The sequence below is a fragment of the Rhea americana genome, unplaced genomic scaffold (genome assembly GCF_003343005.1).
Source record: "Rhea americana isolate MKP2758 unplaced genomic scaffold, rheAme1 scaffold_109, whole genome shotgun sequence".
NCBI lineage: Eukaryota > Metazoa > Chordata > Aves > Rheiformes > Rheidae > Rhea > Rhea americana.
In genome coordinates, this window is record NW_028185139.1 from 2,309,174 (window position 1) to 2,381,262 (window position 72,089).

Here is a 72,089-nt window from a genome sequence, read left to right on the forward strand (position 1 = left end):
CTCAAAGGCCATCTAACCTGATATCAAGGATATTTAGGAGGGATAAAGGAAAGTCATGTTACAGCTCTGGATCAAACTGTAAGGTRTCACAAATCTGTTCTTCACCTACATGCTACAGTGATTAGTGACAGTGATAGTTAATTACTAGTTTTGTGCAGTTCTTGCAGCATCAGTGTGGTAAGTTTACCTGACAAAATGTTTTTGGTTTGATGAGCAGGTGGGTAGAGTTTTGTGATAAGAAGTTTTCATTTGTCCAGAAAACCAAGTAATATTTCAGTCTAGTGTGGATGGGAAGGGAAGAGAGAGGGGAAAAARAAAAATCTAGTTTTACCTAACATGAAGTAAAAACTCTCAGACTGATCAGCAAAATCAAGTAAGTTTTAAATAACTAAATAGAGTACTTAATTACAATTCTAAGCTTCTAAAGCTTCTTTTTAAAAAAAAGAAAAGTAAGAAAAAGCCTTTTCAGCTAAAGTCCAGAGCATTATTTCGTGATTTATTTTTCCATTCCTAAACTACTTAGACTTTTTCCAGATAGGGAAGGAAGCRAGAAAGAATAAAAACTAAAGGGAACTGGCCAGCGTTCCTTTTGGCCAGTTTGCCAAAAGGATTAGTGTCACCAGCTTATTTGTCTTAAGAAACTTGGGGGGGGGGGGGGCGAAGAACACCCTTATCACTAATTTGCTTTGTCCTTGACACCATTCACTGGGCTATACAAAACAATTGCTAGTTGGATGCTAGTTGGAGCRTGCCAGTTATGTTCATTCAAGTACTGACACTTTCATCAAGAACATACTATATCTGTAGTGATGCTGATATGTTTTCAAGTCTACTGCTAGCAAAGTAGTTAAAGATAAATTAGTAGAGCTACACAAATCAAGGATATTAAAATACAAAAGCTCACAAGTAGTAGGTTACAAGTGGTAAAACCACAATCAAACAACAAAAATGCTCCTGATTTCAAACAGTCCTGTTGTAGTTGTGCTCATTACTCACTATTCATCATTGGTCCCCTTCTTATTTTGAAGATGTTAGGGAGTGAAATTCTTACTCTGGATATGCAACATCAATAAAGAATGTTAGAGAGTCACAGTTTGCTAATACCCAGGTCCCCAGCACCGGAAGATGAAAATCCATTTAGATTAAGCATTTTTTTTTCTAATTGTCCTGTTATACATTATCAAGGATAACATCACAAGGAGTTTTCAAAACTCCATTACTTCTTATCTCTAAATCTGTCACTTTCTGATATTCTAGATCATGATCATTAATTTTCTATATTACTTCCAAAGTACACTTCACCACACCTACCCTTAGGGGAAACATAAAGAAGATAAAAAAGTAACTGCATGAGTGCTTTAATCAAGATTAATGAAGGACAGCCAGCTTCAGGAGGAAAATTCACAACACAAACTAGGTGTCTTACACCCTGTACAAAGCACAGGAAACCTTCAGCACCTAGGAGCAGATTCATGAGCCAGAACACTGGAGAAAGAGGTTCCAGGCAGCTGCCTTCTCCAGCTAGAGAAGAGAACAATTAAAAAAATACTTAAAATTCACCAAACCTCCTTACTCCCCAAACACTTACACGTAAGCTGAAGTAGACAGGTGTTTTAGACCAGGTGCAGTTCTGGGACTCACAGACCCTTCTCACACTTAACCATCCCAAACAAACAGCCAACTCCCTCTTTCAAGCAGCACTGACTCAGATATATACTGGGCAAGGTTGTGTTTACTCCCACTCCTTCAACCTCCACACCTGAAGGTGACTCCAATTACCTGGTTATCAGCTGAAATGGGGGCATTTCCCACTCCACCCTCAGGAAGATCAAGAATGCAGGACTCCCCAAAAGTGAGAGAGAGCCTGACTTTGCAGCCCTGTGAAAAGGGCTTTCAGCTGGGAGGGAAGGGTTCTGGGCTCCAATCACAACATTACTTATGTCATTTATCCAATAACTCTAAAATGCCAGAATGCACAAGCAGTCCCTGGCATTTACACTGAACACAAGATTCTCTCATCCTCTCCTCATCAGGCTACAAGCTACTCGCTACACTACTCTCTGGCCCCTCTGTTTGAATTATTTCCTGAACTACTACATAACTTTAGCAGAAAGGAGGGAAAGTTTCTCCAAGATGTGGCTAATAATTAGGGCCTTCCCTCGGGAACTTGGAAATGCGAGTCTGAATCTCCTTTGGCTGAAGAGGTTATCAATGCAGGCCTCCCACTTCACGGTCATCGAATAGACTAATCTTACATGTAGGGGAGTGACCTCTCCTTTGCCTTCACRTTACTTTTTCAGTGGAAGCACCAACAACTGTCACATCCTGTGTGGAGCTCAGTGCTATCAGCACCCAGCAGGCACATAGTCAGTTCCATCGCTCACCTTGCCATGGCAGAGGAACATCTAATTTTGTGACTACCAAATGAATTTGAATACAGGATACTTAACCTGTCCATGCTGCCTATGAATTCTTAATTAATTCTTAATTAATACCTAAAATTTAGGTAGAAAGCAGAGCAGGATACCCAGTTTCTACCTGGATTGCATTTTCACCAATGCATGTTTCTCGATCACCTCACTTTATCCATTTGTTTTTTGTTGGTGGTGGTTTCCTGTTTTTTCTTTTCTTTTTTAAAAYGTGTTACAGACCTACAAGCTCTTATTTCTGACTCATAACTTAYGCTGGATTTGAAATTACCATACAGAAAATTAGACTGATAGATTCTAGCCTTTAAACCTTCTTAGCAGTGAAAGTACTTCACTCATTTTGTCATGAAAAATGAACCATACCCTTTGGAAGAAGGAAGGACTTCAGTAATGTTCTGCTGTCAGTCAGCCACAGGCATTAAGAACCAGCAGCAGCAACYCTTTCCTGCACTTCAACACTGTCTATTGGACATTTTCCCCCTGCGTGCTCATTGATAGACAGCTACTGAATAATTTACTGTTGTAAACTAATGGCTGTATAGCAACCATTTACTTCTTTTTTTGGATGGTCTGGTCCACAGCAGTGTTATTTATTGCAGAATAAACAGCTCTACCAATACCCCAACACAAAAAAATGGATGTATAATAGAATGGGCAAGAGGGAGATAAGATTAATGCCAGCTGGCTGTTTAGGGACCAGGCTACAGCTCTTAAAATGTCTTTCTCTGCTCCCAAAACATGTGGAAAAGAACTTGGGGATTAACCTATGGGAAAACAAAAGATCCTCAATGTTTCACCTGGTTCTGAAAACAAGATTTGTTTCGAATGCCTTCAGATGGATGCTAAAACCAGTCATGTCCTGGAAGATGAAAGACTGACGGCAGATCCTTGACACAAATTAGGGACTATCATCTAATTTGGACTGTCCATGATCATCTCAGACTTCAGTGATAACACTTCAGAAATGATTCAGTAACCCATTGACTGGGACTTCTCTGAGACAAGATGTTGCTTATATCTCTTGCTATATGATAGAACTTCTGATTTACCAGAAACCTGAGACTGAAATTTGCTGAACAAATGGACAGAGCATTCAGTTTTGCTAGAACTATGCTGAGTTCATGGGTTCTGTATTAGTGGAAATGGCAAACAAGGTAAAGAAGGAGCCAGGCCTGTAAGCAATCTTTGTGCTTTGAGCAAACAAAAAATAATAAAGATCCAGAAGATAGAGCAAACAAAAACAATTATCATGTAAAATCCAGCTGGTACCTTCAGCTTCTGCCAAAGCCTGCTATCATATGCATTGACTTCAGCGAAGTTTTCAGCACATAAATAGACTAGGTGGGCTCAGATGTGATCCACTAACTATTTCAAAGCAATTGTTATCAACAGTTCACTGTCACATTTAAAGAAAGTACTGAATGAGGTTCCACACAGTTGTTCTGAGATCTGGCATTAGTTAGTGTTTTCAATAGTGGAGTGAGTGGATGAGCAGAGAGCACGCTAATTAAGTTTTCAAATGACCTCCAGCAAGGAATAATTACACGTTCACTGGAGGATCGGATTAGAATTCAAGCAGTGTTGACAAGTTAGAGATGTGAACTGAAAGGAAACAGTAGGATGCCATTCAGTAGGGACAGGGTCAGGCAGGATCGAACAGCTGTACAAACACAGTGCAAGGAATGTTGCAGCGTTGTAAAAAAGACCACAACCACACTGAGGCRTAGAAACAGGCTTGCTGTTGGTAAGACACGCAAAGTACTCTGTGCTCTATTTGTTGTTGGTAAGACCTCTAGCAATCTGTGTGAAATGAGATATTCCACACAGATATTTGGACACCACAAATAAGATGATTGTGGAGCAACTTAGGGAGATACTAAGAACCAGACTGACGAGAGCGTTTTTAGGTCATGTTTTCTAGAAAGGTTGAAGGAATCTGGATTATTTAGTGTACAGAAAGATACCTGATAATAGAAATGACAACTGTCTTCCAGTATGAGTTACTGCAAAAAAGAATAAAGCCTTTTTCATGTTGTCCATTAGTAGTTAACAGAATTAGTTAAACTGAATTAAGGGAARGGGTATTTTAGATTAAATGTTGCAAACAACTGTCTAGTGCTGATGCTGAAGCTCTAGAACAGATTGCCAGGAAAGGTTATGGGATCCTGCTCAGAGGTATTTAARAATCAAGTTTCTGCCAGGATTAAGAGATTTGTTTAATCATGCCTTTGGGCAGAAAATACATCAAATGACCTCCTGAGGCCCTTCTGATCTTGTTTTCTGTCACAGAAGTGGCCATGTTCTGACCTGGCCAGTACACAGAAGAACATACATGCTTTCCTGCCTGCTTTTCCTTCCTTTCAGGAAACCTTCAGAACAGGTTACTGCTTTCAATAAATGTAGTTGGAGGAATGGTCTCTGTTCTACAGAGTTTACCATCTTGATAGGGTTGAAGATGGCAGGAAGTATTACGTTTCTCATTTTGGAAATGGGCTGTAGATGGATATAACAGAGGCCTTATTAAGGAAAAAAAAAGGGCTCTTATTTACAATTCAAGGCTCAATACCCTCTTGACCATATGCGCCTAAAGTCAGGCACTCTTGAATCAGGAACTGAGAGAGTAAGTGACTCATTTAAACTCAAGGGAATCTGTGGTAGAATCAGAACTGGAAACCACATACATAAGTTGTTGGATTGTGAATATATCCTTTGCCTCTTTCTGTAATAGAGCACCAGGGAAACGCTTGATGTTTATTTGATTTAACACAAGCCATGTTAAATATTGTATCTAAAATGGAACATGTAAATGGTAGATGAGGAAGAGCGGGYGGAGAAAGAGGCTGGGAGAGAGAGGAATTAGGGATGACATTTTATGTCTTTTAAAAGTCTGACCTTTCAGAAATATCACTGTGTACATTTTAAATATTAATAAAGGCACTAGCTGTTAGAAGGCACAGGGCTCTTGTCAGAGATGACCTTTTATTGAAGTAAAAGAAAATTGACAGTTTTATTAGCCATGGAGTACTGCAAACAGAAACTACAGGGAAAAAAGCAAGCAAAAAAGCTGTCATTGTAATTAGCTACATTCTGTAAATTAATCTGAGAATGTGTCTCTGTCTGAATATTGCTGCAGGACCCTCTTCATATATCTCAGTACAGACTTACTAAATAGCAAGCTTCAGAGTGAAAAAGAATAGCATTTCCTATTTCAGGTCCTTAAAGAGATGTTGTTCCCAAAGAAAAGAACCAGGACATTGGGACAAAATTAGCAGGATCTTTTTCATGACTCATCACTTCTGCATGGCACTAACAGGAAACCCTGTTAGAAACTGAGCAGGGCTGGTCCTTTTCAAGCATCACTAGCAGAAGGACTAGTACAAGGATCAAACAGTTATTACTTTAGATCCATTTTTCTTCTCAGAACTAATAAATGTGTTTAAAGATCCTCGTTGAAAGATCATATGATGCAGACTTAGTTAGACTTAACTTCAGTGCTACTTAACTAGAGAAGAAACAATCACTCCACCGGTCCATCCCAAACCAACGATTTTTCTTTAGAACTTGGACTGGGGCGAGGGTTAACTACTTCCCTGTGCTTTTGCTAGTGATACTCCCATGGATGCAGCTGTCTGATTCAAGGCCCGCTGACACTGCACAGCTCTATAGCTTTGACTCAAACTTCTGAGAAAATTGCTAAGTTGTGAGAATGGGCTGTGAAAAACAAAACAGAGTAGAGCTATACAAGATAAGAAACGTAAAATTGTAGACAGACATAAGATTGTTGAGATGAGGAGAATTAGCAGCTTAAGGACTCARAAGAATAAAAATCCACTGACCTGAAAGTATAAAAAACCCCACAGGTAAAAAACAAAACAGGGAGTTGCAAACTGCCAACAAATCATCATCAAGAATCCCTGATCCCAGAAACAACAGAAGCCAATCCTTCCCCACCTGAGGAACAACTCCCAACCACCTCTCCCTATCATCAGTACAACCTCCAGTGTTGCTTCCAGGCAGGCATAAGAGTTTGATGAGAAGCTGATTCAGACTCTGCACTTCGTGGTAGGAATGCAGGGGGTGGGAGGAAGGAAGGGAAGACAACCCTTGTCCTTCACATATCACTTACTGATGAAGAATGTGCTACATTACATTTTTGCACTTCAGTATGTTTTACTTTAATATGACAAGATAAGGTCTTTCATATACTTCAGCTCCACTATTTTTTTAAAATTTTGTTAGTGCTGTTATATTTCACACCATAAAAAAAGTGAGGTCTGTAAACTGTATCTAGCTAGTGTAGTTGTGAGGGGCAACATCTACCCTTCTTTATGCCAGTCCTTGGAGCTGAGGCATTTCAATGCATAGGATTTAGAGTTCATCWGCACCCCATAAAGCCAGCTGAGCCTGTTGTTGTTTGTTTGTCTTATCACCAAGGCTAGTGGGAATGATGAAGACTTAGAAATGGTAAGCAGTGGAGTCACTCCAGAGGGAAGCAGGTCACTGTCTTCTTCCCTCTTCTRCCTCCAAACAGCTCAGGACCTGTACTCACCACAAAGCAGCTTTGCTGGCTGCATTGATGGATATAGATCCTCCTGGGTTTTCCTATTGCTCATAAATACTGTATGCTTAGCAGAACTGAGATGGGAGGGGAAGAAAGCTACGATATATACTGTCTAGGAGTAGTCACCTGCTTTGGTGCATAGTCCTCAGGCTTACTAGTCACAGCCACAGTTCAGACAACCAACTGGTCTAGGAACTTTCTTTTTCAAAGCCAGTGAGCACAGCAAAGGATGCAACCATCCATCCATCCATCTGTGGTTTAAAAGAGTCTACTAAGGCAACAGCTTGTTTCCCGTGTGTCTCCTTCATGCTTCCGGAATGTCTCATTTGATCTTAGAATAGACTTTTCTTGTTTGATTCTTCCTAGTAGGCAGGATCAATCACATCTGTTAAACTGTCTGTCCTTGGTGGAAAAGCAGAAGTGACAGTCAGGAAAATTTCAGCATGTTCAAACTAGCAAGTCTGCTTTGTCTGTTAAACTGTTCAAGAGGATTAAAATTCAGCTTGAGGATCTTTTCAGAGCTACTCACCACTGACTAAGACAAAAAAATCAATTAATTAGCAATGGTAGATGGGAGAAGAAGAAATATGCTTTGTTTAGTGTCATCTTGAGAGAAATTTTAGTCTTTAAAAGATAACTAGATATTATTCCCCTCAGGCTTGATCATATATATCTCCAGTTATATGCTTGGAATTATTCTACAGTTGGGTAGTAGTGAGCTGTACTTTTCCTAACAACTTGTCCTGTCTTCTCTAATCTGATCCCTTTTGTGTCTCATCTTTTTGCTCTCTTCCTCTATTTCAGAGCAGACACACCACATTGATCTGATTTTTTTTTAATATATCCTTTTAAAAACTCCACTCTTAAACAAAAGGATAACTGGAACTTTAGAAAATAGTTTGCCTTCTTAAAGGAAGTATCATTGAATTTTCCATTCTTAGTGTTTCCTTTGGAACTATATTCTTTGGYTGGATAGAACCAGGCCACATGTGTTCCGAGAAGCAGGCAGAAAGGGAAGGTTAAGCCTAAAACAAATATTTATTCTGAATGTCACAATTTAATCGGTTCACATAGAGACATTAATGCGGGATCAAGTGCAAGCTACGAATATGGACAGGAAGATGTGAATAAATAAAATGTGTGGTAAAAGAATGAAATAATTGTAACGAGATTCATAAATTTGGACTGAAAAAATAATAAAATAATGAAGTACTGCAAGGTACTTCAGGCACAAAGAACGTTAACAACAATAAGGAAACATCTAGTCATCTTATAAGGTATTTCTATTTATAAGTGTCCAATTTTCAATTTCTCCTTCTTCTTCTTCTTCTTTCTTTTTTCTTTCTTTTTTTTTTCTTTTTTTTTGCTCAATAAGAGTTTAGCATTGTATTACAACAAAATATCACTCATTGAAGTYGACAGCACAAGTGAGTTCATCGTAAGGAAGGAGGTCTAGCATACGCCAGTGAAATGCAGTTGTTTAACAGAAGTTTATATGGCCTTTTGAGACAGAAGCCTAAGCCGAAAGTGGAATTAATGACTAYGCCACCTTCCTCCTATCACCCCCACAGGCAGAATGGAATTATCCACACCTAAATTATCCAAAMCCTGTTTTTTATATGTGTGTGTCTATGTGTGTGTGTTTGAAATCTATTGCTGGACATCTTTGTATCTCATTAGAAGAAAAATATTTATTATAAAATAGCTAAGCATTTGACAGCTGGAAGATAATATGTCCTTCTGTGGCAGGGTCACTAAACCTCTGTTGAATGACAAGTCATCATCTTTGTCCTCCCCTAACACAGAATAGTAAGTGTTCAAAAAGTTATCCGATTTGCAAAACTGCAGCGTGAATGACAGTTATTTAGGAACATAGAGAAAAAAAAATAGACTAAAAGGGAAACTACTATAGTACATTTTGTGATAACACGAATGAAACTCTTCACAAAAATAAGTTGCCATAACATGTTCCCTGGATTTGATTAACCTATGTGACCTCAGATGAAAGACTTGTCATTCTCAGAGGTCTTGAAGATACTGAGTGGACTGGGGAGCATCCTTTTGCAAAAAGGATTAAATGTCATACAAAAGCTAAATTCAATTGTTTTAACAAAATTCACATAATCTGTTAGTAACTAAGACTGATTAATATGAGCTATGGACAATAAATYTTTTCTTCTGAGCACCTTTCATCCCAATCTTTTTTACACTTAAGCAACAAAAGCAATGCACAGATTAATACTCTTCAGCATGGCATTTTCCCTTGAGATCAGGAAAGTTATCTAATTGTAGGTTTCTTGTTGGAAAGGAGGGAATGACCAGAGCTCTTATGGCTACTTATGGACAAATAAATTTATCTCCTTTTCTTTTAAAGAATATTTTGCTTCTCCCCATCCGCCCCTTTTGYAGTCTGTCTTGAAGTTGAAAAGCAGGTTCCTGCTGTGCACTGCAGCCTGAGAAAACTCCTCAGTGTAAATGAGAAATGAAGTTACACTTTAAGAAAATGGTTAGAGATTTTTCATTGTCCAGAAATGCAAAGATATGAAACATCCAACAGAYATTCTGCTGAAGTAAGCGTAATATTTGTTATACATATTTTTAAATCACTGCTRTCTACAGGCTCACTTCCTGGGAATCTACTCTTGTCTGTGCAGAGACCCTGCACTAGCTTATAAACCACTCATTTATAAACCTCAGGACTAGTTAATGAGGACAGGTCAGAAAAATTTCCCTTCCTGGCCTCTCCTCAGCAGGTGTAGATTGAGTTACAATGTCAGTGAAGAAGGGGAAATGTTACAGGAAAATATACACATTCGTAATGCTACACTAGAGAGAGCACAACTAGCTACTAAAACAAGGAGGTTTCTTTTTTATAGCCATAAGTAGCGCACGTTCACACATCTGTTCCTTTCAGCAGCTCAGCATTTGGGGTAAATGAGAAGGAAGACCATTTGGCTGGGAAAATGATTTTTTTTCTAGATTCTGAAGTGTTGTTCAAAGTGCAAAAAGAAAGCTTATTTTCTTTAAAATYTAGTGTTAAAATAGGTCTTGACAATAAAGATAACTTCTTCATATTCCTGTTCCAGCTGATGCATCATGTGGTTTTAGCAGAAGTGTCTGACCATTTGAAGAAGTTATTTTCTTCCTTTTGAACTGCAGGCAGGTTGCATAATATCAAAGAACTGCCTCAGGAGTCAGAGAAAAGTAATCTAGAAAAGCAGAGAGAGAGCAGAAATCCTGGAGATGAGAATAAGATAAGTGTTTTTATTAGCTTTTAAGGAATCACATGTGTGGTTAATATTGACAAGGCATCTTGCACCTGGAAGGCTGTGAAGGTGTTCTATCATAGTCTGGAGATGCTAGAAATATTTAGGACAACATTTTGATGTAAACACTGTTTTTTCACTCTGTTCCATCTTTGTACATACACTTCCTAACAGTGTTTCCTACCTCTATCAGAACATGGTGCAGGCGGCTTGCATTTGCATTACAGAGATGAGGGGGGAAAGATACTTCAAGAATACAGTACACTCGATTTGCTCTATTACAAACAAACTGTATAGYATCAGCCAAAGGCAAAGATTAAAAAAAAAAGAGAGAAGATGCTCAGGCCTGTTGGTTCTAAGAGTTATTGCCAGCTGTTACTAGTCACAGTATTTTTTAATTTTCTGCAGTTCCTCATGCTGCAAATAAGTGCCTTTAACTCCAGCGTTTTCAATATAGTGCCTTTCACCATAACAAAAATTTCCAGGTTTGGACAGAGACTGTTAACAGTTTCTACTGTCCTAAAATGGAAGTCTCCACTAGGGTTAACTCATTCTGCAATACTCAGCAGAAGACAGACCACAGAATTCATTTTCTTGGCTTCCAGTGTTAGACTAGATTCCTTTCATTTTTTTCTATAGTCCTTTTACAGAGCATCACTGCATACAAAGGTTATTGCTCAATCATATTATGCTTTGATTTAGTGTAAGAAGGATAGTCCAGTGACTTGGAGTTTCAATATGTCTGAGTTGATGAGAGACCGGGTCCCTCATTTATCTGTACTTTTCTTAAATAGTAAGGGGCAAGTTTCATCTAGGACCGTAATTCCTCAGGGCTCCTTTTGTAGTCAAGAGGAAGTGGGCTAACATGTTCTCTTAAGGTAGCTGTCCCCCATGGACAATACTGTGAGCTGACTTTGGTATCTCAGTTAAATGAGCAGTGAGAGCATCAGCTCCCAGGTATAATAGTACTTTCTTAACTTTGAGGATATTACTTCAGGCATCTCAAAAATGTTCAGGCAGTAGGACCTTACAGGAATGATGATGGTGGTAAAACAAGCATTATAATCATGTTCAGCATCATCTAAAGCTACATGAAAAGTTCCTAATGTTGTACTTCATTGAAAACTTGAGATTTAGAGATAGACTGGTTGACTAATTTAGGAAATCTTTGAATAAGACTGCCCTGAAAAGATTTATCTTCTTTTAATTGAAAACTGTTACACAAATGCACCAATTTTAACTAGGCAGTGATTTAAGTCTCTGTAATAAATAAAATTCACATTTAAAGATTCTTTCCACAAATCTCTTCATGAAAGATGTCTTGACAACAAGACAAGAGGGATTTCAAATATCACTATTCTGGACTTCTTCACTTTGAGAGGTATATGGCTCAAAGAGAGAGTGCAGAGGGGAGTAGGGAAATAATCAGAGATCTAGAAAACATGGGCTACAACACTGGATTTAATGAGCCTCAANAAAAAAAAAAAAAAAAAAAAAAAGACAGACATGATAATAAATATTCTTTAAGAATTTAAAGAGCACCTGCCAGAAGAAAGAGAACAGATTGGCAGATCAGAGATAGAGAAATAGGCTTAAATTAGATAAGATTCAGGATAGATTTTGGAAAAAAAAACTTCGAACATTAAGGGAAATGAAGCACTGCAACAGACTGCCACAGGAGATGGTGAGGGGTATCACTAAGTTTGATAAAGAGATGAGGCAAACAGTAATGAACTAAGCAGCGTTGATCCTGCCGTGGGAGACAGATGGCTGAAACGATCTTATGTTCCTTCCAGCCCTATTGTTCCAAGAYTGCTGTAGGTAGATTTTGTTTATGTAAATGCACATAAAGATGCTGTTAACACACACACAGAGAAAATTTGTTATTTCCTTAAAAAGCTAGTGTTAGTTCCTTGTGGAAGCCCCATTCTTTTCCAAAGTCCAGGACACACACTCCTCTTTTTAATTCATTCAGAAACCCATTCTTCCTCATGACATATCCCTCTATTCAAATGTCATAATACTGCATCAATTCTTTAGTGTATTATTTTAAGTTTTCCTGATGGGAGAGGTGACAAAGGTGTCAYTGCAGAGAAATGGTGAGAAATGCAGACCATTGTGTCCAGTAAGTATTCTGAGAAGTCAATTTTTCAAAGACAGCAAGAAACAATTTCAAAATAAGTTTTAGTAGGCAGCAAGCCCTATCGGAAAGCCTATTCAGAGGTATCATAGAGGTTTTCCTCATTTTCCTTAATTAGAGAAAAGATAAAATAAGATGCATGCATGCGTGCATGCACACACACACACACACGCAAAACAAAAACAAACTCACAAAACCCTTCGGTTTTATCTCAAGGTCCCTCAGGTCTATCTTAAGTATCTGAGGCTAGTTGACAGTGTTTCTGGCATACACATTTCTCATTGGGAGACTATGATGTTGCTTGCAGTTTACATACATTTTCTATAYATATATGCTTTTGCATGTCATGTTCAATGGGTGATTACAAAGAGTAGCATATGTACAAAACAAAAGTTCCTAACTAACCACACGCAGTCCTTGCTTGCCAGCTGAGCACATAGAAGCGCTATCCACATGTACAGAAGCAGATGCCCATGACTGCAAATGCAAGAGGACATGGAAATAAACTTCAGCTTTTGAAAGGTGTTACTTCTGGCTTATCAAATGCACAGCTCACACAGTGAATCCTCCTGTACATCAGGTTGTCAGATTTTTCTTTGTGGTGTCARTGAATGCTTCTACTGGTTGCAGATTCAATCGTGAGCTACTTGTGAGCAGCTGGCCTTCAGGAAGAGGCTCTTCTCTGAACCGTCTCCCAAGCCACTGCTTAGTGTGTAAAATCCAAATGCCTTTTGTCACATGAATTCCAGGAGCAGTTCAAATGTAAAAATTAACTAATTTGCTGAAAAGTCAAAGAAATTGAAGGTAGAGAGTAGACACAGGGTCATAGCTTTTTATTTCAAGACTAGCTTTCTGTCAAGAGCTACTTAATGTTTTTCAAAGGATATTGTGAGGACCTGATTAAAAAACAAGGTGCAAATTTATGGAGAGTCATTTGTATGAACATATAACAGTAGAAAAAACAGTATTAAGCAAATTCAGGATTTCTTCTGCAGGATATGGAGGCTGAACTGCAGTATTCAGCAATTCTATCCAAATCCTATCACAAAGGCACGAAWCTGCAAACTAGCAACTCTTGTATATGATAGTCATCTAATCACTAGAAAACTATGCAGAAGCTTCATGTATAAACCTGAAATCAACTGCTGTGAGAAACAATAGTATTTAACTTTAGTATAAATAATACATACATCTGGATTTTCACTGAATTCTTCATTCACACTCCTGTGCTCTCATTTCCCAAACAGTTTTCTCTTTCCCCAAGAGATGCAAGCAAGTAGTACAGTTAAGCCTGATAGCACAGTTTATTTTATAAAAAGACTGTCTTTTGCTCTCGCTCACTTCTTCTTTATCTTTGGTCTACCAGAAAAGAGGGGAGTAGGAGTAGAATACACTTGGGAGAAATCCTGAAAACAAGACTATACCTACAGTATCTACAGAGGGCTGGTGTACTGACTAAAGAATGGCATAAGGGATGGATATATGSTTCCTAGTTCAATAACCAGCTTTACAGTCTATTAATATATGGTCAGATGGTGTATTCTAGACAGCTGCAAATGAGTTTGAACAGAACAGGCTGAAACCTGCCTTAGTGCAGACCTGATCTTAYGTAAGCAACACCTACTGAAATGTATTAGAAAATTAATTCAGATTTGGCATTTATGGCCATGAGGACCAGTAAATGAYGACTCACTTGAAGCAATAGATAACCGTACACATCTGCTGCTATATAATACATGTATGCTTCCTTTCCTTTAGAGCCCTATGTCACCATGTACAAGTCAATACCTTTGCTGAATTTTTGGCCTCTTAAGGAAGAAAATATTATACATATGTTCTGCAATTAGCCATAATCTATTTGTATCAATCCATATGGCTTTTATCTTAGTTGTATCACCATCAACAGGTAATATAATATTTATTAACATTTTTGCCAAAGCAGATTTCTGGAGTATTTACCTACATGAAAGCTATAGTTCCCAAAACTCTCTATGCCTGCTCTCTGACAAAGTGCTGTATTTGGAAATCATGAGTGGGAGCTTAAAATAGGTTCAGCATGCAGCTCAGGCTGTTCTCATCCCTGACATCCATATGTGGTTTGGACAATCTGGAGCTTTCTTTGAAAGGCCCTCCCTGCGCATTTTGCAAAATAAAATTATACATCTGCTGCTATTAGACTCTGCAAGTTGCAGCACTTTAAGATGTCACTAACTTGATAAACAATAAGGCCTATAAAACAGTGATGGCTAAATAGACACATGCAGGATCAAATGTTTGCCACACAAGCAATCAAACAAATTGATGAACATGAAGAAAGTGATTATAGAACTATAACTGTTCTATTATTAACCAGCAATCTGCATATCTTCCTCCAATTAATGCCTAGAAAGGAGATGCGAGGCAGTTGAAACCTAATTACTGGCATAACACTTTGTTGATTAGAAGCATGGTAACAGTCATTGCTTCTACTTCACTTACACAAGGCCCATAATAATAAGCCAAACGATGTCAGTCAGTCATTGCTTTCCTGCCAGAAGTTTCTGCCATAGCAATAGCTTCTAGTGTAAATGCACTCCCTTCCACACGTCACTCAGCTTGGTAATTGCCTTGCCACTCACATAAAGAAAACAATTTCCAGCTCTGATGGGATTTTGTCTGCAATGTGAAACTGCTACTGCAATCTCTGCATCTAGATGTTAGCTTAGTTACTTCGGTAGATCATAATATGAAACTAATCTTTAGGTAAGAAGGTGAGAAGACAGAGAGACTTACAGCTTGATAGGTGCTAGTAAAGCAGTGCTGTTCAAGTGATTAGTGGATGTTGTTATACCAGGAAAAGTGTAGATGAGGTGGAACTGAAACAAAAACAAACATAAAAGCAAAGGCAGGAAAGTTCCTTTGCCACTTTCCTACAATCAAGAACATCTTTCAGCGCAGCATATCTGTCWGAAACCCATATAAAACCATACACATTTACTTTACATGCCTTAGGTAGCTCACCAGCAGCCCATAATCTCAGCCTGGAGGCTTTATCTTTGTGTCTCCCCATGAACTGTACACTTATTACCATCATTTCTTTGCTTCCAAGACTGAAGCTGCAAATGCAAAGAGTTTTCCTTTCAATATGCAGCATTTTTCTCAMTTCACAAACTCATTCCACGGAGTGACACCATCTGCTGCTAGACAGTTCATTCTACTTGTCCCAGGGCACATCCAGAATCCAAATTAAAGTTTTTTTCTAACACTTGAGGTGACCTCTCAAGCTTTCCATGCACTGATGTTTCTATTTGTGTATAATCCTTCTACTAAGTCAAGTYACAGTCACAAAGAAAAGGCCAGCTAGGTCTAGAACAGCAAATTTGCCCATATTAAGTGACCAAAGCAATAGCCAACCTTGCTTAGTTTCTGTTACACAACCTGCAGCAGCAGAGACAAAAAGACTCCCCCCCACCCCTTACATTCTATGTGGCTTTATACCAACCTTGTCACACACAGGCAGGATAAGAGCAGTTCATCTTTCTCTTTTATGCCAATTTAAAAATTAAACCAGAAATACAGTTTCTAGAGAGCAAGAGGATAGAGCAAATGTGAAGGTTCCTTTTTCATAGTTTACAGGAAGTATATATAGAACACAATCCCTTTTCAAGGCTCCTTTCTGCTGSAGGACAATAGCTTAAAGAGGGGAATAAAGCTTAAGTCCTACAGTATCAGCCAGAGAGGGTTTCTACTCCCAGAGCTCCATTGTCCCTTTGGAGGTATAAGGGACAGTTTGAAACAGCAAAACTGTCTATGCATAAACAGATTAGCCATACTTCTATGCTTGAAAAAGGGTMAGGGCATGAACAAAGAAGGATGGACCACATATGCTGGATTATTTACTCGGGATACAGAGTCTCTGCTTTTATTTGACAACTATATAGAACTAATGTAAACTATTATCACTTATGTATTTTGCCACTGGAGAAATCAAGTCCCAATTTATTGAAGTCCCCAAACTTTAGGACACCAGAAACAGCAGCCACAAGGATCTCTGCTGGAGTTACTAGATGATCTGACCCACAGCACACACGTTCCAAGAGGGAACATGTCATAACATCTACTAGAAAAAAGTGCTGAATGAATCCATTTATTTCAGTTGCTTTCAATGAAGCTTTGAGTTTATTTCGTATCTACTGCATTAGCATGCAATATTGCTATCACAAGATCTTGTGACAGGACTGAAATTAACTGTCTTCAATCTGCTTTCTATTTCTAAGCCTACTGCTGAGAGGTATGAATTACGAAGGTCTAAAATGTACCAAGTTTCTCATCTTTTCATAGCAGGGTCTATATCTTATCCATGGTACATAGCTTTAGCAAGTAGAAGTATATTAAGTTATCAGGGGGAAAAAAAGCTTTTATTCTTAGTTGAAATGGTTCTGTTTCAATTGCTGTATATTTCATTGTAATAATATTAAGATAYTTTCAAAAATGCTCTTACCTTTATAGTTTTAAGAGGCAAAAAGGCATATTTCCTTCAGGGTGACATTGAATCTGGTCTTTTGAGTGACTACAGGCTCTTTTTGTACAGAAAAACTTGGTTGCACACAAACTACAGTCTCAGAGATCTCCCTTAGTGTCAGCTGAAGCCCACTGGTTCTCCCTCTCCCCCAAAGAAAGCATGGTAAATACTCTTACCTTTGGAAAAGGTATGACAACTGACAACATACATCTTTGGAAGCATCCAGAAACTCCAAAAGTGGTTAGRCTTTAAATTCCTGCTAATTCTAAAATAACAACAAAAAACAACTTTGCAATTTGTTCTCTCAAACAACACAGAAGAATGTTTTTTAAAAGTAAAAACATGTAGGGAATAATACTATTATGTTTCTGCCCTTGAAAAAAAAAATCACTCCTTGGCAGGTAGCTTGGCTTTGTATTGATCGCTTCCTACTCTTCACATATGGTGAATGAGTATTTTTAATGCTGACTACACACTGAATAAATACAGAGATATATAAAGGACATAGCCAAAATAGCCCCTGTTTGGCAGTAAATGAGATCACTAGAGGTACCCCACAATTAATTCGTGCCCTCTTTTTTTTCATAGTTCAAATTAATTCAGCATAGCACTTTTGAAAAGTAAAATATAAGCCAAAATCTTGTAAGCTCAAAACATAATCTGAGCAAAAGCATTTAAAAAGATACAAGGAACTGCTTAACAGGAGTTTAAAATGTGAACACAATGTTAGGACAATCCCCCTGCCTCTACATCTTTCTTCAAAGTTTTAAATCTTTCTTACTCCCTATTCTCAGTCTCCTTAACTTTTCTCAGCTTTGTATTCTTTTCCTCATGCTTGTTTTTTCCCTTCCAAAAAAGTCACTTTCCTGCTTTCTATTCTGAGAGAAAAAAAAGGAGGGAGTGGGGAGTTATGGTGGGATTCCTATCCAGACAGACTAGAAGTTACTGCACATTTTAAAGAGGAAATCACATATTCTAGCCCTCCGAAAAACAGAATCAAGTGTACTTTTATTACAGCAGAAGATGCTCCCAAGTATATTTTTTTATGGTGCAAGGTTTTGTCCAGCCCCTGTTTATTCTGAATGAGCTTGTAAAAACCACAAAGCAACAATCACAGCTAATGGGCAATGTAGCGTGCAGGTCCTGCAAGATCTACCTCCTATCACTTATGATTTTATTTCACACGCTGTTTATTGTGTGTCTTTGAAGTGAATAAAATAGGGCAAATTCTTCTCAAAATAACACATTTACAACAACAAAAAGCAAAACCCACATCCAAACTCCCTCTATCAGGGAAAGCAAACTATAGGTTAGCCCACAAAGGAAATGAGGGCATTTAAAAGAAGAAAATAAAGAGCTTCATATTTTATGTTAAAAGAGATACTAACACTGAAAGGCCATAAAGATAACCACAAGGATTTTAGCCCAACCTCACTAACTGTTTCAACTCTGCCTCCTCTTCTGAGCTCATTTAATCTCTCCTTCATGCCCCTTCTTGTTTCTCAGGTCCCTATTTACTAACCACCTGTGTCTCTAGAGCAGCCTGGCTAATTTTGTTCTGATAGCTATTAGTCACCAAGCAACACCAAGCACTAGTTTTTACACAGGGCTCTATATTTCCTCATTTATCTTTTCCCTTGTTCTTTAGGGAGATCAAAAAGTCAGCTTGCTACAGAGATGAAGAAAAGGAAGCATCTCAAAGAGATGCTTAAGAGAACAGAACACTCTCTCTCATATGTAATCTATATTACCTTTATGAATATTCGTAAGAGGAACATCCAAGCCAAGAAGGAAAACCATATTTTGGAGAGAAGAAACAAATGCAACTGTTGACTACCTTTGTAAAGCCACTCATGAAATTTGCAGTTAGTCAAAACTGTAACAAAAAATGCCATGGTGTTTCTTGAATCCCAAAAGCCATTCTTAAAGCAACATAACAAAATCCCTGGAATGGCTCCCTTTGGCAGAACAAACCCTTAAATGACTATTTGTTGCAAAATGCCTTATGTGGTCACTGTAAAAGGGTCATTAAACCAAAAGACATAAACGTTGCATAAGGAGACTTATGGCACTAACAGAATATAACATATACATTTCTAAATGCAATTCAGCTGACCTTCCAAAGAGAAGAGAGACTCAGCACTCCAGTAACCCTCTCCACAAACCAAAGCTGTCATGCTCTTTGTTAAAGATACCTCATTAACACTCTTGTGAATGCATAACTATCATGCCAAGACTGCAGGATCACAGGAGGCCCTAAGAGAGTAAAGAGAGGTCCTTGAATCATGCTTTGAAGCTTTGTTTGCATTCAACAGTGACAAGAAATTCCCTGAGTATTAAGGGTAGTGGAAACCCCAGTGTGACAGTCTGCTTGGAAAGACAGCTCTAGGGAGGGGGAACAGAAATTCTACAGCTGAAGAGAAAATCCCTAAGTGACAGCTAGAACAAGAGACTGGTTAGAGTTGCTACAGGTCTCTAGTACCTTTTTTTTTTTTTTTTTTTTTTTCTTTGCTGCACGTGTAACTTTGCTTCCAAGGTTGTAATCAAGAGCTTAGTCCTTTGTTGCTACACAATCAATTCATTTCCTTCTTAAATTTATTTTCTTCTTTGAACTTGCCTAAGGTACAACTAAGGTAGTACCTCTAGCAAGTTGAGGTATGTTGTTTCTCCAGAAGATAGCAACATTCAGAAAAAGAAGAAGAGATCCTGCAGAGAATCTTCAGTTTCTCAACAAGCTGACCGGTTGCTATGAAGACTGGTATCATCAAGATACATGAGAAAGAAAAGAAGAAGAAGAAAAAAAAAAAAGGTATCTTCTGATAGATGCTATTCAATGACCTGCAAGCAAAGAGRATGTCTATGAGATGAGGGAATCCCATATTGTCACATCTTGATGTAAATAGAACACAGGATAAACCATCCATAAGCTTACAAGAAAACATGAGTCTCATTCAGTCTCACCTGAACAGAATTTCTAAGAGCATTTGGATATTCTGTAATTTCTGCTCTTAAGTCTGTATTGGCAGTGCTGTGTGTGTGGGTTTGAAGTTCTGCACGATTATTAGCAGCTGTAACTGATTATGTGTCAATTAATACAGGAGCTCCTACAGGGTTAACATGAAGATTCTCATTTCTTCTGCTGTTCATTTTTATCTATGACTTTGAGAAAATCTATCAATCACCCTATGCACATTCAGTCTGTGCTAATACAGTCATTCATTATAGTTATTAGGCTGCTATAAATCCCAGGGAACTTTGACAGATCTTGCAATTTTAAGATAGGATATTTATCTTCTACAAACTATTTGCCTTTATTTATTTATTTATTTATTTATTTTAATACCTGCCGAGTGCATGCCCCTGGAAGTCTCATTCTTCAGTGTGTTACTTATATCAGTGGTCATCTTGGTGGACTCTAGTAACCACAGAGGGACATAAGTGTATTGAGTAGGATCCAAGTACAGACTGGAGGCAAGCCTTTAGAGCAGATTTAAAAGGTGGATCAAGTGGAGAGGCCCGGGGTTGTTTCCATGCCATATGAAATGACCACAGTCCAAGTTCCCATTACTAAAGATTGTTCTATTTGCTAGTAGCCCTACACGGGATTTTGGAACTTAAATTTGCAACTATTATTCTGAACCCTCATCTCTGCCACCAGGCAATTCCTTTGGCTCCTTATTACTTTATTTTATATCATATTGGGTCTCTTAAGTTGTGCTTTGTCACAGAAGCTGCATCCTTTGACAGGGCAGGGCACACTTGTGCCTAACCTGGGGAGTCCAGACCAAGTTCTGCAGCCACCACTGCCATCTGTGAGATTTGGTTCATTAACACACTCRGAGGACACCTCCAATACACCCCAGCAAGCCTGCACTCATAACCATCACCTTCTTTCACAACAGCAGCTGACTCAGCCAGGTATAAACACAACTCTAAATACTTGTGATAAGCACCTAGTGATTCTCCATCCATTTCTATTGTTAGCAGGAAACTGCTGGATGTGCAGTATGCTGAAAGGCAGGCCACAAATCTAATGCATAACTTTGGTTTCCTGTCTTTGATTACAACAAAACAAAACAAAATCCTTTTGCTAGGATTTTCAAAAGCTCCTAAAAAGGCTTGTGATCATGAGTTAGCTTAGCTTAGGTCATCCTGGTGCTTTTGAAAATTCCCCTTTCTGGCCATAATATACTCTGAGCAAATTATTGGTGCATAAATATCCTGAGGATTAATGTTCTCTGTTTTATAGTGACTGCATGACACAAAGAGAAATATCATCTAGAAATAGCCCCCAGTTTAAAAGTGTAAACTGTTTATTCTTAGCCAGCTGGCTTGTGATAAGAGCTTTTCTGTATTTAAAAGCACAGCCTTCTCCATTTCCTCACTCAGTTTGGGTGACATTTATGAGCTCTCTTTGCTAAGCTTTTTCACCTGGGCAATGATTTGTGGTTCATATAAACCACCAGACTCCTGTAATATGAGCTTATTTTATAGACAATATAATTTAACACTCTCACTTATTACAGCATGATTCAATGAAATAGGATGGAAAGTTTTACCAGTCTATGAGGCCATTTTGTTACCGGAGAGGAATTGGTATTGCTTTGCCACATTGCTGTCTTTTCACTGATGCAATGACCSCTGAGTCAGTTTTGGAAAGTCATTGAGAAACTAAGTGAGCAAAAGGGACAGCTGTTTTATCTTTTATGTTCCCAGACTCTTTTAAGTCCTGAAAACTTGTTCAGCCCCACCAGCTGGTTTCAGCTTGTCATTTTATTTTGAACCTTCTAGCTCAGCCTATAGCAAGACAGGAATAAAGAAAAAAAAATGCTGGCTCCTACTTCTGCACAGAGTGAACATGGGCAACTACAAGCCACCTGAGTTGAATTACTAGTCTTGTAGTCATCAGAAAGCTTGCTGCTGACCTCGGTAGGGCAACAATTTCCCTCTGGGCCAGGGGATTCCAGCTGATTCTTGTTGTCTGTAAATACTTGCAGAAAAGTGGAGTGCAGGATATAACATACAATCTGCAGGAGGGTCTGCAGATGAGGGTGCTTCAAAAYATAGGGTTTTCCTACATTATTCTGCAGTTTCATGCAACTTCTGCACCTGTCTGAGGTGCTAAGCACATCACTAAAACTCCACTGACAGTTGTAGTATGTGGAAGACTCCAGTCAGAAAGAGGATGGGAGAAATGAATTCTCTTTTTATGTAAAGCACTCAAGGATTGTGGTTGCCATCACAAGCCAAAAGGAAAATTTACAGTAAAATACACGTAGTAATTTTGTAGGAAAATGGCAAAGTTCTGGGATTTTTTTCCTCAGTAATATAAAACTCCCCTGCTAATCCTGAAGCATAAGCCATTTTATTTTGTTGTCTCCTGAAGATCAKCTGTATTATCTATAGCACACACGCAGAATGTATTTACTGTTAATCCCACTGTTATTTATCTGTATTGTGGCAGCAGCTATCGTTCAGAACCCAGGTAGAGAAAAACAAGGGTTGAATTTGATCTAGCTCAAAGATGTTTATTACTGGTGACACACCCATGGCCAGCTGTTTCCAAATGCTSCATTAGTCAAGGAAGTATAGAAAATACCCAGACTACATAATTCAAAGGTGATAACCCTTTTGTAAAATTCACTGTCTCTCTAAGTRAATCTATTAATGTTATTAATAATAGTTTGATATTAATGTAAAGCTGCGCTGTCAGCTGCCACAGAACAATGGCTGTGTGTGTAACTCTACTGGTTATTATATTACAAGGATGCCTGAAGCATTACGCTGACAGTAAGTGAAGCAAGTATTGGATTTAATGCATTTACTGAGTAAAAATTAAAAAAAAATCATACCTTTAATTTAATTTATGCATGTTTTTCACTGTGGTAATTACTCACATGTCCACAAAGTCTAGGCTTCAGGCTATCAGATAGTTTATACAGGATTATTCTTATGGAASATAGCACTTCATGGTTGCCAAAACAGGCTTGTTCTTTACATTACCTTCTGCTAACAGGATTTCTGCGACATGCTCCTTTCAAATGTTTTTGAGGGTCTTTGAGCCATGAAAAATATGAGAAAACTGACACAAGAGTGAATTCAGCATTACAGGTAAAGCAAATATGCAAAAAGTACATTTTATTCTGACACRCACTGCAGACTTTCAACCAGGAAAAACTTTTGCTCAGCCATGAATGAATGGATGGGAACTGAAGGAGGAAAAAAACATCCAGAATTATTAACTTGATTTTCAGCTTCATTTCTAACAYGAAGTGAAAATAAATAATCACCACCTCATATAAATCCATGGACTCTGTTCTTCTCACTTGAATAGGGTTACAGAAGTTTATACTAGCTAAAAATGACGCCTACTATGTTTATCTGAAGTTGCAGTCTTCCAGAAATCTATTCCAGCTTTCTGTGTAGAAACACACGAGCATGCTGAGGGCAACCAAATGCTCCAATTGGATTAGCTTCAGTGATTAACAAAGAGACCTTTCTTCAGAGTAGGCCAAATCCCAGCCTCAGCTCTCAGTGTTGCTAATATGTAAGATGCCTGAAATGTTGAGTTGGACTGCAAATTTATAAAATTTAAGACTCCAGTCCCACTTTCTTTGTTTTTTAAGGTTCAGAAGTAGTTTTATGGTTCAAAAAATCTAAAGCTGGAAGATTTTGGGCCCTTTACTTTGTATTTCTTGTGCAAGTTCTTTGTTTCTTCATGTAGCCTGTCCAACCAGCTGGTTTCCAGGGGCTATACCACCCTTCAGTTTTATCTTACTGTACTGTGCAATATAATGAGAAGGTAAGCAAATAGGTCAAATCATCATCAAAAATGCTGTATTTGTTAAGCATATTGGCTTTTTATTGTGCATTTGTACAGGACTCATAAWTTTTTTCTTCACTATTTATCTACTTTATTTGTCTATTTATCCTCTTGGATCATTTTGTTCTAAAATATCTTGTGCTTTACTTGCCTGGCAGAAAATTCTCTCAAATATTTTYTAACTGGCCAGCAGAAGATGAATGTTGAAAGGTTTGTTTTCTGCATTACAGCTCTAACTGAAGGCTCGTTTATTCAGAATAATAYACAAAAACTGTGGTCTGATCTAGTGAGTGATGTTTTAGAACCTTCTTTCTTTTAGGTTTAACTTTTGTCATGTGTTAATGTGGATACATTTTCAAATCACAACCATTTTCCACAATAATAATAATAAWAAAAAAAATCTAATTTCTCATCACTTCTGAATCAATTTATCTTAAGCTGAATCAGTTTATCTTAATCCAATAAAGTAAACTAACTTAAACACAAACTAAATTAATTTGCTTGTCTCCAGTATATATTCAGGCTCCTTTAACAAATATACGGAGTTAAGTGAAATTTTTTGCCATTAGAGACACCAAAAGAATCTGCCTCTTTGTTTTTATCTGGCAAGAGCATTTCCATTCCTAAATAACGCTATATTCTGCAAAATAACATGCTACGCAGCCTAGTATTTATTTCTATGTCACGAAGGAAACATGGTCAGGGAGGAAAATGTGCTTTCCTTACTGCAGCTTCCTTACTGATKTGGGACAGGTTCTTTAATCCCTGCTTGGAAATTTCTTTTTTGCCGACGAACGATCCTGCTAATAAAAATGCCATATTAAAAGACGCAGTTAAGCCCTGCTCTTAGGCAACCAGAGAGGCTTTTGCTGAGCACTTCAGCCCTATAAACACCCCAGGAGAGCAGAAGAGAGGGAATATTGGTCATTGCTCCCAAGCCTGCTACTTCCAACCAAAAACCTTGGTAAAAGCACCTGCCATCTCCCRGGATTTCCTAGATACGTGGCACTAGGAAAGACGGCAGCAGTGTACATGGGGGCGCCCCGGTTACTGCTAAGGGGCCTGACGAGCAGACTGGATGAAGCGCACCGCTAGAACGCAGCAGAGAGGGCGGCGCAGCGAAGCCTGCGGCCTGGCCGGGGATCCCCTACCCTGGAGGAAACCCGCTGCCCCGCACACGGATTTAACACCCTCAGACCGCGAGAGAGGATGTGAAAGACCCCAAACCCACCGCTTGGTCAGAGCTGAGGTGACACCCTGGCCTGAGCAGTGCTCTGGTGATAGCAGGGTGGGCTGATGGCAGCCATTTTGAGTGCGGCTGGCAGCCATTTTGAGTGCGGCTGGCAGCCATTTTGCTCACACTGAGGCTTCCTCACGGTGTCAGAGCACAGTGCTGGGGCAAGGGAGAGAACTGGGCAGTGAAGGCAGCCAGCCCTACACCTCCAGGGCTGCCAACCCTCCTCTGAGGAGCACAGCAGGAACCTGACCCCCTCTGGGCCTGGTGGCGCCTCACCTTGTTTCCCCCAGCCCGTCACCTTCTGGCTGCCCTCCCGTCAGCACCGTTGCGGTGATGCCAGCTCCTACCTGCGGGTCGCAGGCCCCTTTGCCAGCTGCTGCGCTGCGAGCTGGGAAGCTCGGCCCCTCGGTGTTTTRTTTTTCTGCCTACAAAAGCCCAACGCACAGCGGCCAGGCCACTGCTCTGCAGTCGCAGGGGCCATCTTACTGCAGCATCGCCCCCAGGATTTACCTACGTCTGGCTCTTCCYGCTTCTCATTTTTGTTCCGTTACTTTTAATTCAAGCCTTCGGGCTACTGTGGACGATTTGGCACTTGTGTTGGTGTCCACACTGCTTAAGCACTAAGGTTAGGATACAAATGCGCCGTTCTCTTCGTGCATCTCCGGTGTTTATTCTCAGTTATTATTGCTACCATCGCTGCTTAAAGCCTTTTATCTGTATAGGGTTTGAATAGGAACTAATTAATCACACGGTATCTGTGTCTGAGTGACTAATGCACGGAGGGCATTCACTGTCAGGACTGTTCTTACAGCTAGTCCTCTTTTCAGTGACTCCAGCTCAGATTCAGCCTATCCATTAGTAGCAATTTATTTCATACTCAAGCAATTGGAGAATAGAAAATCATCAAAATTCAACACTAAAGAACCAGCACACGCCACCAGTGGCTACAAAGCGCTGAGATAAAAYAGGTTTCCTGTACAATTAGGAAGGGAAAGCAGTGGGTACGAGCTTGCCAAGGGCGAGTTTTTCAAAAGGACAAATTGTCACTTGGTGGGAACAGTTTCAGCTCCCTYCTGCATCTGTACAAAACCTCCCAAACTCCTTTAAACTGCTTCAGCCATCGCATCTCTGCAGAAAACAGCTTTTCTTTTCTGTCACCTGGAGAACACGTCACCTTTAAAAAGTGGTATTAACAGGGTCAGATCTCCAGATTCACTGTGAAATTTAGTGAGTTTGAACTTCATGCCTTGCCCCAGCAACACTGACAGCTCATCTTGAGGGACTGAACATGAGGGAGAATTTCTTCACTGTGAGAGTGATGGAGCACTGGAGCATGTTGCCCAGAGAGGTTGTGCAGTCTCCTTCTCTGGAGGTATTCAAGGCCCGCCTGGATGCAACTGTCTACCATGCTCTAGGTGACCCTGCTGAGCAGGGAGGTTGGACTAGATGATCTCCAGAGGTTCCTTCCAACCTTACTGATTCTATGATTCTATGACTGTGTATATATATAATGCAGGAGCATTTATAGCAGTCAAAGGCTCATTGAGCTAGGCTTTCAAGAAGGTGCTGGGTATTGTCTGAACTTTTTTTAGCTATCATGAGAAAGAGAAGGGATTTTGGTATTGTGGATATTGAATTTATGATAGGCAGTTCCCACCTCCCCTGTCTCTATTCCCTGTCTTCAAAACATAAAATTAATCCTTGCAAACAAGAAACAAGAGGAAAAAAAATAAAAAATACTGACTGGGATCACATCGCAACCTCTCGCTCTCTTCTCATGAAACCACAGATTAGCGATGTCACAAATAGAGGTCTCCAGCCCAGCTCCTCCATAGGTGAAGACCTGGGAACATGAGCTGGACTTAGTTTATAATTAAATTCAATCTATTACCTCAGAAGCTGGAATGTGAAAGCCAAGACTTTAAAGCTGCACAAGGATTGTGTGAGCTGTCAGATTTGGCTGTCTAACCTGGGGCACTGTGGAGGGGCTGGGTTTTCAGAAAATGCAGAGGAGCTGTGCTCTGAAGAACTGGCTTTTTAAACATTGTCTTGAGTCAGGGGCTATGAAAGTTAGACAATCACAATAAAAATGAAAAAAAAAATTGCAAAAGTGTAGTCTTGCCTTGACAATGACATTGCATTTTTTCCTAAAGTTACATGGGCATTAAACTCAGATGGGTGTTGATGATTCTGTTTAAATAATTGCCTTAATATAAACATGTCCTGACAGACCTCATGTTAGATACCAAACTCAAGCCAGAACAGTGTTTCTYGCTCTTCAGCCCACTCATTTTTTCAAGGAGTGTCCTGAGAGTACAAAAAAACCAAGCCACATATTGCACTTCCCTTTTCTATTAGAATTCAGATGTGATTGGTGAACCTGAAGTTCAAAATGACACAATATTTTTATCTTTTAGTAAAAAGGAGACAAGCAGCTATATGTTCTTCTCTTCAAGAATAGTTTTAGGAGCCTGCCTAGTAAGTAGCTATCTACATCCCTCTTTGGATCACTAATGCTATTGAAGATCTACCTTTCAGTGCTTTAATTGCTGTTTGATGTCAGCCTCTCCAAAGTACTGGCTTTTGTGGATTAAGTGGAGAATCGTTACACTACATTTCTACTGGGAAATAGATTACTTTTTCTATTCAGGATAGACTGCAGCTTGTAGATTAGTGTATTGTGAAATAATCTGGAGTTAATAGCTCATGATGAAACAAAAGCAAGCGGCCAGACCCAACATCCCTGTGTGTTAAGCATCTCACTCCACCCTATTGACAGGAGCATTGCTTGTATTGGAACAAGATATTACTCTACAAGTTCAGAGACAGCAGAAGTTGCTGCACAGGATGTACCTGCAAAGGGTACTTAATCCAAGTCAGCAGGAGGTTTGTATTTGAGGGAGACGGATTTGAATCTTTTTGTAAATGTTCTGATTCAGATTGAAAGCTGGCATGATTCATTGTACCTCACTTCATTTTGCTCTAGCTTCCAAGTTACAGCCATTTGAATTCTGAATAAAGTTTCTATACAGCAAATTATTTTAATTTCATCTACTTTATACACTAGCATGGTTTCCCATGTGCGCCTGTGCAGACAAGCATCTGGGTTTCGACTTCTATTTTTTTTCTGTGCCAGAGGTCTGTTTATCAGTGAAAGGAATCTGGTTTTACACCAGCCTCCCCTAGAATGGCTTGGAGCAACTTAAATACTGATCTAAACTCTGACAATATCAAGCAATAGGGCAAAGGCAAGTACATCATACACAGATTTCTTCCGTAACTTTAGTTTTCCTTTTTTCTCCTCTCTCTCTAAATATATCTCAGCATTTTCTTTCTGTCCTTACTTTGGTGCTCTTTTGTTTATTGCTCTTTTATTAGCTTTCCTACTCTCTGATTTTGTGTCATCCACTTCAACATGCCAAGCCCTCCAAAATGAATTCTACCTTTTTCAACTGTAGTATTGCTGTTACCTGCAGCAGCTTAGCCATTTACTCTGCACTAAAAGACAGGAGAGGTCCAGCCTCTGGGTAAGTTTTCTGGCTCCTTGCTCTAATAACTACTGCCACTAACACAATAAAGTTTTATCATTTTTATTGGATCCCTTCTGGAGAATTATAGGAGGAGCAGTGGCTTGCAGAGCAGATGTGTGAAGCTGCAGACAGAATTGCATCTGTTTTTTTTTGGCCACAAATTATACTGTATTGTCCTCTGTTGACTAGGAAATTTAACATACTGTCACTGTAAACCACATTTGTAATAAAATGATCATTAAACATAAATACATTATCCCCTTTTACCTTTTTGTTTTATTTTTTTTTAACAACAAACTGACTTTATTTCCTCTCCCTCCTTTTCATCCCTCAAAACAGATTTTTCTTCTGGCCCTGATATTCCCTCGAGCTGGGCCGGTTACAGAAGTTTGATGCTGGGTTTTAAAGCAGTCCTGAGAGTGGAAAGGAGTACAGGGAAGATGGGGAAACATCAGTAAGAATCTACTCCTTCCCACTGAATGAAAAAATACTTGTCACTAGATTTCTTGATGGGTTTTTCCTCCTCCAACAACTGTTGCCTAGTAGCATAGGGAAAAATAAGTCACAATCCAGATAAGGAATTAAAGGGAAGAGCTTTTTCTCCTAGTTGCAGGTGCCAGCAGCTTTTATATAGTGAAAGCATGGGTGATGCCCTGCTCTTGCTGCAGCTGTGAGTGCTCTCCAACTTTGCAGTTCCCTGTGTCACCACAGCTACTCTAGTTTTCGGATTTTTGAATAAAGCAGTACCTGGTTACTGGTCAACATACAAAACAAGTTCAAGACCATCCCTTTTTATTTTGCCTTTGCAGGCAGACAAGCTAATTTCCAAGCTGAGAGAAGATGAGTAGATATGTTAACATAACACTGATCCCAAGCCAGCATACTTATCTCTCAGAAAYGTGATTATTTCAGGGTCAGGATCTCACTAGCTGCAGCTGCATGCTGGTGTTTGGTTGGAARGGGCAGCCTGTGGCTCAGAAAGTGGGAAAGCAGGCTCACATCTGCCCGCACAATCCTGTCTAGACATGGTCCAAAACCCTAGCCTGTGCATTTTTCTGAGTTTTTAGCTATAACAGTTTTGTTTAGCAAACACCTCCTGCTTAAAGGCTTTGGTTCCTTCTGTTACAACAACTGGTCCTCTCTTATGCCTGAAAAGGCTGCAGTGTCCTGAGCACCAGGATGTTGCACACAGACCCTAATCCTGGGAAACTGCAGCTTCAAACTGGAGTCCTTAAAATACTCTACTAGCAAAGGCGTTTGGCGCTCTCCAACTGTGTMCATCCCAGAGGGGTTCGAGGTCAAGGGGGGCCATGGCTGTATATTGTTCACAGCAATAGTGTCACCTTCTGTCACCCTCACAGTGAGGCACAGAAGTACCGTTGAAACGTTTGGGTAGGCTTCCAAGCTGCAAATGTGGCTGACACATAAAAGTGAGAAGAACCAATGGGATTACRACTGAAAATCACATTGGTAACAAAAATGACAGGGGTAGTCACAAGCCTTTTCAGGGACGCTGTCTTATTAGCATTTTCTTATGACGCCTGGAAAACTTAATGAAGTTTAGCTTCTGTCATTAAGATAAACCAGCTCTGTGGTAATGCTGTCAGCCATGCTAATTRAAAATCAGCCTCCAAGAGCATAAAGCTTGTCTACACTTGAAAATTAATTCGGTTTAAGGTAGCATATAAATTTAAAATGTGGCAGTTTTCCACCAAAACCCATAAATGAATATATTTATTTTGGAATAAGAGTGCCTTTGAACTCGGATCAAACTGAAACAGATAGAGTGGTTGCTTCTTTCCTCCGTCCTAAAATAAGAGGTCTCTGCATGTGAAATGATTCAGGCAGACCTGTTGCTAAGTCCCTATGTATAAGCAAGCCCCCAGACAGTTGAACAGCAGCAGCATTCCTTTTTGTGCTTCACCATCTGAGCTAAAGCTGCAAGCAACAAACAATACATTCCTACAGACAATATGCTAAACTAAATTGTTATATATTATAGTTATTAATTTTTTAAGGACCTGTAGAGTTTCAGTAAGGCTGCTATTAGAGTGTAAAGACTAAATAAGAAAATTTAAACCTGCACTAAACCATGAATATGCACTTTCTCCTAAGAAAAGTAATACTTTTAAAAATATTTTATAAACAAGTTCAGAATACAGCTAAAAGACTGTATTTGGGATGGTTTTTCTTTTTGCATATTTTAGCAATATAATTGTCAACCAACTTAAGAGATAGCTAGAAAATTAACACTAATGAATATAACAAATTCTGATCCTATTGCCAGCAAGGGAGTTTTTGCAATAAAATTCCRAGAGACCACCATGTCCAAGGTATTTTGAACTGTCAATGTACCTGCAAAGCACAAAATGAAATTTTTAGGCTTCCTTCCTTCCTATACTGCTCTCCCAGCTGTGTGTTAAGGACTGTATGCTTCATAATGCTTGCTAGCAGAAGAGAAATAGCATCTTTACAAGCCCARTACTGGGGAACCCTATCTAAGGGCTAGGGAAGGCATGGAGCAAAGCAATGTAACATGCACATTTTACCCCTAACAACTAATTTCAATGATGTGCATGGGTTAAAAAATACTGTCTGAAAGAGAAGGGTCTCTCCACTCCAAAGAATTTAAATGGAGAAAAGCAAATGGCATTTCAGGTGCTCTTGTCTGGTTTGCTTTGTAGAAGGCTCACAGGGCTCTAGGTTGGCCTTTAAGCTTTTTGGATCTYCTGTCAGGCAGCCAGTGAGATCTGGAGTTTCATTCAAGATCTTAAATGAGGAATCATTGCCTGTGTGAGGGAAGGAAGCACTGCATTTCCCTCTTTCATTTCAGTCACAAGCTTCAGAGGATGTTGAAATGAAATGGTAGCTAGTATRGCAAGTATGTCTAGTAAAAAATGTTCTTCATGTGAAAAGGCATGATTTGGCAATCCTTGTAAAGATGTCTGATTATGTGTCTATATATGATAAAAATAACATTTCATTTTTCTGCTTATACATGGAAAAGAAGATTGTGATTGCAGTATAAATAGAAATGGACTTTTCTTGCTGTTGAATACAAAGCACTTTCATCATTTACTCTTCAAAATTGCAGTCTGATTTACTAATTGGCTGTCTCCTATTTTTGGAGGGAGTCCTCTAGCATTTCTTTTTACAGGYCTACAATGAACTGCTCCCTGGCAGTCAGCTGATGGTTAGGTGGTTCAAACAATGCCACCTTCCTATTACACAAGTGAAAACCTCTTCTTTGAAGAGCATATTGTAAAAACAGAGCTACCCTCCTCTAAATTATTATGGTAGAATATTCCCAAARAAATAAACATAAATACACAATAGTAATAGAGAACCCTAAAAATATCTCAGTAAAACAAATTTCTGCCTTTTTATTTTGATCTGTCCTTTCCTTCATTTTCTTATTGCCATCCTTTTGTAAAACACTATCTTTGTTACCTGGATGGTCGTCTTCTATGTACAGTGCCTAGGGGAAGGAGAGGCYGAGGCTCATGATACACAAATAACTGAAGAACTGCTGGGCCTTAGGTTGCTGTACCTTTGGGAAAGGTTAGCACCCTTCCGTGAAGCTAGGAAATTTCAGGTAGTGGTGATGTTTGCTCAAAATACACTTACAAAAGTGCATGTATCAGTGGCTGGGGGGAAGGRTCACAAAATACTACTGCCCAGATGACAAATTCCAAGAGGGCTTCTACACATGCTGGTGTATATGTGTGTACACACACCTACGAATACATGCGCAAATACACACATGCACACAGCAGGACCACACAGTCACTTTCCAACATGACCTGAAGAAAAATATGGAATGCATTTGGCAGTGGTCATTGTGCTAGGATGAGGTGTTCCTCCTGCTGGTATCCAACCACTTGGTTGTAAATGAACCATTTGGCAGTGAACCCCCCCCCAGCTGGAAAACACAAACAAGGCAAAGCAAACAAACAATCTCAAAATTAGGTTTAAACCAATGAACAAAAATCAAGCATTATTTGAAAGCATACTAAAACTGSCTGGGGTCTGAGACAGCGTTTAGCAGCTCAGCATTTCTTTGCTGCATTTCAAAAATTAAGGAGAGAAACAGTGTAAGAGTCTTAGATGAGGAAATAAATAATGGACACTTTCAACACATAATTTGCATTTGAATTAACCAGGCTGGCTAAATTAATTCACCCATTATGAAYGGAGAATTTTACTGCCTATATTTTCAAGATCCCTACCGTGCTAAGTTAAGTCGGCACTGAGGCAGGGACTACTGGTTTCATGGAAATTTACACTAAATTACTTCCTTCACAATTATTAGCTAGCTCACACTCATGATTTGGAAACTGAATGCTCATGGAAAGGCTTGTCCCAGAGCCTCTTATTTTCTCTCCACCGTTTAGGAAGGCAGTACTGACTGGATTCTTTTGTATGATGTTAGGGCAATAACAGAACTGATCCAAATTTTTTTGTCTGAAACATTTTTTCCAGGCTCCCTTCCCAAAAGTGTTAAATCATACTGCTAAGGTTATTTTCTGTTAAACATCAGTTTAAAAGACTGGGGAGGTTGAGGGGTGATTCCTTTGCAGCATTATTTGAGTTACTCCTTTGAGAAAATTTCAACTGATCTTAAAGTAGATGGTTGCCACAATACATGGCAATAGGCTATTAATTATATAGCTTATAGCATCAAGAGCTGTCTGGAGGAAGATATAAGCTTGGAGAGTTACAGAGWGATCAATAAATAACAGCTCTTAATAATACATCTAAACTGTATTTTCAGTTATACACAAATTATATTTTCATAAATGGTACCATCATGATTTTTTCCTTCTTGAAAACTGTGCAAATTTTCAGTCACATCCAACAGATATTTCAAAGCTAAAGTCCAGTGAATTTAGCCAGAGTTTAGTTTTAGAGTTTGGTTTACAATAGTGATGCGTAAGTTTATTATTCAGATGGTGTATTATGTAGAGTGTATAACTAAGATGTCCTGGATGCTAGGTCATCTCATGCTTTTATTAGGTACCAATCCCTTCTGATCTAAGTAGCCATACAACACACAAGGTGGAAAAAGGAAATATGAACCTATGGGAGTAACTCATGAGCAAAGGATCAAAAAGTAGAGAGAAATACTTCTTTGTATGAGCATGAAGAGAAACAGAGAGTGCCCCACTGCATTTATACAGGTGATYTAAGAAAGGCAATTTCTCTTTCATAAGATACAAATTCAGCTCATGTAACAAAACGGCAGCATTTCTCCCCCACACAAGTGGCTCCATCACTATAACATCCCAGCACCTCAAAATATATCAAAAACATTTGAGAAAAGGGGAAAGCGAAGTATTGTTCTCTCTATTTAGTGAGCAGAAACTAAATGCTTTGCTTAAGAGGATGACAACTTGCACAGGAAATCAGTGGCAGATGAGGGAACTATTTTGTAATTCAAACCAWGTTCAGGGTCATATCCCTTTACCCACATAGGTTAAGCAAAGATACACTACAGCTTCTGCAAAYTCTGACCAAGACTTCACCCAGGGACAAACTGTGCTGAAGACTAAGGGACAGTATTTAAGCAGCAATGGTCTGATGGGGGCAAGGTTCACAAACAAAACCTGTTTAAATTGATGATGTTCCCTTTTGGTGTATGGGGAAAACCTGCCCTGGTTAGGAAAAAGGAACAAGCAAGTGATGGACAGCTATCTGACAGCACTGCCATTTGCTAGTAGAGCTTTTAGCACTTTCTCTGGAGTCATGGAAAGAGGAAGAAAGGCTTGTACGAGGTTTGTCAATTCAGATAGCCAGGTCAGCACAGGATGGATTTAGCAGAATAGCTATCTTCTGTCAGAAAAGCTACGCTGTAGAGCAGAAACCATGTCAGTAGCTCACTCTTCTCTATGCTTTGTAACTCACATCCACTACTTCCTTCCTCTCCCAGGGGGGAACATAAGCCATCCTGGTGTAATTTTATTTTGTTTTACTTTTTAATAATGGAGATGAAAAAATGGCAGTCTCTTTGGTGCCAACATATTAGTCCATTGGCCCATGAAGCTTCCTCACTCCACATGGCCCATAGCAGTAGTGTGGGGAAGAGGAGGGCAGARACTGGGAGGGCAATACCTCAGAGCTGAACTTGTAGTGGGACTGTGGTACATCTGTCTGGAGAGCTCCAGTACCAGAAACAAACAGTTAGAAACAATTAAGCTTTAGCTGCATGAATCAATGCCTGCAAAAGCTGCCCAAATAGCTTCTACAATCTTTCCTCATTTTCTATTGATTTCTCTCATGCAGAAAGCAAACCACATGGCAGCAGCATTACAGAAAATCCAAAGGGACTGTCTCCTTCCCTGTCTTCTTGTAGCACTGAGAAAATGAGACTATGGTTCGTGACAAATTGTCCTTGCTATCTGTGTCACTTCAATACCAAACAGGATATTATGCATATATTTTTTTCAGCATTAAGTTTAAGAGGCAAGATATGTTGTCCTGTAAGTCATATCCTTTAAGACTGAAATTCATTTACAAAATCACTAGGGTTTCTTCCCTTGCTTTTAGTTCCAGAGGAGATTAAAGAATTTACATCTAAACAGAATGAACTTGAACATCATAACAGGGTGGTACTTAAAATATTGATTTTCATATTAGTGGAAGATTATAGCCCRATGCATTCATAGCAAACATAGCAAGGATGGATTGGCATCATCTCTAGTTGCTTAGGCCCTGGAACTTTACAGGATAACTTTTAAGAGTGCTTTCCAAATTAAGAGCACAGAAATTACCTGGGTAAATACAGTTAAACTATCTGAAATGACTGGCATTTTAGTCTTGCAGTAGCCCTCTTTAAACTGAGCATGAACTCCAACTGCATTTGGATGAAAAATAATTAKAACAGATTGCCACTAAAGACAACATTGCCTTTCCAACCAGAGGCTGGTGGTGATAAAAAGGAAATTTAGATACATCAYAGCTACAAGTCTGCATTTTAAATTTTTGTGAGCTACACAAATCGGAGTGAGCTTTCAGGAAGCATTCAGAAGTACTGAACAATTCAGTATCAGAGATAAAGAATAAAAGAATCTCACAAATCACAATTATGAGGATAGATTTTCTTCAGGAATTCATGAAACCATTTGAATTTTCAGAGATTCAATATATAATTGCCATTAAATATTATTTATATATTCCTTCAGTCTTCTAAATGAAGGGAAAAAATCTGCATTTCCTGAAGTAACATGGTTAAGGTTATATTTCCCTCCATAGCAGAAGCATTTCACTTTAAACAGAAAATTAGTTCTAGCTATGAAAAGGTCATTTACTCAGGATGAGTGACAGATGCCATAAACTTACTAGATGCCACTTGTATGTCAGTTCAGCTCAACTGAACACAAAACAAATCAATTCAGCCTGGTCAAGTATAATTACCTGCTGGAGCAGGATACATCATTTTGCATTTATTAACAATGCCACAGAAGCACTAAATTCAACAGCAATTTTGATTAGCGTGAGACTGTATAGAGCTCTTCTTTCCTAACTGCTTCTTTCTCCAAAGAGTTTACGACATGATTATTACTTTATAATAATATTATTTGTACTGTGCTGGCAATTAGAARTTCCAGTTACGAATGAAGAACACATTACTATGTCCAGTGCTAGATTAGCATGGCCACATTTTTGCTGGGGTTMGGGGGAGGGAGGGCTCCAGTGGGTACACTTCCAGGGGATGGGTAATATAATGTGACTCAGAAACTGGAGCTCTGCCTGTGCTCACAGGACTTGAATTTGGAGKCCCTAACTCCTGTTTCTTCCTATTGCCTTAAAATGGTAAATCCCTAGGACAAGGCCATTGATTTCAAAGAGAAATTTGCCAAACTGCTTTAGAATCCTGGTGAGTTTAATCYTTTCGTGGCAAACTTGGGTATATTTTTGTGTCCGAATCGTCAGAGGCTCTTGAGGGACAGGTTCACAGGTCTCATTCAAGTTTAACAGAGCTGGGACACACAACGTGGTTAGCCCTCTTGAAAAAAACCAACAAAAAATGTAGCCGTGTTAAATTTTCTGCAGTGCAACCAGGTCTAGTCATCCATAGTTATAAAAATCTTTGTTTACATAGTGCACTTACTGCTACAATATGTAAATGTGCCTCAAAGGACTTAAAAGTTAYACCACACCAATTTAGGGATCAAATGTATTCTTTCACTTTTAAAATAAGTTTGTGTTCTGTATTTTTTCCCTCCAGACACRTATTTTAGAGCATTAGAACCCAGTTATCCTTCAGGATAAACCATGCCTGCATGACTTGAGAGATTTAGGCTCTTTCCCTAGCTGTGCTGCTGATCCAAGAGGTRACTTCAGGCCTTGCTCGATGCCTCTGCCCTCAACATCTCCTCTTGAAGAAGAGGGRCTCTGCCTCTGCCTCAGTCTCCCATTCTTCTTGTCTGTTCAAACGGGTATTGCAGTGATATTTCTGTCTGTCCTGTGTTTGCCAGGTTCCGAGAGGATTGGATTCTCATTTCAGTGGGCTCCAGATTCATGGACTAAGAAAGGTGCTGCACCCTTGTCTGTAGCTATATGCAAGCATCTTGCCTGTTTCTGAGATGTTCTTCTGTTAAAATACCTTTCCCTACCCACTCAGAGAAACATTTTTTTTTTTTTTTTTTTTTTTTAATGGTGAGATTTTTTCATGCAGGGAGTTGAGCAGGCTGTTCCCATCCTTGCTAGCTGCAGAGAATGGGCCAACATTGCCTATATCCCATCTGTTTCTTTCTGTAACAGGACCCAGTTTCAGTGGGGCCCAGAGTGAGAAATAAACATGATAATTTTGTCACTAAACAAGTTTTTAATAGAAAATTATTTATACTTCCTAATAAACTGATGTATTATGCTAGGAGTTAATTAATGCTATCCCAGATTTTGCTTTCTGACATTTTTTAGTATTACGTAGTTTGTGGAATATGCAATAACACAGCAGATACAGGGAAAAACAAAAGCAACCTCACACTGAACTCCCACATGAAGCCAGACTGTGCCCTTGGTTTAACAGCTATCAATCTTCCCCAGGAAAGCAAGGATAGCAGTAGTGTTAAAAATAAGGCATGCTATTGATTGTATTGATTACTTGTTTATCTGGATATTTTAACTTAGTTTTTTTTTAATGTTTGAAAAAATGTGAGTTACAAATGCTTGTAAATGGAATACACATTCAGTATAAACTTGTATTCAATTCATTTTTATGTAAATATGTGATTTTTCTAAAACACCAAAGATGAAAGAAGGGCTAAAGAGTATAAAATGATTGACAGCAATCAGTAAAAAACCTTGGACAAAGTAGCTTAGTATTTTCAATATGTATACAATAATCAACCCAAAGTTGGGAAGATGGGAAATAACCATTCCTTACAGCAGAATTTAGAGCATCCCTGTAAAGGTAAAGTCACTCCTAGCCTCCAGCATAGCTGTGTGGTTATATTGTAATAGTATTGTCAGTTATATTTTTGTATGTGACAGAGGATGTGTTCTGGTATAATAAAAAGAAAATTAAATTATGATTTAATAAAAAGAATTGATTAAAAAGTAAAGATAAATCACAAAACCAGAAACATTACACAACACAGTTAATTTAACAAGGCTGACCTCATTGGACTTGTTGTTAAACCAGCCAACAGGCAGATTTGGCAGTGTGCCTTAGACTACAATTTCCCTTATGCCTTTCCAAAGCACAAGAAACTACTAGATTCCCAAGGAGTTCTCTAATCATATAACTTGCCTGCATGTTATTTAGCCTAAGATGTGTTTAAAGAACAAAGAATATAATTCTATACAATGCAGAATGTAATTTGTCTTGTTTTGTAAGGCTCCTGCTGAAGTCCTGGCGCTTGAGGTAGTGTAGTCAAAATCAATTCACACCTCCATTCATTGTGCCTGGGGGATGAATGGATGCAGTCTCTGTGTCACATCCATAAGAGCTACTTACATTATTCTCCAATCCCCTGCAAACGAGTGTAATTCGATTGATTCTTTCTATGCCTCTGAGAAGGTTACAAGGGACAAAGCTGGGCAAAATGAAAGAGAGCAACATCCTCCCTGTAGAGCTCTGAAAATACGAGGAGTGGGGAGAAGCTTGAGTTAATAGAGGATGCTCTTACKCAGGGGTCCCCAGAGGCTGGAGACTGCAAAGATCTGTCTTCTCAAAACTCTTCCAACAGTAATGCAAAAGGAAGGTGCATTTAATTTAGCAATCTTCGCCCATTTATAAAAATGGTGATTTCCTGTGCTTTATATTTTATTGTTTAGCTAGCACAGTGCATAACGATTATAAGTTCCAGTAGCAGAAATTTTGCGGAGGTATCCTTGACATCTAAGGTAACCAAAGACTCATTTTCCAGCTTGTTTAAATGCTTTGGACAAGGGCTAAAAAAGTCATTACCTCCATTTCRTATGAAATACGACTTCTTCAGGAATTTGCTTCCTGTCATGTTCTGTTCGTTACTTCTAAATTATGAAGAACCCAGGATCCTTTTGTTTTTACCTTCCTTACTAGAAATAATGAACGTTTTCTTTCTTTAATAAAAYGTTATCATCAGAACTAATGAATTCACATGAAAATCTCAAGCTTTAGRAAAACATTACTTTTGATTATTTTCATTTCTCCATCCAGTGAATCTAAATGAAAAATACCATTTTCAAATCCATGCTTTGAAATGAAGCATTTTAAATTAAATACTACTGCTTTTTGGAAAGAAAAACATCTTGCTGTACTGARTTACTTTGATAAAGGAGGTAGAACATTGTTTTGTCTCACTATTTGAAACTTCAGCATTTTACTGTGTCTAGGACAAAGTACTATCTCTTAGCTAAATATTAATTATTTTGTAAGAAAAAAAGCCTGTTATCAGATAATGAATATATATATATCCACATGGACCTAATCSACTCTGTGTATAGGGTTATGTATACCTATCTATCTTGCTTATTCAGTCACAATATTAAAACAGAAAAGAAAGTATCACTTCCTTTCTTTCTCAGAGTTTTACGTATGCTCACATAAAATTTCTAAAGCTTTTTGATAAATAAAGCACTTGACAAATGTAATGAGTAGTGGAAAGCAGAAATACTGCTAACCTGGGCATGTATAGAGTACCAAAAATAGTATGAATTGTGAGAAATCATCAACTGTTTCTACAATCATTCTTTTTTAGCTGTTCAGTGCCATGATCTAAAAGGCTTAAAGGATTTTACCTATAGTGTGCATAGGTAGATTATCCCTCCATTTGAAGTTTTGGAGGTCACTCCTATCAGCCAGTTTAGATACCAGAATAAGCCAGCTAGTCTGCAGAGACAGCTGACAGAGGGCAAGAGTGTGGCAGATTTCTCCRGAGCAGACTTTAGGGAGCTGAAACYGGGCTCTAAGCTGCTCTCYGGAGGAGTATCTGTCCTCTCTTACTGCAGCAAGGGCCTGGGGGAATAGGACAGGCAGGACTTGTGCGCCCACCGCCCTGAGAGACCTGCAGGACTTCAGGACCATGAAAATCCTCCCCAATGTCTGCTTTGCTCACTCCCACACTCAGGAGCACGCAGCTGTGGCTCCTCTCAYCTTGCTTTCATCTGCAAACTTTGCATCCTGCCCCATCCCTGTTTCCCACTGTGAAGCTGAGAAAGGAGACTAACAGAAACTCTTGTGGATTTGTACAAATCTGCCTGGGGCAAAGATTTTACTAGCATGTTTTTTTTTTGTTGTTGTTGTTTTCTGAGCGTTTAAACAGAAATGATTTAAATTTTCCCAGTTCACCTGTCACCTGCAAGTGTCGGAGTGCATCCTCAAGGTACTGACGAAATCACGCAAGTGAAAACACATTTTTAATTTGAAAACAAGCCTGAAGGACTTGGAAAAAAGGATTGTGACTAGCTCTATGGCTGTCACGCAGCAGCTCCTGAACTGATATAATTTCAGGGATAGGCAACTGGAAAAAAGAAAAAAAAGGGCACATGCACACACGTGCGCACGCACACACATGCACACACATGTATACATGTATGAATATGTGGATGTAGTTTAGCCATCAAGCTTGTTATCTCAGGCTTATACACCTTCAGCATGGCTTAATTTACTCATAAACACACTCTCAGCCCTGAACTTAGTTCAAAACGCTCAAAAATATTTTCWATGTCTATCACATCAGCCAACGACGTTTCTCTTCTTTGTGACATGAGCTAGAAGGACCCTCTTCCCCTTCACTCTCTTACAAGAAGGGTCAATGAGGGAGGGCAAGGTTTTGCCCTTAATCATTTTCCCTTCTGCTCCCTCATCCGTGAGTTCCTTCAGCGTTCTGATGTGGAGAGTTTACAGGACTAGGGAGAAGTGCAAGGGCAGACTGTTGAGATGAAGTATCTAGGTTCACACAGCTTGGGGGAAGGTGGCAGTGAAAAGATTTTTTCAAATTTAGCTTCCTGTTTATTTAAAACAAGCTTTAAGTTGTGGCAAGGATTTTGATAGAAACCTATGCCTACTGTATTCAAGCTCTGTGACCAAAGAAGGAATATTTTTAATATTCCTCAGGATGTATAGTTGGGTCTTCTTCAGTTCTGAAAACATAATTCAAACAGGAGTTGAGTGCTTTAGAAATTAATCAGAAATTAATTGCTAAGAAAAAAAAAAAAACCCTAACCAAACAAAAACCAAAGAGCCCACAGCTCATCAGGCATATAGRCTGATATCCCTCTGACATTTCATTCGTATCTCCCTTGTTCTCCCTTCATGAAATAACTATCCTTCACACTCTCATTTTAAATTAGACCTGATAATCTCCTAGTCTGACATTAAAGAGATCACAAATGCTTCAGGCAAGGGGTGGCTCTTCTGCTGAGGAAATTATCCTAACAAAGTGCATGCAGGGTGCAACGGGTTTTGTAAACCAAAACTCAGTCTGTTCATTTTCAATAGTGTTTTTAAAGCTTTTCCTAATCGAAAATTTTGCAATGTGTTTCTCYCAACAGAAACCGCAGCTTAAAGGGTGGGGGGTGAAAAGAGGGTATAACATTTCCAGTGTTATTAATTAAATAAATTTAGAGATTACATTTGAATGAAAGCAAATGCTTCACAGTTGTTTTTAAGAGCTCATATTTCCATATTATTCCAGCAGCAGTAGGGGTCTTATTATTTCTACTACACCTGTCTAGATTTTAAGAAGACTGAKTTAAACATTTTATAACTTTTTAAAAAGAAAAGTGAACAATACCCCTGGTTTGTCTGTGAACGGACCGTAATGACAAGCTAGAGGCATTGTCATCCAAATGGTGGATAGAAGAGAGTCATCATAGAGACTCTGCAGACAGATTTTCCAAAGAACTTACATTCTTTAGACATGCATATGATGACACAAGAGGTAAGTTCACAGTTACCTACATGTTTTACATTAAGCCATAATTAGCTGCAATGTATGTACTTCACATTAAAATAGCTATGAACAGATGAAGTAAATGCCAGGGACTGCCATCTGCTTTCTAACCCATAATTATCTCACTGATTATGAAATCCATATATATTTATCTAATTAGTTTTAATAGTGTTGTTTTTGCTGGCATTGCACTAGAAATGAAGTGCAGAGGTGAGTGCCACTGTTTTGCCGAGGCAGGCTGGAGATGTGAGCAGCTCTCATAGGGAGCTGCTCCAGGAGGCAACACTGCCCTGGTTGTGCTGCGATAAGGGTGCAATGGGGCACCCCAAACAGAGGAGCCAGCTGCCACTAGAAGGTTTTGCAAAACAACACCCAGGGCATCAGGAAGCCAGCCCTCCTCTGCCAGTCTCACTGTGGGATGKGAAGCATAGGTTGTGCCCGATCTCAGACAATACTCGTGGTACTGYGGGTTACAAATAAACAGTCAGAAATCGGGAAATATCAACACAACGGATGCATAATGTCCCACCAAGCACATATACTAACCAATGCTGCTCCCCAAAATAGATCAAGATTACTGATTTTCCAAGCTCATATAATTCTACCGTCAGCACAGTCCAGGAACACTTTCTATGGAGATCTGTATATTTATCTATTTTATTCAGACCCCCCCTCCAACTCTGAACATGTTTTTTATCCAGTTCTATTTGCAGTATAACCAGTGTTGTACTTGCTATTAATTTCAGGGTGCGTAGTGTTAACGGTTTGTCAAAGGACAGACTTTGTCATAATTTCACATTTTGATTGTTACTCAGACRTTTTCTGCAAGATAAATACATTTAAGGCCAAGTTTTAAAAGTATTTCAGATGCGTAAGGGTATATTTGATAACAATTTCCAGGGATGCCGTGGATCCAAATGCATGGAAATCCTGTTGTTTARCCAAAGCCAACTGAATAACTCACTAAGTTTCCAAAGGCTGCAGGACAGCTGAATTTCACAGACCAACAAGCACTGTAATTATGGTAAGCCCAGGACACCTCATATCACCCTGTACATAGGAAGACCCTGCCAAAGGAATAGAAGTTTCGCCYTGGCCCTGTTTCACCATCCCTCTTTACACACTTGGCAATTTTGCAGGATCAGAGCCTATCTGTGAGGTTCTCTCTTGTATACCAACAGTATGTATTATTTATACCTTCTGTGGCTATTTGGTATACCCAGATTTAAAGCCTGCTTCCTCCCTGGAAGCAGTGAAGTTCATCCATGAACTACAAAGTTAACACAAAACCTGTAAGACCTGCTCATTGGAGTYTCATTCTGTTCTGAACTTACCTGAAACAGACTTTTGGTGACAGGAGCTTGTGTCCYCAGGGGAATAACCACGCATTGCTGAGCTCTGCTTCTCCCCTCGTGCTTCATGGAGGGGTTAAACCTGCCACCTCTGTACCTCCACACTGACCCCAAGTGCCTGCCAGGATGCATCACTTGCTCCCATATCATTTATGGAGAAGAACAGTCCATCATCCTAGGCAAAGATTTCACCAAATCCATCATCAAAGGCTGATAAATGAAGCATGACAAACTTGTTCTCACTTAGTGTTCGCAGTGGTGCCGGATGACAGCAGTGACACTGATGTGACTGTCCCACAGTGGAGCAGGTACATTAATTCAGTGACACATATGCCTGTCTCCATTCTCCAGCTTTCTCTCTCCCCAGTCCCCTAGGGATAACTAGTTGTGATTGCCTTTCTTCCAGCCTACAGGGTAGAAAAAAAAAAAAAAAAAACCTTACTTCAGCAGATGGGCTGAAATCCCCTGACCCCACAGCAGTATCTTTGCATGTTGCTGAAGATGAAAAGCTCTTACTACAGTTCTCTTGCTTTTCTGGGGAACTGAAGGCCCATTGCAAGTCCAAATGAATTATTATTGCTCAGGTATTGTAATTATATGCTGTACAATGCTGGCCATATTGCAAGTGATGAGTGGGAAGAAATCACAGCTTTTTTTTTTTTTTGGAGTAGAGGGGGAAATGTAATTTTTCAAATGGGAACAATAAAATTATACAGCCCTTTTTAGAGCCTGTTTTTGGAATGTGGCTTACAGCCTCTCTTAGAGTCATAACAGGAAGATAAAATAATAGAATACAAATTTCTGATGCTCCAATAAATAATGTGGGACAACATAATTCTCACTTCTACTGCAGAACTCACTAGCAGTAAGCTGAGCAAGGTGTTTTATCCCACAGGATAAAGATGTGTAGCAAGCTAAAAAATTTAATTAAATAACTGTGCCGCCGCACTGGGGCTATATCTCAGCTGGGAAAATGCACAGTCGTATTCCTTAGACCACAAGAATTCTGCTTCCCATTCTTATTTTTATTCATGAAATTAAGATCCCATTCTGTAAGACCATTAGCTAAGCAGCTTTACTGCTCTAATAGCTCTGCTTCTATGAGTCCTTACATTCAGCATGTGATGGCCTCTATCCAGAAAAGCACTTAAGTGTATCCCCCTGTAGTCAGGGGAACATCCTCATTTTGGCATCAGGGGAACTTTTCACACACTGGAATTCACAAGTGTGCTATTGCGTCAGGGCCTCACAGTTGTATGTCCAATTATGAGCACTGGACGCCTTAATTATAAGCCAGTCTAGGTAGATACTGTACACCATTTGTTGGAGCATTTTTGGATGTTCTATGAAAAAAAATTACCAGCACTTTCTTTAAAAAGAATGTATACATATATGCACACACGTGCGTATTAATTACTAAAATTGTTCCCCATTTTAAGAAACATTCTTATGACTTCAAGGCATCAAAAGTTAGTTCCTATTTATTTGTGTGAGGGATACTGTGATCTCATCCCTTGCTTAGTGYATGAGAGGGATGTTCAAGTGGCATGACTGCTGCCCACAAACATCTTGGATAATAAAGCTTAAGCAAACACCTTAGCTGGCACAGGAAGGACCCCTTTCCCTTTGTTAATTTGTATTTTATCATAGATTTCAATTATGCTGGCCACCGGCGCATGCAGAATTCACATGCTTCTGCCACTGTCTTCATAAACAAACAGAGCTGATCTCAACAGACGAGCTTTTGAAGACCCTTGCAAAATGCTCGGGCTCMCTGCTGCATGCCCTGGCGTTGAGTTACTTTGAATTTGCTTTCTGTGCCAGATCAGACCGAGTCCTCTCTGTTCCCTCTGCCTACACATCTCACCATGTGACCTGCAAACAGCCATCTGGCTTACAAGGCCACGTTACATTTAACGAGGCCAGAAATTTCTCAGGGTAATGATCAACTTTTAAAACCTTCCTATTTCCTATTAAAATATTTGCCTATTTTAAGCAAATCTGAGCATGTATTTCCCCAGGAAGAGAAAACAACACTCCATCTCTATGCACACCTCAAATAACACAGGGGCCTTGATATTTTTCTGTAATTCGTCTTTACTGCCTCATTTTCATGTTCTCCAGGCTTCTCTGAATGAAAAAGCCCACAAACTTGCTGTTATTTTCTATCATCTGTTTTGTTTTTTCTTAAATCCCCAAATCTTAATTCATCAGTTGAGACAAATACATTTTATGWAGGAAAGAGAAAACAAGGAGAGAGATGAAGGTGGTAACATCATGTTTTCTTTCTCTTGCTGCCTGTTACTCACCAGAAGCAGTGGCACCCACCCTGCCAGCAGCGTCAGATGTTACCACTGCAGACATAGCACTCTACTCAAATTTGGGTGACAGCGTGGTGGCTGGGTTACAGAACTTTTTAGGGCTGGCAACTGTTTTCTTTTATGAGGTAAAGCTCTATGCGTATGAATGGTGCAGAAATGGTGTACATTCATCAATAACCCCCCCCCCCAAAAAAAAACAAGAAAAATAAACAAAAAATTGTCCATGGCTGAGAGTAGAGCTGTAGATTTAGGTTTTATTTCTGCTCTGGCACCTGGCCTGCTACAACTTTGTCTTCCCCATCCTTACAATTGTGATCCTTCTTCCTTCTTTGCAAAACACTTTGAGACTCCACTGAAACAGCTTAATATTAGAGGTCAGCGCATAAACCGGTGCAGCATCCAATCTCTGTGAAAGCCGTAATGTTTGTTCTTTTCAGACAGGTAACATAGCCAAAACACAAGGGTGGTGGACTAAACCCAAGAATGACTCTGCATAATGCAAAATTCTACAACAGTTTGGAACTTTTCCATTGCTACATTTTGAGATACAGCTTCTTAAAATAAAGAGCATTTTTGGCCAGCTCAATTTGCAAGTGCTTATGCTAAGAAAGCGTGGAGTGGTCTGGATAGCAGATGGTGGGCACTTCAGAGAAGAGGAAGGAGAGGAAACACAAAATCATACCTCTCTAAGTTTCGAATGCTAWAAATACAAGAGACAAAACTCACATGTGATTTGAAATTTTTGGTTTCTAATTTCTTGCAGGTATCCTTCAAGATATCTGCACTGGTTCAATAACCTCCCAGCATGAGTACATCCTTTAACAGCCTCTCTGCATTTACCCTAGTTGGATTCCCAAACCTTGCTGCTTTCAAGGGCAGCGGGACTGGAAGCAAATGACTGTACACGGCTCCTGTGCTTACAAAGGTACTGCATAAGGCAAGCCTTGAATAACAGTAGATTGATACTTTGCTCTATCAGCCAGAGAGGGTAGGATCAGTGAGACAGTAGAGACGAACAGAACCTGAGTAATGACAGGCTAACGATACATTAACTGTGACAAAGACCATGARCTCTGACACACTCAGAGCATAAAACCAGGAAAGAGCACAATGTGAAGGCAAGAGCAAATGTCTTTTTTGTCACTCACTGAATGCACAGCTTTGCTGCACAGAATGGAAGACATCAAACTTCCCCACTGCAAGCTGGCCCTGCAGTGATTTTCAACTAACTTTTTGTCACCTCTTTAATTTGGAAGCCAGCTTCTTACACTGGGCTATGACTATGTAAGTACTCTCATTGAGCTCCCCAAGAAAGGATCTTTCCTTAGTCAAAAAATTGTATGACAGCGTGATGCCTCTACCTGTCAGTATTCATGACATCAACCACTTTTCTCATTGAACAAGTGCTTACCTGTCTAGAGCTCAGGAGGAAATAACTAGGGGCCAAGCAGCTCTGATCTATGTACAGGGGATACTGGAATAAGGCTTTGTAGAATGGACTGAAAACTCTCTTAAGAGTTTCTTGYGAGCAGTGGCGTAAATTTGGTACGATACTTTATCCTCCAAGCCTACTCAGGGCCATAGTTAAAGCCGAGGAGATCTCTGAAGCAAGACTGCAGAGCATGCAAGCTCCGTCACTTGAAGCTGTGCTGATGCAAGGACTTGACTTTGTACAACAGCCTACAGACTGCAGCCTCCTGCTGAGAAGCTTTGATCCAACTGTGGCTATTCCTAAAACTCTGAGATGTTCTGAATTAGGGTGCAGGTTTTCTGGTGTATTATACAGACAGGATAAAGCAGTGAAAATCCTATCAATGTCTGAATTCAATTCAGCCCTGTGGGGGTTGGCGTGAAAAGTCAGGGCTTGTCAGGGCCAGTAGAGACTGACTCAATCAAAGCTGAAAAGATATGGTAGTTCCCTGTGGGACTATGAGTTATTGCTCATTATGCATCAGGGGAGCTAAGCCAGTTCAAACCCTCAGAGCAGCTGGCCCAACCTGCTGTCACAGACACACTGACTTCTGCTAAGTGGCCTTTACTCCACGGAGGAGCTTGCTAGACAGCTGTGAGAGCCCTTGCCAGATTATTGGGTGCCCTGAATACTTCTGCTTATAAATTATGAATCAGATGCTAAAACTAGGAATGGGAGTGAGACAAAAATTTGTTACCTTTCCTTCACAGTTGCAAAGAGCTCTCTGTTACAGCAGAAGACGACTATGCGGCACAGCAGCCTTGGTGCTATTAAAGCTCAGCTCCATTTGAATTTCCTTTGGGTCTGTGCAAAGCAGCTTGAGGCTCAATTGGAGGAGGGAGAAGTTGTGTTTGACAGCTGGGGCAGAGAGGGTTGTGGGAAGCCAAGAGCCCTGCTGCTGAGCAATTCCATCAGTACTACAGTAGCAGCAAAATTAGTAGTGCAACAGGAAGAATTAACTGAGATTCATGAATATAGCAAGGGAAAAGCTGTGCCCAAAGAAAACTGGGCCCAATGTAGTGAGAGAACGTATTCTGCAGAACTGCAGCTCTTATCGTTTCTTCTGCCTTCAATTGGTCTGGTCTCTCTGCTCTGAGTGTATACTTGCATGCTTAGCTATTATTAATTCTGTAAACTGGTTAGGAACACATTCATGGGGGAAACGGAATATAAAGGTGAAAGCACAATATCATCCTCACTTACATTTAGAAACAGGAGGGAAAAGAAGGAAAAGAAAAAATAAGATTCTTTGTTTGAAAAAAAATCCAGATAAACAGATTGAAAAAATCCTCACTGTCATGTAGCTMGATTCACATGTATTAAACTAAGAGTCAGTTAACTGAAAAGTTTAGATTTTGTGTTTTCATTATCCCATCTCTCATGCAACTATTGACTTTCACAGGAAAGCAAAACAAAACAAAACAAAAAAAGACAACCAAGAAGCTTCAGCACCATTTAAGTAAATATCTAGAGGAAGTTACTTCTCATTTGTAAAGCCAAAGCATCACTGTRCTGGTTCAGAAGCAGGATTCACACCACAAAGGCTAATCATCTTTTAGATTTAATAGGAAGGAAGGTCTTGACATCTTTTGAAGGACATAGCAGGCTGCAGATACAGCCTTCATATTTACAATAGAGAGTAGGCAATGGTAGATACATGCGTTCAGTTCCCTGTTTTTTTCTGCACACCAATGGAAATTAAAGGTTCTTACTGAGACAGGATTTCTATTATAGGTTTCACCTGTAAATAGATGAAGGACTACCAGTTCAGTCAAAAAGCTTTGACAAAAAGCTCTATTTGTCCATGCTAGTTTGTGCATTAAGATTTTATCAAATTACAACACATTCCTTTCAGAAGTGAAGTTATTGCAGCTATCCAACCAGAAATACGATATTCACAGCTCTCATACAACCTCTGTGATATTTATGCTTGGCCCACTACAACTTGCTTATCCTAAATTCTGGTTTTGTTATCAAGACTGCTAACAATTCYCAAATACAACTGACAGAAAATGGTGAGTAACGTTCCACCCCTGACCATCAGTAACAAAGAATTTTGGAAACCTAGGAACATCAAATCAGGGCTTTTAATGACAATATTTGAATGGTGTTAAAGGCCAAGGTCTTTCTCACATGTCTTCTCTAAGAAAGGAGCAACAGGATTTATACCCTTCCTGCTTGAACAGGGTATCTGCATATCATGTGGGCAGGCTGTATATACTAAAAAAGAAACAACATCCTTTTTGTTCTTAGGTAATGAAATTAGCTTCTTTAGAACAGTTATTATTAAAACAAACTCATAGAATTTAAACAGGACAGAAGACAATTTCAGGAAAAGCACAGTATTCACKCTGTCTGTTGAAAAGGCACAGAGTATAAAGAAACCATCTGCAGTATGTTTTTATCTCCTTATCAAATCTATAAACTGAGAGACTGTATTTTAGAAACTAATTGTTTGAGAAAGGGTTGCATCTCAGGAAACTCAATGTTACCCATAATCAGAGTGTAAAAATCACATTGCTTAAAATACACTTAAAATACATAAAAATGCCCAAACAAAACCCAAGTGCAAATATATTTCTGTAACTCAGAATTCTTTGGAACAAGTGAAAAYGCACAAAAATCCTTAATTTAGTCTTCCAAATGGCAAAGGAGAGAGATTCCTAGTGCCTTTTTAGTCAGCAGTTCTGACAAAGCAGTACAAGGGCTCTTGCTCTGGAGACTGCTCTGGAGAAGATGCAAAGTGAGGGAAATCCCCAACTCTCCAGGAACACCTTGACCTGTAAAAYGGAAAAGGCCCATGGAAGGTCAAGGGGATTTTGAAGTCTAGCCTTAGGTACTACAGCCTTTGAACTTAATTAAGGTCTAGCACYTTTGCATGCAGAGCGGCCACATCTAGGGCTTGCACAGAACTGGTACAGCTTATTCTGGAGAACAACTACCAGCATAAACAACCCTTAGGTCCTCATGGACCAACAGATATAGAGTCTGCCTGCATCACTTGTATTCTCATCACTTTTTTCTCTTGCAAGCCCCAGTTGAACTCGTGGATACATAGGAACGCTGCAAAGCAATGCTATAACGGGCAGGTGCGGGTGTCAATGCACCATGAGACAGCACTGGGGCCTTATTGTTCTTTCCAATACAGGTAACCTGATTGTCTCTAGATCCAGTGGAAAGTTTCAAGATAAAATGAGTTTCTCCCCTGAAAATGTGCACTCAACAGAAATCAAAATGATTTACAAGAATATTTCCCAGAAGTCATCTCTAAAAATAATTTTAACAATTATTTCGTAGACACATCACTTCAATTTTAATATTAAAACAACCTGACTGAATAAAAATGGTACAGTAAAGAGAAGAGAAAATATTTTCTTTTGTGAAAATTCAGAGTTTTCATCTTTTTTGATTCAATTCAAGGGTAAAACAGAAGGTCAACATCTTAGAATTTCTCAAAGGAGAGAAACTCTTTTCTCAGCCTGCTTTAATGCCAACACATTCCCAAAGCTCCAGGTTAAATGAAGTTCAGCAACCCATGTGATCAAAAGACATAACTCGCAGAGAACGTGTCTASTCCACACTGCATCCATAAATGAAGAACTTCATTTCTCTCTGCTATGAAGACAAGTGCCATTTTGAGTTTCCCAGCTTTGCCTAGGGCACCTCCCATCAGGCATCTCTGCTGGGACATGGTAAATCCTAGCCCGCATGCTGGGACCCATCTGGGGATTTCTGAGGGAAAYGTTCCCTGCTACTGCTCATCTGCCTAACAGACCTCTCGGCTTCCCACTGCAGTCTAAGGGCTGGAAACTCTGCGCTGGCTGCGCCCTCATCCACCACCCAGCAAAAACAATAAAGCTGGACAAGTCTCTTACCCGATGCCATGGACTATGCCAGTGTAAGTGCCCTGGTGGAGCCACATGGGCCCAAGAGCCAGYACAACAGGGCAACTCAGACATGTTTGTCAACTAGAAAAGCATGAGAGACTCCTCGATCATTTCCAAAGCTTGTCTGTCTGCACACACGTAGCTATATGTTTGACTTCATCTACCTCTTCAGCCCTACACTGAACATGAAGACAATGTCCTTCTAGGCTGAACTTGGAAAACATAGCTGCACAACAAGTCACTTTCTCACCATTCAAAAACTGGGGTGCAGCCAATAAAACTGTCGGGTGCTATGCTTTATCGATCAAGAGAAAATATTTCACACAAAATAAGGCAGAGGTTGTAGAAAGAAGGTGTAGAAAGTTGTAGGATCAAATGCATGAAAAGGGTTAGACTTAAACACAACACAAACTCAAGCCCAGAAAGCTGTGGTTTGCTAGGGGTTCAGGCAGCGTACCAGTACATATGCCCTACTTCTCACCCTGTCTCTGAGCACGCATCAGTATGTACTGTGGGAGGCAGGAACCTCGTGAGCGGCTAGGGGGAAATCAGATCTTTGATTTGGCATTTATGGAAAGAGAAAAAGTCACAAGCGGTTATTTTGGGAAACATAACTCTTTTTTTTTTTTTTTTTTTTTTTTTTTTTTTTTTTTTTTTTTTTTTTTTTTTGCCTAGGGACCTCCAGCAGTGCACACTGTTCCCCTTTTGCTGCATACCCGCTGGCCCACACATGCAGCAGCACCTCAATGCATGGCAGTGAGCAGGGCTGCCAGCTGATCACAGGGAGCTGCTTTGCCAAGAGACTGCTGAGCCAGCTCTTAAACACTTCTTTTCATTAGATAAAAGCACCCCCTGTCAGTCAGGACAGCTGTACTGCTAATTTTTCACATGAATCATTCCAACATACACATGTACAACATTGACTTGCAGTTGGAGGCAAGTACCTGCGTGAGATTTCTCACTTGCCTGGGGAGGGCAGGACCTGGCACAGGTTGGTGTGGGTGCGGAGAGCACCCAGCACATCAGCTGCAAGCGGGTGGTGCACAGCCCAGCCAGCAAACTGCTCCTCATGGCTGGGAGGCAGGACCATTCGAAATCTCTGTTGCAGAGGATGATACAGTAGCCTGCTTTCAAAAGAAAAACCCCCACTCAGCACAGAAATAAAGCACCTTTGGGCGCCATCCAGTCATGAAATATGAGGACAATCAGCTACTGCATTTCTGCCCTGCCACTGTGCCTAGAGCCAGGATTGAATCCTTATCTCTGAAAGKCACTTTTTGATCCTTTCTAGCATTTGAAAAATGTCTGTCTCAGTGCTTTCTATAATCTGAGAGCGCTGGCAGCGATGGGCACATCTTCCTGTTCTCCTCCAGGTTACATCAATGCGGCTCGAGGGGCTGACCCTTAAACAGAGGTCTCACTACGCACAGCTGGTAGAACTGGGGGCAAAAGCAGCCTTTCACTTGTAAAATTAGATCAGCCTGCAGTGCTGTCAAACACACGTTACAGCTCTTGAAAAGGGACAGAGGTGTGGTGACATATCTCCTCTACATGTGCAGACATGGTGTATTGTTTTTCACATAGAAATGGCAAATATAGGGCAGATTGATTAATTCCTATTCTTTTAAATTCTCTTCAAGACCAGAACGTAGCCTTAGGCTTTCTTTAAAGGATAAATACAGCTTCTCCACAAGCACTTGCTCGCACTGTCTAACAGCACGCACCTTTCCTAGGGCTCACTCGCCATAGTTGCTCTCTTTGTAGGACCAAGGCTTCTATTAGCAGCATATGAACAACATTCAGAAATAATTACCTTTAAACAGTGTCGAGGTTACAATAGTCAAATATTCAAAAGTAAYGCAATGCTGCAATTCTGCTTTTAATTATGTAATCGCTTGATATTTCTCCGTCCAGCCCCGGATAATTTACTTAGTTACACCTTACAACGATGATTCCCTCTGCTACACCACTCCTGCATGTGGCTGGACAGAGCATTTAATCCTTCCTACCTCTTCCCACACGATGATTAATTTTCTCAGTCTTTATGCCTCAGCCACAACATGTGGGGGGCAGATTGTCAAGGGGGCTGAACATTTACAGCTGCAGTCAAGAGGAGTATGCTTTCAGTATACAGAAGGGCAATGTCAGTGCGGGGGATGCTGGAGAACGCCGTGCCAGGCACCGTGACTTTGCCTCCTGTGTCAAGTCACGAGCAGGCAGCCTTGCTCCCCCCAGGAGGCCGGGTGAACCAGGGGCACCTACTCTCTTTGCTGAAGCCTGTTTCTCCCACAGTCTCATTGCCCCATTGGAGTTCGTCCTAGCTGAACCAGCACCGTAACCCAGATTCCTTCAGAGCTTTCCCTGCGTTGTCACTCTCTGAAACCTGATCGTTGCCAAGACTGTGGGCAGCTGACCAGCAAGAAGCCAGAGTCTCCTTTGCAGCCATCTCTGTGCAGCCCAGGCATAGCTGAGAGTGTTCCCACTGCCAAACTGGTGAGCTGACAAACCTCAAAGAAGAGGAAAGGTGGGGGAAAGCAGGCCAGGACTGCTTCTCCCAYTGCTTGAGAGAAAGAGGCCAGCTGACTATCAGGCCTATCCCTTGGCAGTTCTTTAAAGCCATCAGATCAAGGCATCAGTAGGTACTTGTCTCACACAAATGAGTACCTATATCAAAATTAGTGAACACCATGGTCTGCCCCCACTACAGAGCTCTTTCCAGCCTACTGCCTTATGTGGAAAGGAGCAAAGACACTCTGTGCCAGCCAGCGGTGTCAAGCTCGGGGGGYCACCAACGTGTCCTGCTGCCAGGGTCCCCTTGCAGGAGAGGCAGCATCCAGCAAAAGCAGCAGGGATGTGCTGGCCCCTCTCAGCCTGTGAGCCGTTTCCCTGCATCGTCAGGGACTGAGAGAGGCTCTAGGTTTGTGCTTTGGCACCCRGACATGTTCCTGCCAGCTTTCAGTGACCAAGAGGTTTTTCTTTAAGATGCACCAAGGACGTTTTTGCACCAAGATTTGTCCAGGGGAATCTGTGACTTGCCAGCCTCTGCTGGAGGGGATTACTGTGGCATTGAGAGGAAGAGGACTGTCCCTGCAGCCTCCTCTGCTTCTGCTAAGGCCAGAGACAGAAACCTGCCTTGGCTCAGTGCTTTGAAACTCAGCTCCACTGGGAGCCCAACGGGACAAGTCACCGCCTGTTACTGATGGCAAGCTTGATCCTGCACCCACTTGGCTCTTACACARAAAGCACTATGGAAACACCCTAGAGAAAATACTGATTTTTGTGCTGGCTTTACAGCAGGAAGACAGTGTATTAAGGCAGTCAGAGGACACACTGAGCAAAGAGGGAAAAAGCAAAATGCTGAGTAGCTATCAATACATCAAGTTTAAGAGTCCTCAGAGGAAAAACTATACCACTACAAAAAGATTATGCAAATTAAGTATGCATACCTGATTTCAGTTTCTCCATTTTTTAAAACAAATTAAAGGATAAATATGATTTCCTAGTGAAGCTTTTCTCCTGAACATGCAGAGTTTCCAGGCGGGGAGCTCAGCCTGAGCACGGACCTCGGGCCCTTGAAATTTTGTTGCAATTGGTAGTGGTCGCAAGCGTTAGATACAAGATTAGATACACAAGACACCTTCCCCAAGGTAGGGAATTCGGGCAGCGCCATGCCCTGGGGCCAGTCCTTCTCTTCCTGGCATCTTTCCTCAACACCCTCCCCAAAAGCACTGCAGTGTTAGGCAATGACATAGGGCTCCTGCTGCTTCCCATTTCCCAGCTTTGTCAATGCTGTCCCTCCAGGCCCTCCCATGTTTTCATCTTTCTCCTTTCACCCTCAGCCTACTTCCTCCTCCTAACCTGGACAAAGGAAAAATAAAGACCTCTTGTGACCAGTCTCCTGCATGGAAAAAACATGCTCTCCTCCTCTTACCTCATTCTTAGACATAGCAAGGACTTCTCCAAACAGCCCAGCCCAAGGCAGATTCCTGGCGTGGAAAATGCCAGGGCAAATGCACAAAGTCATAAACAGCAGTGAAATCAGAGGAAAAGGCAAATAAATTCCATGTAAGCTGGGCAATATCAAGTTTGGATGCTTCCCACATGGAAGAAAAAGCATGAGGAGTAAGCTCGCTTGTTTGACTACAGGTTGTTGTTCTGCTATTGGTTTGAAAGCATCAAATTGAATTTTAAGAAGCTGTTGTGAGAAGATTCAAAAGAGGTATTTGGGTAGATTTAACAAGAGGGACAATGCTAATTTTACCTGTGCAAGCTCGCTCACTGCTCCTTGTCAATGCAGCATAATTTTGCAGCTTAAGCATTAATAAGGATACTGATTTGCAAGGGCCCCTTTTGTGTGTGTACATGGGGAGGGCAGAGAAGGGAGAAGAGGCTGTGCGTCTGGCAGCCAGAGCACTGTTGGAGGGTCTGAGCCTTTACAGGGCTCACAGAGAGCTGGTTTTGGGGAGGGGAAGATGCAGGGAGACCGTACATCAGTCTCTTAGCAGCCCATGCTCCCAGCAAGGGCAGACATCCATATTTCCGAACAATTCTCCATCTAATTTRTACTTATGAATAAGAGCCATCCTATAACACAAATCATCCAGCAATTAACACACAACAATTTTGCAAGACTTTCCTTTGCTTGTTGTTGAACTACCTTCGATGCCATTGATGAGAGCTAATTAAATCAATCAAGTCACCATCTTACTYGAACATCACTGTGGTTACTGAACCTGTATCAGATAGGGAACAGTTTCTCAGGCATTTTAAGTATCAGGTTGCACATTTATCATGTTGTCCTTCAGCACACATCTGTTCTCACTGCTGCGTGCTTCATTTGTCATATGTTGTCACCATCCCTATCCCCAATACATCTAGGTAATTAATTCTTCCTTCATTTTTCTGTATGACTCAAACATTGTACTGAATAATCTATATCTTAATATCTATTCCAAAGCTCTCATTATAGGAAAACAGCAGTTCTCAGCCACATCCCCTAAATTATGTGACTGTGACCATATCCTCTCTGTTTCTGTATTTGGTTATTAAGAATCGATTAAGGTAAATGGGGGRTTTGCTTTTTGTGGACCCCTATAATCTTGATATAGCAGCTCTTTTCGAGCAGCATGCGGAACTCAGGGGAAATAACCTCCAGTCACCTCTGCAAGCTCAGACATTTTTCAAGGGAGAAGATGTAAATTTTGGCCCTCTTCTGTCCATCCAATGGCTTGATAAGTGATTTGCAGCACAATTAAAAAAAACCAAAAGGCTATATAGGTATGTTATTTAAAAAGTACAGAGGGGCGATAGTCTTTTTCCAAACAGGAACAGCCTCTCTCATTATATTATAACATTTGGTCTCTATTTATGTTTCTACTCTGTCTGGCTAACTTTCCCTTTTATTTACAAATCAGTTATATTAATGTGCTTTAATTTCAACACTGGTTGTTCATTTTAGAGATAAATCAGTAGGCAAAAGGAAAAAAAAACTAGTAGAAAGCAGCCCCAGCTCTAACACCATACATATTTGCCGTAACTCAAAAGTAGACTGCACATTTTTTTACATCACCAACATACTCTGAGGCACTTTCTATGTATTAATTATACAAATAATGACTCACAACGTGGAGAGGGAATGGTTAACTCACTTAGCATTAGTTTCTTAAACATCTCTTGGTCGTGGAGGTGCATCCTCCGTCCTGCTGCAGTGCTACATCTTGCGGCTGAGCTTTAACAACCCATGCTAAGCACTGATAAGAGCCTCCATAAGGAGCCAGCAAACCTCTCAGTTCGGCCACAGAACAGGGAATAAATGTTCACATTAATTTTCCATTTTGGAAAGCTTCTTGGCTGAGTCTTTACCAGAAAAGAACTAACTGAAAGCTAGACCTGCCCTGCTGCAGAGGGGATCAGGTGCTTTTGGGGTTACCTGGAGCTTGAGTGGCTTTTAATGTTAGTGGGTTTTAATGTTTAATGGAGAAATCTAACAGGAGACACGTTACTGAAGTCACTAGGTTGGTCAAGGAGAAGATTGTCTCTGAAGGATGAGGGGGAAACCTCTGTGCTTCTCCCAGAAGGAGGGACAATGCGGAAAATGCATAGGAGCCCACACAGCTGAAGTGGGGGCCATGTGAAGAGATGCACTGAAAACCCAGGGTGAGCTGTAGAATTTGAATTTGGGATTTTGCTGTCTTCAGTTTGCAAATACCAACTGAATTCAACAGTGAAAAACAGAAGAACCAGAAAGAGAGGAATAAAAAAAATCAGAAACACCACCTCATTACAGGTAGCAGTGATGTGTCATAAGACAGAATTAACCCTCTTTATTCTGCATACTTTTCAGAAAGGGACAGTAGGACTATAATTTACCTAGATAAAATACTGGTGTTTTTTGCCCTGACTCCGTAGTCATGCCTGGACTAACAGGCACATAAACCATGATTTATCTGAACTTAGTGCTCTGGGGAAAAAGTCTGAGTAATGTCTCAAATTAGTCAAATTTTGCTGGTGTAGGACAGACTCAGGTAGAACAGGGACAGACCATGGTGAGGGAAATGGAATTGTTTCTTATTCTACTGTGGAAAAAACTCTTAGAGCTCATCCGAAGACATAGTATGAATAATAACTTGCTTATTATTATAGTAGTAAGCAAGCTCCCAGCTGAGATTAATGATGGAGGGACTTTTCCACCCATCATTTGAATCCATCTCTAGAAGGACCAAAGTGGTGAAACCTTTCTGAATGTGCACAGATGATAGTTTATCATTAAGTATCTCCATACACAAGGGAGAAGTGTTTTCAGGCAATATGGCCTTTTTCAGTGCAAAGAACACCATTTTCCTTCCTTCCTTCCCTAAACCCCAATCACTTCCACCACTGAATAAAGAAAAGTAAACGCACCAGAAAAGAGACCAGACAGAGAATGTATTTGCTGTAGGAGGTCTACCTACAAAGTAGCAGCTATGTCTGCACCAGGTAAAGGTTCGGAAGAGTTGATCAACAGAAAAATCTCAAAGTGGAAAAAAAACATTTGCTATTTTTTGTTACTCTGGCTTTGGTGTTTAGTTGAGATCGCCTTCCTCCCACCAAGTCTGAAAAAATATACTGTTTTTCCCTTTTCTTAAAAAAAAAAAAAACAAACATTAATTTTCTGTCACAAAAGTTATACTGGGAAAATGTTAACCCTTGCTAGTGAGGATCACAGTGGCAAAGTGCACAGAAAACAAGTCACATTTAATGCTACATCTCATGGAAAAACTTCAGTTATGAATCTCACGGCTTTAGTGAATTTGTTAAGCCCTAATACAATCTTYCCTTGTTTCTTTGTGTCCTGATGCAGTGCTGTAGCAATTTAAAGGCTATGGCAGACTTGTTTATCGAAGAAGTACATCTGTTTGACTACATGGGTCTCTCCAACTTCAGAGAGAATCAATGAAATTCTTTCCTTAGAGGGAAGAGTCTGACGAAATTCTTGGTCTGATCCACCTAATATCATTTACTTGACTAAATTCACTTGACTAAAAGCATTCTGTCAATAAAATGCGTTTCTTCAGGCACATGCATATAATTCTGGTGACAAAGTGACTTTTGCCTACAAAATACAGCTTGGCATATGTACAAAAAATTATTTAGCAGAAAGCGAGTACACAGAAAAGGCAGGAATCAGATTCTGAAGATTTTGCAGTTATAAAAAGACACAAAAGAGAGAGAAGTTATCTGTTTAGTGCCAGACTGTGAGAAGTAATTTACATGAAAAGAGAGGGAGTTTACAAGGCAATATCATTTTCCTATAGGCCTTTAACATTACTATAAATCAAATCATCAACACAGAGCCGTGGTCACGCTGCACGGGTGTTTCGTTTTCTTTTTTGCTTTTGGCTGCAGTGCTTTTGATCCTGCAGTCAGTGGGATCTGTTTAATGTGTTAATTGCAAACTCCTCTGGTCTTCATCCAAGACGTTTCTTAGTTTATTGGCATCAGAAACATGCAAATAAGGTGACTGAATTCTTTTGCCTTTTGAGTATCTTTGTGTCTTTATCTATTCTGTTTTGAAAAAAAGCACCAATGGCTGAACCCCAGTCCCAGTTGTGCAAAACCATGGATATCACTAACGTATGCAAGTAAAATCCTRCTTGGCTTAATGCACTGGGTGGAACAGTCACAGGAGGAGTATTTCAGTAATGCTTGCAGGGTTCACATTGCTAAAGCTCAGGATGCTGAATYGAAGAGCAGGGAAGGACAAAACACTGCAAGAGTTCAATAGTCCTCACTTCTGGCTCCTGCCCTTCACTATTATGCGGTCCAGGCCCTGATCCTGTGCATCTTTCCAACAAARTTAAGAGAAAGCGTGTGAGATACMYTRTKSCWMKWGSMAYARKGTATGTGCTCAGGCAGGCTGCCCTCATCAGAGCTTAATACAACCTCAGCAGATCTTAAGCAAAGGGCATTAAAGAAAGTATACACTTGTCTGTCCTCACTTTTGGTTCAGCAAACTGAAGAAAGTAACAGTATAACTCTTCTGATTAACTTTAAGAAGGTGCCTTGTTAAATCAGGGCCTAAAGCACTCCGTAAGACTTGGAAAACCATTGATGCTACGTAGGGGTTCTGAAATGACACTACAGTTATGGAGGAGATCAGAGTCTGTGCCAATGTTAGTATTTGCAGTCATCTAACAGCAAACCTGTCTGCTGTAAGGTTTCGCTGGCTTGATGTGTGGCATTTCTTGCTAACACACTGATAAATGGCCAAATCTTATGCATAAAAAAGGAAAGCAGGAGCTAGGAAGGAAAGCTGGGATGAGRCAAGGAGCAAGAATCACAAGCTGAAGGTCTGGGGTCACAGTTCAGGTCAGAGACAGAGTGGAGAGCTGGGAGACATAGGAGGCAACTCATCATTCTAGGAAGAGCAGGCAGATACAGTTGCTCCGTGCTGAGGAAGTTGAGCTCTAAGTGGCAACATAGGAAAGAACAGGTTTTCCTATAGGGGAAGGGTAGCACAGAGAGCAAAATTAGAAAAGGAAGGAAGGAAAAAAAAAAAAAAAAAAAAAAAAAGAGTTGTTGAACCACTACTTTCAAATATCATCTGTCCTCAGGAGAACTGACAGACAAAAGGAGGAGGAAATCTTGGCCAATTTTATTTATTTTGTGGAAGTACTGTTTTACTTTTGAACTTTGTGAGAGGTATAGCACAAACATTCAGCAAGGATAGGGAGGTACAAGCTGGTTTGTGCAAACCAGAATTAAAATGAAACAACATATCTTTAGATTTCTGCATGGTAAAAGGACTTTTTTTGGCTTCCAAAGGCTGAGTTGTTAGGCAATCATTTTATGTATGCCAAAAAAAAAAAAAAAAAAGTCTTTTTACACGTTATGAGACTTTTTTTATGACATAAAAGGTTTCCAAGGTTCCTATAGAAATCAGGAGCTGAAGTCTGCTTGCCTCTGCTGTGTTTTCCCTGCTGTGACTCGGCTTGCTAAACCCGCTATGGCGGTTTTCACCCTCTGGTACGTTATCATGGCAGGGAGAACTAGCCTGAAGCACTGACGGAGAAAATTTTTGCTTTCTAGTCAAGAGCCTCTTTAATGGGGAGGGCCCCACTGAGATCCCAGGTTATTGGTGCACCCTGCCCTGAGTGCCCAGCCCTCCTCATTTCTCCTCTGTGAAAGAATGGACTGAGCATTTCCACAGGCTACCGAAGTGAGTCTAGGTCCGGAAAGAAGAGTTTCATGGTGGACACCATAGGTTCATAGCCTGAGCCTGTGACTTTCCTCACCCAGACAAATCTTGATCTCTGAAAGAATACCAGCAGGACCCCTAGTAGGTCTGAAATAGTCTTGGTACCTCACACCTATTTCCTCATCATCCCTTTTAAAGCCTATTATTTGCTCAGCTATGATTGGCTCAGGGGTAGACCCTTAACCTTGCAGGGCCTGGCTGCTTGCTGGGGAGGGCTCTCTCTTGCTTAGGGGCAACAGGGTGTCTGCCTGCCTTCTCCCCTGCAGCAAACTTGGCTCCCAGCTGGTGCTGAGCAAGAGCGGGAAGCTTACGGGTCCCACATAACCTCTCCTGCAGCASCAAGGTGCCCTCCTCTCTGTTCTCAGGACACTGGTAGGATACTCAAAACAGCATGCAACGACCACAATTAAAAGAGGGTCCCGTGCCTCTGCTATGCTGGTGGAAATCAAAAGCAGAGTGAAACAAGTGGAGTTAACCTTGGAGGTCTTTGGCATCTGAACTCCCCATTCCTCTGCATTCTCCTCATGCAGCAGCAGCAGCACTTGCTATTTTCTTATATGACTCACAGTGACAACGGCCAGTACATCTCCTCCAACAAGTCTTCTCTGGTTATTTCCCTAGGTTCTTTATTGCTATTGTAATTTTAAAGTCTGAGTTGTACTCACAGATAGGATATTGGAACAGGAGTTGAAGTGCTCTATTAGGAGAAGCTAAAACAAAAAGCTGTGTTTTTTTCCACATTGGTGCACTTCGAGATGTACATCTGGCAGCAGGGTTTACATATCCAGATAATTATTGTCCAAGAGAGAAATTAAGTTAGTCTCATTTCTCCCTCTCAGTGGTAACACTTCAACTGAAGTGGTAATAAAGAAGAATCTCATAAACTAACCACTGGCCAGAGTCATTTGTCTGTTATTGATCCACAGTGTAATTTAATGGTGTGGAAAAGCAGGTACAGAGAGAGCCTTTTGTTTTCTTCTTTAGATGATGAAAACCTTCACCTGCAGTTTATGAAGGAGAGGCTGAAGTCCTCCCCGGCACTGGCTGTTGCAGAACCTCTTGGTTCCCTCAGGGCTGGTACCAAGCCAGACTCCGGCTCTGCATGGGCTCCACCACCACCACAAAGGCTTGATGTCAGACAAATCCTCCACAGCATAACTGCTGCCCCCAGGAAGCACCAGTGCTCACCTGCAGCCATTCCCAGGGGGCTCCTAGGGATGCTGYCCCCATGGAGCTTCAGCTGTGCCCACAGCTAAGCCAGCACTAAAATGCAATGCCAAATTTCACTGCTATTTAGTCATGAAGACATAAGCTATGGTGGCAGGTGCATGAGTTGCACCAGAGTGCCTGAAGCACTCTGGTCCACCAATACCACAGCTATGCTGGCAAGTCCCACCACGAGCTCTGCCTGCAATGCGGCAGGTGGCCCAGACCCACTGTGTCCCCTCTGCCAGCAGTCCCACCCACCAGGGAAGCAAGGCCCTATAAGAAGGCCAGAGCACCTGGCCTTGCTGACGTGCTTCGTCTCGAACAGGGATTACAGATCAATTTTATATGAAAATGTTCAGCCTTATCAAAATGCTTGACATGAATGAATACTTGTAGTTGAATTAAATCAAAGCGTGTGTGTGAGGGAAAGTAGTAGTTGTTGTTCTCAAACTTCCAACCCCAAAGGACCCATTCCAGAGGAGCTCTCTGCTTGTGCTGGGCAGCAGCGCCCTGGGAACAAGACTGCTCTTCAGGAGCCAGCTCTGCTCAAAAGAGGAGAGAGATGGTTTCAGTCTCAGGGACTTGTGAGAGGTGGGAAATCCCTTCAGTTCTGTGCTCAAACTGCCAAACCGTGACAGTTCAAACCACCACAAACCAGGAATAGCTTTCAACAACATCCATCAGGCAGCTCCTGCTGACTCTCTCSTACCCAAACGTTCATCCTGTAAAACTGGTTTGCTCAACTGACAAGGAAAACTGAAGCAAAACTGCAAAACACCTTGAAATTTATGATTATCGGCATCATTGGGAACTGCAAAATTAAAAACAAAGACCCCCCCCCAGCCTCAGTCAGTTTTGCCATCCACAAAAACAGCTCTAGCTAAGCTGTACAAAAAGCCATAAAAAGGAACTGCACGCACCAAACCACAAATCCCAGCTGTCCTGTCTCCCCGGCTTAACGCTGAGTGATAAACATGTCTCAGCTTATACGGCTGCCAGCCCTCCCATCCTTGCTGATTGTGCACATAAATAAAAAACACAATGATCTCATTTACGTCCCTTAAACAGCAAAAGGGAGTGGTAGGAGTCCCGGTTAGTCCGACTGGAACGACTCAGACTGAGYTTTGACTGAAGCTGATCTATTAACGGATACAATTAAGATGCTGTTTCAGTTTAAAGATGAATTGGCCGTGCAGCGACAAATTGTGAATGCTTATTGCTGCCACGCTGAGGCGGGTAATCAGGGAATGAAGCTGTAATTGTGGCACCTCTTGTTTTGCTTCTGCTGGAGTGCAGAATGCAAGATTCAATTTAACAAACAATTTGCCGCACGGATCATCCCTGCTGGGTGGAAAAGCAAAGCTTGCTGGGAACGCTCCCTTTGAATTTTGCTCCTTTTTAAACCTGTTACAGGCTAACTGGCACTTGCTTTAACCTTTGCACTGAAATAGAAAGGAAAAAGAGAAACCGAGTAGTGTCATCAACAGGGCTTTGAGAAGATATCTCAGGTTGTGTCCAGAGCAGGAAGAGGAGGAGAGGGGGAATCATTACTGGAAATGGTCATCGTTCTTCTGGTGCCTTGTGGGTTTTTGCAAGCTTCTCATGAGAAGCCAGAGGGAAGCAGGGCCAGCAGACTAAAACAGGAGATGTGGATGCGCAGGAGGGAAAGAGTTTTATATTACATGGGGAATCCTTCCCTGTGGGGTCCCTTCCTCCTGAAATGTTAAGGTCTCCCTACCTGCTCTTACCTTCTTTGGAAGGGATGATTTGCAAACAGGAGACTTGTCCTTCTAGTTCCCCTTCTACAGGGAAGTCAAGCTGGAAACACTAGGTGGTTCATTAAGCCAAATATCCGTCTTTTCTAAAGAGGGAGGGAAGGGCAAATGGAGGAGGAAGCTGCATTTGGATTTAGCAGCTCCTTAGCAGCTTGCTTCTGTCCTGCCACAATGGAGAGGGCACAGAGACATTCCCAGTGCAGGTCTTGAAATACAGTTATGTGTGTGCTGACAAAACAGGTGAGAACTCTTTGATATAGTATCATTATTACAGTATTTTTAAGTTCATTTCTGAAGCAAGGGACATAATCTTGTTATAGTCAATCACTAGAAATATAGTAATTTTAATGGGCATTTTGCCTTTAGCGGTCCCACATCTGTTCCATGATAAATTAGAAACAAACATAAAAAAAAATACATATTTCAGTTTTATATCAGCAAGAGAAAGTCCTGGAAAGTATCAAATGCATAGGTACACTCTGCATCCCGGTTTTGCCAATGACTCCTGTGTCTTCTCTTGCTTTCCTCCGATTAGCTGTTTTAGGGCCTCATTTAAAGGGCTCTAAAAGATGTTTGTTGGCGCCAGAGATTTCCTGGACAACATTGGCAGAGCTTGGCTTTCTAAGCTTCGCTTACCCATTTGGGATCTGCAATTGCATACAACTACTGCCTCTGAGTTTCCGTTCCCAGATCCTGCTTTTCCAGCAACACCAACCCCATGCATACATTACAAACACCTCTGACTTGCACATCATTTCTGCTTCACTGCTGTTAATGACTGATAACCTAGCAAGTCACTTGAACATATTTAAAACCCAAACCTCAGGGATTACATTCCATTAATGCTAAGCCCGTGTGCTTTGGGAGCTCAGAGCCAATCTGGATAGGTTTCAGCTGTTACTTCTTCAGGATGAAGACAAAGAAAGTTGTCCTCCAATTGCTAGCCCAACTAGTTCAGATAATAAGGACATTAGCTGTCACAGACTGGTCCCCTTGCTTACATAGGTTTATCTTTTAAACGTCTTCCCCCCCACCCCCACAAACATACAGGATTCAAAGAATATCAGAGAACATAGGAGAACATTCAGTAGTTGGTAACCAAAGAGGCTTCAAAAGAGCCCTGGGTGGGTGAGAAATCTCTCTTTTTCTATTAAGTGTTACTGGTATTTAAAGTTCAAAGCTGTACTATTGCCTCACATGATGAAGAGCACAGATAAAACTTACAGAGCTAATGAGAGACAGGTCACCTCCCCACCAGACACCTCTAGTAACGTGGTGTAGGCAGCAGTGCAGGACTATGCAGCCCAGCCATGCAGATTACACGGGGGCCTGCTCTGCACCCAGACCCGGGTACTACGCCTGTCACGCAGCCAGGCAAGAGAGCCAGCTGCACTCTTGTGACACTTCCACTGGAGCTGGAAGCGGACAGAATATGCTGCAAGCTTTCAGAGAAGACATCTCTTGCCTGCAAGTACGACACAGGGCTCAACACGTGTTTGATCCTGCTCTTGACTCCTTACAAGCCTTGGAGAAGCCCCAAAGAGGGTTTCTAGGCAGCTAGCAGCAGAGTTTGATAGTACTTTAGGAAGGTGTGACTTAACAGGTGGAAAAGCTTATCTCATTACATGAAAGTTCAGTGATTTGAATGGGTGCAAGCTGTCAATGCTGAGAGCTATGTGCTCTGGCAAAGCAAGAGGCAGAGAAGCACTAGAAATACTTCATAAGTCATACGTCAGCAGCACTAGATACTTTAGAAAGGTGGTTTTTTGCCTTCCCCTCCCCCCTTAAAGGGAATAATCTTTGATGAATACACCTCTCCAATGTCTCCTATCTTTTACTGGCCAACCTTGCTATATTACAGAGCAGGTTTTAAGAAGCCAACATCTTCCCAGAAGACCAAGATAGTCAGAAAATGGCCTTTCATCAGCAACTGGAGGAATAAACCACTGTTCACCTCCATCTGGCAGTTCTGTTCCTTAGCARTGCAAGGGAATTTGTGCGGCATGAGATGGAAGAGCGTTTGAAGTTTGCTTTTYCTTTTACTCGTGAGGAAAGCTATTCCACTTGCAGTAGCCTTCCCTTGCTCTAGTGGCTTACAGGACACTAAGCACCAGGGAGAGAATGATGTCCATTACAGGGGTATCATTCCGAGTAGAGATGATGGCTTTTTGTCACCCCCTATTAAGTAATCTTCATTGCACTGTGAGGTTTGTTTTGTTGTTCTGTTGTCACAGGGCTGATGTAGATGCCCTCCACAGAARTGAGAAAACACATTACAGAGGACAAGACTAAACATCAGTAAACTGCTCTTTTTCTCTCTCWGCCAGAAATAGCACACCTCATTCCTGCAGGCTAAGAAATTATTCACTGGATTCCATTTTGAAAAGTAGAAAATTAAAACAGCTTTTGGATCCTGTCTCAGTGCATATATTCCATGTATGCTTTTTGGCTAGTCAAATGAGAATTTCAGATGTGCCAATTTAGATTTGAAGGCCAAACCTTGAAGGAGATCCCACTGCACAAGCCCTCTGAGTGAAAAGGGCACCTCAAGAGAGGCTGCTGAAGCTACTTAGCAGCTGGAAAAGGAAAAAAAAAAAAGTGCAGATTCTTGGTTTATAATCTCCACTAGCTCTGTGACAGCAGAAACTGGTCCCTGACCACAGCTTGGGAGCTACWAATTTAGGTCACTGGAGAGGAAGGAAGCAGATGTGATAATTCACAACATAGCCTTCAGACTGCCCTAGGCATCTGATGCAGGTGCAAATTAGAAGAAAAAGGGCTATCTGTGTCCCAAAGAGTGCCTATCTTTGATGTCCCAGTCAACTAGAGATAGATACTGCAAATACCTTTCCCTTCTAACACAAGTGTGTCCTGTTAATTGCTCTGCTGTACAGCTGGGCAGGGAAATCAGGCAAAGAAAGGTCAAATACCTGACCYTGCAAATGCATGCATGAATGCTTAATATCTCTGTGAGCTGTCTTCYTAAGTTCAATACAACTGTAAATACTCTATAAAGAAGGAGAAAGCTCTTTAAYCTGTTGACTGCCTACAAGATAGCAGTTCATGCAGAGTTGGGGGGAAAAGAGCTGAGATCCCAGTCCTCCACCACAGGCAACCCTTCAGTTTGAACCAGCTTCCTGGAGCATAATTCCAGAAACAAGCATAACATTAAGAGGAGGACACTATTTTTAATTATACAAGACCCTATTAGGGATGAGTCTTTCCAGTTTTACTGCACAGGAGATTATACACACATTTTTGCCAGCCCGCACTCCCAGTTATCTCAGGCCACAGACATCCCAATAACTCTCTTTGAGACAACAAATCATAAGCCCAACCATACTGTTACAAGAGAAAAGGTTTTAAAATCTCCCCAAAAAAGTAAAGAGCTTACTCTTTGCAGAACACATCAATGCTCCCAACTGCAACAAGGACTGGATTGCTGCTGCCCAGATCACGTATGCTGCATATCTGAAGCAAGCTCCACCTCATGCCCAAGCCCAGCTGCACTGCAGATCAGAACTTTAACCTTGGGCCCACACCACAGTCTCTTTTTCAACAAGCCATCAAAGCTCTGCACTTGCAGCAATTGCCCCAGTACAGCAATCTGCAGAAAGCTCTCAGCTAGTTGCCCTCTGAGCATGCTCACCATACCCACCCACGAGTCTCTAGCCCTCCCAGAGACCATACCCATTCCCCACCTGTGGCCACTTCTCCTTCCTGATGAGGCCAATGGGGCAGCCCCGGCTGGCAGGTGGGGAACTGCCTCCACCTTCTCTTCCTGGCCTTTGGCCAGGTGTTGGGTGAATCAAGGCTCCCTCCTCCTCCTCTTCGTCTGTGCCTGGGAGCAGGAACTTGGGCAGCTTCAAAAGGAAACCTCCAAATTAACCATCTTTTCTGAAAATATTAAGGGAATCCTAAACGGGTTTTGAGAATCATTAAAAAGGAAATTTGTGCTGTGGCTGTAGTTTGTGAAAAGCACTTCCTAAGTCAAGCTACCAAAGTTTCTCGTGTCACAGAAACGCCAAGAGARTCCAGTGGAGCCCTAATTGGCTCTCTTTATACCTTCTTGGGGCAGGGACAAAGTTATACAGCAAATGAAATCTACAAACGTCTTTATTTGGAAACAAATACGTATGTTACTACACCGCACTAAACTAGCTCAGCTAAGGAGATGGAAATTAGATCATTTAAAAGCAGAAAGCTCTCCCATATTGTTGCAGCAGAATCATCTTTTTTATATACCCAGACAAGGGGCTCATTTAGGGGGAAAACAAACACATCTTTTATGATTATGGCCATTCAGAGCTGTTTCTTGCACTCTAAGTTGTCTAACATGAAGGATTGATGGTGTCCTCAGATGATGATTTAATTAAAAACTCTTCCTTTCTTCAAGTTGAGATCTGTGAAATGCTCAGAATGGCTGATGGATCATTTGCCATTACCTTGTCTGCTCTCTTTTTATTATTTTTTTCCACCAAATTTTAATTGCTGCCATTTGAGCATTATTGATTAATTCCAATTGTGCCTTTTCTCAGGCGTCTCCCTAGTTATTTTTAGCTMTGTGGTCTATGCAAAAGATTAGCGCAATGTGTCTCGGAACTGTAATGGTTTTGCATGACTGTTATTAAAATACAGGTATTTTGATTATATGCTCCTGGGGAGAGTAGTTCTTCCCCCGCTGAGACTTTGCTGCATGTTCTTTGGGTTTTGGTCACATGTAAGAGTTTACWTGTTTGAAAATTCAGAGCCAAATATGCTATTGCACAGACCGTGCCAACTGCAATAGTTATGAAGCCACTCTTTGCAATAGATTTAAGGTGGCACATTAATTTTAGTCTCAGGATTATGATCTCAGAAGAGTATTACTGGGAGGCCTGTTAGAAATGGTCTGATAAGCCTGGTGTACCTAAGTGTATAGATAGTTAGATTAAACAAACAAAAAAAAATCCTGCATCATTAATTCCAGAGCAATTATTTTTAGTAGCTGATCATCAGTTAAGCAGGAGTTCATAATAAGACTCTGTCTAGAAATAAATTTTAGTTATTAAGCAGCTGTCCACAAGGCTTACATAAAAAATTACAAAATGCAGCAATAGAAACTTGAGAAATTCCTTTCGTCAAATTTTTTTGCCTGTGGAGTATTATTGCATGTTTACATTCACTGAGCAGGAGGTCATTGCTGTCTCCCTCCAAAATAAAACTTTCCTCCCTGGAGCTGAGGCCTCACATGCTCTGCAGCAGCAGGGCTTGGGGCTGAGCTACATCCTGGGGGGGGGGGGGTGCTGAGAGCATGCCTGGGACAGCCCCCACCCTGCTGCAGCAGCACATTATGACAAGATGCCCGAAATAAATCCCTCACACCTTGGGCCTCTCGAGCACTCAAAGGGCCAGGAAAACTGGAGTGAAAAATGTCATGGCAGCAGCAGCAGGTAGCCCTCAGAGACATCTGCCARGTGGATGCAAAGGTTGTGCATAACATGGGAGCCAAACAAAAAAAAAGAATATTTTTGAATATTTATGGCCAAGAGGTGCGCAGCTGCAGCTGCCACTGTCTCAGAGGTTGGACTGTTCCCAGGAGGGCTAAAATGTTGGACTTGTGCAGCCTTGTTTGAGACTAACTGCATGAATTGCAATATTTGTCCATGGGAATCCACCAACACTGGTGGTGCAATGAGATGCTCCCAGGACACGCTCTGACCCGGGGAGCACTCCTGCCAGGTCTGAGCAACGCAGCCTTACCCAATAAATGCGGAGTCACGGGGGTGCTCCACTTCACGGGGGCAAGCAGGGAGATTGCTCCCTGCAGAGTGGTGTATCATGCCAGGCTTTGGGCAATGCTGCAGCCACCTGCTGCAGAGAAGACCAAACCCTGGTGCGTGTGTGCTCCAGCCCATGGCAAGTGAACTGGCATGTGGAGCCTGCATCCCACCACGGGCTTGAGAGCCAGGCAAAGCTTCCCGTAGACTGACTGGACCAGTTGCAGTGAATACTACTGGAAATTTCAGGTAAATTGCAGCAGGCAGAAGGAAAAACAAGGGAGATGGGCAAAGGGAATGGATTTATGACCCAGGTGGAAAAGACTGTTTGACTGTCTGGGTAGACAGTAAATTGGGAGCCTAGGGAAATGGCCAAACTGCTTGCACGCAACAACAGCTCGTGTAAAGAGAAGCTGTATGTTCTCTGTAAGGAGAAGCTCATAGCTAAACTGAGTATTAGTGGTATATGCATTTCATCACCAAACTAAAAGTAAAAAAAGGGGGAGAACGAGAGAAAGAAAAACAAAGTTTGTGTCAAGTTTTCTATGTATTTTTTCACTTTTCTAGGGAAATTTGCTTCCATTATACAGGGAGAGGCAGAGAATTCTTTCACTTAAATAAATGTCACTAGTCTGAAACAAATCTTTATGTTAAAGAAATTATTTTTTCCTTCATAAAAATGGTGGTGTCCAAGACAATGTTTATTGTTTTTTTTTTGGATCCACATGAAAAAAATTCTTGCTTTTCTGCATTTTGGACAAAAGGCATTTTTCTATACAAAAATTAAAGATTCATCGTTAATTTGTGGGTGTGACATGTTATTAAATCCTCTCTGCAGGGAGCAGCTGTAGGCCTTTCAGGCACATGCAGGGACCTCAGCATTGCCTTCACCCTTGAGTTCTTCTTTAGTCTCACATATCAAGACCAGTATCAAAAGAAGGGGGAAAAGAAGACCATAAAAAGAAACAAGAGGTTCTTCTGTTCTATCTTACAGAAGATAATCTGAAGATTATCAACGACACGGCTGATGTGAGCCATGCATGACTTTAAGGACTGCAGAGACAAGAATTAAGAGGGGAGAAATCCTGCCTATTTTGGTGACAAAACAACTCTTGGAAAGCTGTTACAGAACAAAGTYTGGCACAGAAGTGGGGGAAAGGAACAAGACTATAAGGAGACARTAAATGATTTCACATGAGACAATAAACGATTTCACAGGAGAACCCCATCTTGAAGGATCCCTAGATGTTATTCCTGGGRGAATATTAGGAAGTTTCTTGCAGTCCTTTTTTCCYTTTTTTMTTGTTGGCATTAAAATACATTTCARTGAAWTTTTTGAGTGATTTAATGAGATGTATTAGCAGAGATTTTTCAGAAAGCACTCTATTTTAGTAAAAATCCAGTTCCACTGAAGTCAGAAATTTCACCTAAACTCTGCTCTTTTAGAAGGTAATAGCAATTTTGCTGTTGGYTTTAATTGGAGAGGAACTAGGCTGATTATGAAGTAAATGGACAGTGCATATTCTGTGCAGATAGCAAAAAAGATAAAATTCATGCCTATGACTGGCATTATGGCCTTGGAGAAACTTAGAGCACCCTTTAGCTGATCCCACAAGCATACAGAGGTAGAGAGAGAGTGATASAAAACATCACTTTGGAAGGATGACTGTATTAGACAGGCATCAATCTTTGATATATGAATTTAGATAATGTAAATACCCATCAGAGAGTGACACCTGTTCCCAATGTAATGCAGCTGGAGCAAGGGCACTGCATCTGACCACCTGAATAAGCCATTTGAAGGCATGTGCACTGCTAAATGAAATAACATTTCAAACTCCTCCTGCACTGAATTATTTCACCAATATCATGGAAAAAAAAAACAAAACAAAAACAAAACAAAACAAAACAAAAAAAAACAAAAAAAACCCACTTTCTTGAGCTACACGAGAGGTGCAGACTGCTGCCACTAGGTGGGATAACAGCATAGCGGGCAAAGTAGCTGATAGCTAACTGCAATAAGGAGCCTGCACCAGTCCTTTGGCCAGGCTCAGTTACAAACAATTGGTAAATAAGTGCTGTGCTACATGGTAAAACTGCAGCACCCTTGGCCAGAAGGCAGATTTAAGAGACTAAAAGAACTTTAAATATTCGTAAATGTTCTCTCTAATTGCTCTGTTCACATTCAAGTGCTTTTATGACTTGGCTGTTGCATAATTCTATAGCTAAACTTGCCCTATTTACCAACGGCCTAACAGGGTGGTTTCAGATCTCTTGCAGAAACAGCAGTTCTGCAGTAATGGAAATGGGCAAAACTCTTTTGAAATCAAAGGATCTGGCTTAATTTACATCAGAAGGAATTTGACCAGGAGATTTTGTACTATGTTTTGGGGAGAAACCAGGAAAAAAAGGGGGGGAGTGATAGTTTAACATTTACAACTCATCTTTCATACATCTTTAATGGCATTGTTTATAAAAAATGCATTAACTGTTCTGTTTTGCTTCAGGCAGGGGGATCCTTTACAGGATAGTCAGCTTGATTTGGATCTTAATGATGAAGATGTTCCACTTCTGTTCCACAAACTAATTGGATCTGAGAGATGAACTCATGAGTGAAGATGTAAGATTGTGAGCTTGGCCTTTCCACATGAATATCTGAAGGAGAAGGCAAGRGCTATAAACTTAAAGTAGCTGAGAAAGATCCCAGGAA